The sequence below is a fragment of the Mustela nivalis genome (assembly GCF_964662115.1).
Source record: "Mustela nivalis genome assembly, chromosome: 2".
In the NCBI taxonomy this organism is placed as follows: domain Eukaryota; kingdom Metazoa; phylum Chordata; class Mammalia; order Carnivora; family Mustelidae; genus Mustela; species Mustela nivalis.
The window spans coordinates 179,760,021-179,831,796 of NC_139021.1; the positions used below are offsets into that span (position 1 = coordinate 179,760,021).

General features: G+C 50.0%; 2 long non-coding RNA genes across 5 annotated transcripts; one reads left to right on the top strand and one right to left on the bottom strand.

Moving 5' to 3' along the window:
- Positions 1-6,720: 6,720 nt before the first annotated feature.
- Positions 6,721-14,645, bottom strand: LOC309858695. Of its 4 annotated transcripts, none has more exons than XR_014308309.1 (3): positions 14,562-14,645; positions 10,876-11,228; positions 6,721-10,437 (listed from the first exon to the last, which is right to left on the bottom strand). It is a non-coding gene; the product is annotated as an uncharacterized lncRNA (long non-coding RNA). The 4 variants fall into 4 exon arrangements; XR_014308310.1 differs by lacking the exon at positions 14,562-14,645 and having other exon boundaries at positions 6,721-8,921; positions 9,610-10,437; positions 10,876-11,480; XR_014308311.1 differs by lacking the exon at positions 14,562-14,645 and having other exon boundaries at positions 6,721-8,714; positions 8,842-10,437; positions 10,876-11,480.
- Positions 14,646-33,564: 18,919 nt separating this feature from the next.
- On the top strand, positions 33,565-35,187 carry LOC309858257. The gene is made up of 2 exons (XR_014308118.1): positions 33,565-33,686; positions 34,036-35,187. It is a non-coding gene; the product is annotated as an uncharacterized lncRNA (long non-coding RNA).
- The last annotated feature ends 36,589 nt before the right edge of the window (positions 35,188-71,776 follow it).

Here is a 71,776-nt window from a genome sequence, read left to right on the forward strand (position 1 = left end):
ACAAAGATGTGAATGACCTCAAGAGCATGGGTAATTATAAAAACTGTAGTAAGATAATTAGGAAGCAATGAATTTCTAGTATTTATTTATTTTTGTCTTCTTGTTCTAGGTATATTTACTTGAAGAATAAATGGGAATTAGGAGACAAGACAATAGAAGAAACTCAACCAGGGCAAAGATTGTGGGATCCATTCCCCAAGTAAATCCATAGTCAGCAGAAGTTATGGGTGAAACTTCACTGTGCACTGTTTTAAGTCCAAGTCCACAAACAAGTCAGCATGGCCAGCTCGAGAGCCCCAGAAATCCAAACACAAAGGTCCCTTCATGCTTGTAAAATAAAACATGTGAGCCACAGCTCAGCTTACAGAGGCAAAAGACCATGGGATGGTGGGACCTCTGGCTCCTTCTGCAGCTTGGCTATTGGGCACCCTCTCCTGTGGGTCCTCCTCACCCAGTGACCTGCCAAGAACTGGGGTGCAGTACTGGCAGAAAGAGCTGTGGTGAAGAGACCACTGTTGGCCAGGCTCTGAGCTTCACTGTTTGGACCTGGTTTGTCCCCAAACTGAAACCTTGGCTGAGGGAACCACTTAAGGAGCTATCCTAAATGACCATGGCCATGACTCCAGCACCAGCCCCACAAGCTAAAATATAAACAAACAAACAAAAAAATTCTATAGGGACAAACGCTCCCTTCTGAAGTGGAAGATTATAGGTTACTATGACTGAATATGTCCCCCCAAACCCATAAGTTGAAGGTGGGGCCTGGGGGAGATAATTAGGGTTAGAGGAGGTCATGAGGGTTGGGATCCCATGATGGGACTACTGTTCTCATCAGAAGAGACACCAGAGCTCTCTCTCCTCCCTCTGAAGACAGAGCTAGAAGCCAGGAAGAGAACATTTGCCAGGGGGCAGCCATGCGGGCACTCTGAGTTTGGAAATTCAGCCTCCAGAACTGTGAGAAACAGGTATCTGTCGTTCAAGCCCCTGGCTATGGCCTTTTGTCATGGTGGACTGTAGAAAAACATTACTGGGGTACTTAATATTTTCCTTTTCAAAAAGCACTGCTGTCTGTGAGGTCACCTTATGATCAGGTGCAAAATCATCAGTGGGTGAACACCCTCCCACTCCTGAAAGAACTTTCCAGAACCTCCTTCTGTGTTGGGCAGGGGAGGAAGGCATCCTTCATTCATGTGTGAATGCTGGCAGGTATCTCTCTCACAAAACCAGTCTTGACAGGAGAATGTGAAGAGGAGGAGAACAGGAAGTTTAGAATAGGTGAATTAATAGAACATTCTATCCATGACATACCTAACTGACTTCTCAGCAAGATCCAGCCAGTTTTTAAGATTTTATCATCTCCGATGGGCTTCTCAGAACATAAGCTTGTGGAAGGACTGGGGGAATATTAATTCAGCTAGAGACTTTTCACCATTAACTTCCACTCCTAACTACCCAGGCCTACCCCCAGCACATACAGTAAGCCCCCCCTTGGGCCCAGTAATAGCTCTTCATGAGCCTCTGAAAGTCTTTATTGGTTTGCTCTGGTTATTAACTCCCCTGCAGCATTGGGGCCTCCCACTGTGTGACCCCAGAGCCCCTAGGTTCTAGTCTGGGTATAAGCCTGGGGTCCAATATTTAAAGGGCACCAAAAACTCTAATCAAGAAAGATAATATTGTAATGTATTGTTCTAAAAAATCCAAATGAATACAAAACAAACATGATAAGCAAAGGATCAAAATTTTAAATAAGAACAGGCTCCTCTAGGTACAACAAGATATACAGAAGGGGTCTATTCCCCACGCAAAGTGAGCAGGCCAGGGCCAGGCTCAGAGCAAGGCATAGGGCCTAACAAGCCAGGCCTGCAACATTTTGTCATGGCAATTATTCCCAGGGGGTAGAGGTGAGGGGTGGGGGCAAGGTCACTGCAGGCCAAGGTGCATCCTTTTCAAAGGGTCCTGGCCTCTTAGCAGGAGGGGAATTTCAGGAAGCACCTGGTCCCAGCACTTAAATCCTCTAAGATGATGAACTAGTGGGGGGGGGGCAGTGTTTGTCAATTTCCAATCCATCATGGATTGATACTTTTGTAAAATAAAAAAATAAATTTCTAGAAAAATGACATGGAAAAAAAGATACAAGATGCAAAACAACTTTCTTATTATCATATTTCATTATTATATTATATATTATATTAGTATATTTAACAGATCATTACTTGTTCAAATGGCTGTCATATGTCTAAATGCCTGCTCTAAATTTCTATACTTACTAGATCATTAACAACCCACACTCAGCAGGGTCCTCGGGCCACATACTGAGTAACATGAATGTGGCCCAGGCGCCCTTCCAGAGAGCAGGGAGTTGAAGCACTGGAAATGGCGGGGGGGACAGTCTGCCCCCACCCCCACCATCGCCACCCCATGGGCCCAAGCATGTTCCCATCTCTATTCACAATAAATCATTGGTTCTCAGTCTAAGTTTCCCCCCAGAGGCTGTCCTGGTGACAAAAGAGCATGACTGATTCCCTGGAACAATGAAAAACACAGAGGACTGCTGCATAATCCAAGATGGCGGAGGAAGAGACCTTAGTTTCAAATTTAGCTAGATAGCTATCGAATCATTCTGAATGCCTGTGAACTCAACCAGAGCTCTAAGAAAAGAATAGCTGCCACTCTACAAATAGAAAACTGACGACTTTCTACAAGGTAGGGGGTGCAGAGAAGTGAATCCAAGGTGATATATGGGAAGATAAACCATGGGGGTGGGGGTCTCCATAAGCCAGCACCAGAAAGTGTTATAACAGAGGAGCACAAAATCAGAACTTTTAGAAGTCTGCTCCAGTGAGGGATGACCCTGCCTGAACAGAGCTCAGGGGGTGAAACAGGGCAAAATCCTAAGTGAGACAGTGTGGTCTCAGGATCCTTGGGGTCACAGGGAGACCGGGGGTGCCTGAGTGCAGCAGAGCTCCTAGAATCAGAGCAGGGAAGACAGCTCAGGGTTGCCATATACAGTGAACTGAGGAGCGATCATGACTGCTCTCTAAGCAGGGGCCCACAGAGTGGCAGAACTGAGGCAAGACCCCCCCCCCCTTTCTCCCAGGAAGCAGCAGCACAGGTGTGCACCTCAGGAGTCTGCAGGATTTGAAACTGAGTCGTGTGCCTGAGAAAGAAATTCTCGGTCACAGGCTGGGTGAGCACAGAGTGCAAATGGAGACTTCATAGATATATTCAAAGCATTCCATCCTAAAACAACAGAATACACATTCTTCTTGAGTACACATAGAACATTCTCCAGAATAGATCACATACTAGGTCACAAATCATGTCTCAACCATACCAAAAGATTAGGATCATTCCCTGCATATTTTCAGACCAAAACACTTTGAAACTGGAACTCAATCACAAGAGGAAATTTGGAAAGAACTCAAATACATGGAGGCTAAAGAGCATCCTACTAAAGAATGAATGGGTCAACCAGGAAATTAAAGAAGAATCTTAAAAATTCATGGAAACAAATGAAAATGACAACACAACTGTTCAAATCCTTTGGAATGCAACAAAGCCTGTCCTAAGAGGGAAGTACCTAACAATACAAGACTTTCCCAAATACACAACCTAATCTTACACCTAAAGAAGTTTGAGAAAAACAGCAAATAAAACCTAAACACAGCAGGAGAAGAGAACTAATTAAGACTAGAGTTGAAATCAATAAAATAGAAACCAAAAAAAAAAAAAAAAACAGTAAAACAGATCAATAAAACTAGGAGCTGATCCTTTGGGTGTTTTTTGTTTTTTGTTTAAGATTTTATTTCTTGGGGCACCTGGGTGGCTCAGTGGGTTAAGCCGCTGCCTTCAGCTCGGGTCATAATCTCAGGATCTTGGGATCGAGTCCCACATCGGGCTCTCTGCTCAGCGGGGAGCCTGCTTCCCTCTCTCTCTCTGCCTGCCTCTCAGTCTACTTGTGATTTCTCTCTGTCAAATAAAGAAATAAAATCTTAAAAAAAAAGATTTTATTTCTTTATTTGACAGAGATCACAAGTAGGCAGAGAGGCAAGCAGAGAGAGAGGAAGGGAAGCAGGCTCCCTGCTGAGGGGAGAGTCTGATGCAGGGCTTGATCCCAGGACTCTGGGATCATGACCTGAGCTGAAGGCAGAGGCTTTAACCCATTGAGCCACCCAGGTCCCCCAAGGAGCTGATCCTTTGAAAGAAATAATAAGATTGGTAAATGCTTGGCCAGACTTATCAAAAAGGAAAGAGAAAAGATCTAAATAAATAAAATCATGAATGAAAGAGGAAAGATCACAAACAACATTGAAGAAATATAAACAATTATAAGAACGCATTATGAGCAACTATATGCCAACAAATTAGGCAATCAGAAATAAATGGATGCACTCCGAGAGATGTATAAACTACAAAAAAACTGAAACAGGAAGAAATAGAAAACCTGAACAGACCCATCACCAGCAAGGAAACTGAAACAGTAATCAAAAATCTCCCAACAAACAATAGTCCAGGGCTGGATGGCTTCCCAGGGGAATTCTACCAAACATTTAAAGAAGAATTAATACCTATTCTCCTGAAGCTGTTTCAAAACATAGAATTGGAAAGAAAACTTTCCAACTCATTCTATGAGACCAGTATTACCTTGATCCCAAAACCGAAGACCCAAAGGAGAATTACAGACCAACATTCCTGATGAACATGGATGCAAAAATTCTCACCAAGATATTAGCCAATAGGATCCAACAGTACATTAAAAGGATTATTCACTATGACCAAGTGGGATTTATTCTTGTGCTGCAAGCATGGTTCAACATTTGCAAATCAATCAATGTGATACACTACATTAATAAAAGAAAGGATAAGAGCCATATGATCCTCTTGGGCAAGACTCTCAGGTCTCCCTCCTTTCCTGGGAGCTTTGTACTCCAGGTATTCTTTGTACTGTCCATTTGCTATCACTCAATAAACCTTGCTTTGTTACCCACACAAAAAAATATATACAATTTGTGTGAACATGTGTCTATGACTACGTGAGTGCATGGATGTGTGTTCACGTGTGCCCGTGTGAGCTTGAGCATGGACAACATGTTCTCTATGTGAATGTGTTTGTGCATATGTGAATATGAGTTCATGGATATGTGCACATGTGCACATTTGTGTATGATTGTGTTCCATGTGTATACATGGGGGAGTGTGGATGTGTTCCTGTGGTTGAGTATGTGTGTGTATGTATGTGTCTAAGTGTGTTCATATGTGCATGCGTATGTGGATATGTTCCTGTGTGTATCTATATGTTTTGCGCATGTGTGCCCATGTATGTGGGTACGCACGTGTTTCTGTGTGTGAGATCATGTATGCACATGTATCTGTCTGTAGGGGGGAGCTGGGACTGTTTGCAGAAGGGAAAGGATGGCCCATCGTGGTGGGGCACAGAGAGCAAGACCTGCAGTAGGAGACAAGACTGAGCCTTGATGGCCAAGTTCACCATCACAGTCTCTGTACAAAGCCTAAGGTAGCTGCAGGTGATGTGTGACATGTGCCCATGAACATGAGTTCTCTGGCTGCTTCCAGGGGCACGGGCTATAAGAGGTGAAGTTAGATTCTTGGCAAAATCAATCTGGAGATTTGGTGCTCATCTGATGGGGCCTCCACTCCGTGGGCTCCACACAGAAGAAGCCCCATCTTCTATCTTGAAAGACTTCAAAAGTCTTTCTCGGAAGACTGGTGGTTTTAACCTGGGTTAAGCTTTCTCACTTCCTCAACTCCCTGTTTGCCCTAGGATTGTCCTTCCTAACTAGGTTCCGGCTACTGCAGATTGTTCACAGTGGCCAATCCTATAGCCTGCCCAGACTAGGGACTCTCACCTCCTAGATTCTAGATATCAGATTTCTGTTAATCCAGGACAGGCCTAGAAGACTGGAATCCCAGCTCCCCTCCTGCCGGCTGGCTCCTAAGGCAGTTTCCCCAGGAGAGGCAAGCTGAGATGATGGGAGGCACCCAGGGCTAGAGCTCAGGGAGTGCCCAGGAGAGAAGGCGGTGTGTGGGAAGGAGCTCCCAAGCACCCACAGAAGAAGGAACCGAATGTACATAAAACAGAATGTGGGAAGTTCAAGCCTGAGGGCACTCCTGAAAACAACAGCTCCTCTCAATTTAGAGCAACCAGCTAAACCAAAAGCTAGCTGGTTCTTTGAAATAATATGGATAACAGATAGAACCAGGGAAAGAGACAGCCAAGAACCATCCTCCTGGGCTCCAAACCATCCTCAAAGACTGCATGAACTTAATTGGATCAGACCAGGGAACAATTTTTATGCCAGGGCATTCTTGAAAACAATTGAGCAATCAGCCAGGGATTAGAGGAAAGGGGCTGGGTCTATTACCCAATGAGGTAGACAACCAGGAGACCGGAACAGATAAAGAGGACCCTGTGAGACCACTGCCATCCCAGGGTGGAGGGGCTCTGCCCAAGGCTGTACTCTCGGAGGATAAAGAAGGTTCCAAAATTGATTAGATGGTGGATGCCCAACTTGATGACTATACTAAAAACAACGGAGTTGTACACTTCAAATGAATGAACTATACGATAGGTGAATTACATCTCAACAAAATTATTAATTAAAAAAGATAGTACAATTATCGTGATGAGCACCGAGAAATGTATAGAATTACTGAATCAGTCTATTGCACACCTGAAACAAATGTAACACTGTATCTTAATTACACTTGAACTTTAGAATTTTTTAATAAAATAAATTTTTAAAAAGATACAGAAAATAAATGACCTACGGAGTCATTTCCATATTATTTCAAAGAACCCAGTCTTAAGAAAGAAACAATACCCAAAAAAATGAAACTAAATGACCTGGATAATAGAAAAGACCATGGGATTAACGAATACATTTATTTTTTGGACACCTAGCTACTCTTGTTTCTCTTTACAACAGTCTGGATTTCTGCAAAACGCTTCCAAGTGCTCCCTGGAAGACCCTCATTTCAGAAGACTTTCTTTTATTTGACTCTTTGGCCTTTGAATGAAAAGAGAATTTTCACACAACACTCCCCGGAGAGCCTGTTCCCTCGGGTCCCTGCTGTGGTTTCTTCCTCTGAGTAATTCCCTAGCAGGTACCCCAAGGGCGGGCTGCCCATCTTGGGGTCCACATTTCCTCCATCAATATGGCCCATACCTAGATGCATCGCACGTGCCGCCCCCCCAGACAGCCAAGGAGGAGGCAGTGCTCCACTCCAAAGGCTTCTACTCAGATCCTCAGCCCTGGGAAGGAACCTCATTTGCCCGGAGAGCATCTGGACTCGGCCACCACCACGCACTATGCGACCAGAGGGACGGGGAAGCTAGCCGCCTGAAGAAGACATCCTCCCATTCAGGAACTCTGGGCCTGGGAGGCTCTGCCACCTACTAGGCAGGTGACCAAGGTAGATCACTTGGTCTCTTGGAGCCAGGGTCCCCTCACCTGTGCAATGGGTGCGTGAGAAGTACATGAAATATTGGACGTGGGGTGCTTGGCACTTAGTTTCTGTCTCCGTCAGCCATCATGGGCCAAGAGCTCCTGCCGAGCTCCTGTGCTCCAAACAGCCTCACTGCCTCACTGCCACACGTGAAGGGTTGGGGCCGGTCTCAGAGGAGCTCCCGCAGCTCCAAGTAAAAGCTGCTTAATCTGACTTAAACTCCAATTGAATCAAAGGTGGGTCACCCCGAAATAACAGCCACATCCAATGAGATGAGTCAGGACCATTGGGCCCCCCCTGCCTTTTTGGTCTGCTGTCTGCAGAATGGAGCCTTCCCCTTCGCCATAGCTGGGCTGGTGAGAGGTGACAGAACTTGGGCACCAGATGGCCTCGACAAAACCTAATGTCCTCTGGGGTTTGCAGACACAGCATCTGGAAGTCTCTGAAAGCCCAAACACCCAGCCATGTCTCTTCCTTAGCATTCCACATACAAAATATTTGGAAATGAAATCATGACTCCTTCTCTCCACATTAGGGAGTAGGGCTGGCGGAAAACAACCCCATGTCCAGTCCCATCGTCACTCCCCACGTGACACTGGCTTGCTCAGCAAAACACCGGCATGCGACCGCTCTATCCAGACTGAGCAGGGGACCCCAGAGGCCTTCCCAGAGTCCACCCAGAGAAACTGCCAGCAACGTCCCCAGTGCCCGGAGACAACGTGAGTAAGGGGGAGGAAGCGGGGGTCAAGGTGGAGCAGGGGGCCACTCAAGAGGCCACATGTCCTTCTACCAGTGGCAGGTGGACACCGGGCTCTCAAACCAGGCCACTAGACAGTATCCAAGGCAGCTATTCTCCAGGGACATCTGGTTCCCATTCAAGGTGGATCAGTCCTACCATCAGCTGAATTTTCTCTCTATGCTCATATGAAAGGACAAGGTTTCAGGCCCACACCAGAGTCTGGCCCATCCACAACCAGAGATGGAGAAGGGGCCTTTGATACTGTGCCTCCAAACTGGGGCAAAAGACAGTCTTTCGGGATAACAACGTGCCAGAATGTTGTACGAGAAGCTCTCAGTAGGTTGCCAACTCTTTGGCCTTTTGACTCTTCTGATTTCTGCTCTGGGCCCGATCGCTGGAGGCTCTTCCCTCTTCGGACCCTTCGGATTGCAATGGGTCTTTGCGGCTGTAACAGGTGACATTAAGATGAAGAGTGGCGTAGGCCCATCATCCCATGTGACTGGGGTTCCTAGAAGAGGGTGGGACACAGACACACATAGGGAGGACACCATGTGACAATGAGGTAGAAACTCCAGCCGCAGGCCAGGGATGGAGGGCCATCACCAGGAACTAGGGAGAAGTGAGGAAGGTTCTACCTGGTGGGAGAGGGAGAGGCAGAGGCTGGAGGGAGCACGGCCCTGCAGGCAGCTTCATTTCTGACTCCTGGCCTCCAGGACTGTAAGAGAAAGGACTTCTGTTGTTTTAAACATCCACTTTGGGCAGCTTTGTCATGGCCAATGCAGGCCCCAAACTCTGAAGCATAGCCCCCCACCACCACCTCTCTCCACGTCCCATGGGTGCTGGCAGACTTGAGAATCCTGCTGGAGGAGGAGGCCACTTGGGGGGCGGAGGGGAGGCCCAAGGGTATGCTGGGCACATAGAGAAGGTGGGCACAAGGAGAAGGACAAGAAACGTGCTATCTCCTGACGGCGGCTCCCACCTTGGGAGGGACCCAAGGAGGGTGGAAGCCGGTGAGCATGGAAGGGCTAAGATCCTGTCCAGCCATGGTCTCTGAAATGGCTGGGCCTAGAATAGAATCAAGTCTCCTTTCTGCTTTTTTGAAAACCCTGGAGTTCCTGCCAACAGGAAAAAAAAAAAAGAAGAAGAAGAAGATGAGGAGGAGGAGGAGGAAAGCCCACAACACCTCTATTTCTCACCTCTGCATGTATTTGAGAACCCCGGGGTCCCACAGATGACTACCCCACCCTCCCAGCAGAGCTCACACAGGGCTCAGCAGGACCTTCTCATTACGCCAGAGCCATGAACCTCCCAGTCAAGAGATTTGCAGTTATTTCTACTTTCCAGCAGCAGGAAGGAAAAAAACAAGTTGGATCTGAAAAGCAGAGGGAGAATTAAGAATGTACCTCGGTCCCAGGCATCCTTTTTTTTTTTTTTTTTAACCACTAACTGGGCAATGAATAATTTATAGCCACGCATGTTTGTGGGGGTATAAAACTGTTGACAAGTCAAGAAAAGCCTCTTAGCAGCCTGATGGAGCAATCCATCTTCAAGAAGCAGGTTTCAAATGCATAGTTTGTGAAGATGCTGGTCGAGGTTGTTTCCCTTCTTTCTTGGGTTTTTTTCTTTTTTTATCTATATGGAAATTGGTGGGTGCTGAAATATGCTTCACTTCAGCACGAACTTGGGCTGAATGATATCCCAGGCAAGAATTAAATCATCGCTTCGTAGAGCAAGAAATAAACACCCAAGCAAGGCAGAGCCTCTCGGCGCGCAGAGGGGAGAGCGGGAGACTTCCAGAAAGTTGAGCGAGCTGCTGCTGTTCCGGGCAGGGTGCCGTGCAGAGCTCAGGCTCAGCCTCACCTGGCGAGGGGTGACCAGATCCAGGGAACGTTCCTTCAGGAAGCCCCCAGCAAAGCAGGGCTGACTGCACAAACCGAAGCTTCCCATCTCTGAAGAGCAGCATCCTCCCGAGGTCCTCCCAGATCCGGGCAGTGCCCTGAGGATGCCGCGACAACAGTGGCTGCCATGAAGCTAATGAGGCCAAGAACCCCGACAGCTGCAGGGTCAGGGTTGCACCAAGCACCCGCCATGTGCCAGTGCCCAAGAGCCTCTTCCTCAGTCTGCAGGTTGGCTCTCTGGCCGGTGCTGCCCGAGCAGTCTGGTCCCTCGGTGGCTCCCCTCCGTGCCAGGAGGGCTCCTTGGGAACCGGAGTCTGGGGGGTTCTTGTAGACCTGTTAAAGGTCACACAGGTACAAGGTGGCAGAGCCTGGCTTTGCCCCCCCGTCTCACCCACCTGCTTATTCACCTCCTTGCTCCTGCACAGACCGACTTGCTGTCCCCTTCCGTTCTCAGGCCCTCAACGGCCCCCCACCTTCTCTGACCAAAGTTAGGGCAGCAGGCTGAGACCCAAGGGTAGACCACAGCCACACGGCTCCCCTGGGGACAGAATAGGGGAAGTCGATGCCAGTCACCAGACTGTGTTAGTTACCCTCTGCTTCGTAACAAATGACTCCCAGACCCGGCAGCTCTGAAACAACAAACATCAACTACCTCACGGTTTCTGGACAAGGCTTCAGGGGCAGCTACCTGAGTCCCGGGGCTCGGGGTCTCTCACAAGTCTGGAACCAAGGCGTCTGCTGGGGCTGCTGTCATTTCAAGGTTCAACTCACCTGCATGGCTGCCGGCGAGATTCTGCCCCTCACAGGTTGCTGGACTCTTGGTCTTGGTTCCTCACGGGCTGTTGGCTGGGGACGTCTGTCTGGTCTTGGCTACATGGGCTTCTCCACAGGGCAGCTCACGACATGGCAGCTGGCTTTCCTCAGAGCCAGGGAGGGAACAAGAGAGGCGAGCATAATGGAAGCCGGAGTCTTCTGGAAACATGAGCTCAGAGTCACACCCCATCAGGTATGCCTTGTTCTTTTATCAGAAGCAAGTCACTGTGTCCAGTCCACACTCAAGGGGACGGCATCCCAGGAGGCATGAGTAACCTGGAGGCTAGGATCCTGGGCAGCCGTCTTGGAAGCTTAGGAGAAACGTCATCAACCGTAATTAGTAATCAGCCGTATTAGTTACTTACTGTTGTGTAACAAATTACCCTGAAGCTTAGCGGCGTAAAGCGGCAATAAGCACTTCCTATTTCTCACAGTTTCTGTGGTCGGGAATGCAGGAGCAGCGTGGCTGGGCACTTCTGCCTCGGGGTTTCTCAGGGGACTGCAGGTGGACGTCAGGGAGGGTCTGACAGGGGCTGGAGGATCCACTTCCACGTGGCCAACCCACGTGACTGGCAAATAAGTTGGTGCTGGTGGCTGGCGGGGTCATCAGTTCCTCCCCACGTGGGCCTTCACGGGGGCTGTCTGAGTGTCCCCGCAGTGTGGCGGCCAGCCTGCCCCGTGTACCATCCAGGAGACCACACAGAAGCTACAGAATGCTTTTCTAGCCCAGCCCCGGAAGCCACAGAATGCTGCTTCGGCCGTATTCCCCCGACCACGGGGTCAGCCCTGCTTGGTGGCGAAGGCAAGAATACTGGATGCAAGATTCTCTAGGCACCATCTTGGACCCACCACCACACCAACTAGGCAAGCCTGCCATAGGACGGCATTGCAGCACCGGAGCCGTGCTGAGGGGGCACTGAACCCACAGCCCAGACTCATCGCATGCCGTAGCATCCCTGAATGTGACTGGCCCTTTTGGGCTTATGCCTTTGGGAGCCTCCCTCTCCTTGTCATGTTCTTCTCCCACTGGGAGCTCCTATGCAACCTCCAAAGCCCAGTTCAGATGTTAGCTCCTCCATGAAGCCTTCTTTATGCCTCACGTGGTCCCCTCACCCACCACACCCACAACATGGCCGTCTCCTTCTGTGGGCCCCTACACAGCTTTTGACACCCTCTATTGTCCCCTGCCCCACAGTTAGCAGTGGGTCCCTTTTACACACATGCCCTGGGGTGAGCGCCTTCCCAGAGCCCCTCCCTCAGGCCCCGTCCTGTGGAGACACCTGGAAACATCCTTTGGCCCTTGCTGGAGACAGCCCTGGGCCGCCATCCCAGCTCCGGGACGTAGGCGGCTCCTCCCCGCTCTTCATCCCCAGATTCCACGCCTGTCGCCCGATGCCCACCGGCCTCTCTCCCCGCCGCTGGGTCCCTCGTAAACTTGGCCGCCAACGCTCCACCAAAACTCAGCACAGGCTCCGACCCAGGGCCAGGTCCTCACGCGGACAGGCAAGAGGTCCAAGGCAGGCCTGACTGCCTGACGGACAGGCGTGTTTCAAACCGGAGGCCTTCCTGCTGCCGGGTGGGAAGAGCTGCCTGTGGCCTCCTGGCGGCCGTGACCCACTGAAGGCACCGGTGCGCTCAGCATGCGCTGCCCCTGGGTGTGGGCCCCCACCTGAGCAGCTCCGCAACCGCGACGGGGCAGGAGGCTTGGTCCCCCGCCGCCCTCCCTTCCTCTCCTTCCCCTGACGGACAGGAGGCCGTCAGCCCAGTAACACGGCAGTTAAACGGGAGGGGCCCTTCCCCAAGGGCTTATGTGGAGGGTGTCCCCCCCAGCCCACGGAGAACAAATACATCCCAGGCTGGGATGCCGAGTAGCCCAAGGGGCAGGCGAGAAGGAGCCAGAACAGAGTAGGGAGAAGCTGGGGCGGAAAGGGAACGAGGGGCTGGGCCTGACCCAAGGGGCTTCCTTCGGAAGGCAGCCCTCTAGGGTCCGTCGGTTCCCCCATGAGACATTCTGGTGGCGCTTCTGATTTGAAGTCCTCAACTCCCAGAGACCTGAGATCTGGTCGATCTAGGGGGATGTCATTTTTGTGTTAAACCCTTGCCTTGGGGCGCCTAGGTGGCTCAGTCAATTGAGCATCTGCCTTTGGTTCAGGTCGTGATCTCAGGGTCCTGGGATCGAGCCCCGCATCGGGCTCCCAGATCAGCAGGGAGTCTGCATAAGGATTCACTCCCTCTCCCTCTGTCCCCCCAACTCATGCCCTCTATCAAATAGATAAATGTGGGGGGGGGGCCTTGCCAGTCATTTCGATGCAGATCAGTTTGGAAAGCCCTGACTCAGAAGGTGAAGTGACTGTCCACCCTGATCTTCTGATACAACCTCCATTCCCTAAACTGAGCAACAACGGCCACTTGTACTAAAACGGGCATCGTTCCGTGGTTCTCCTACTCAGTCCTTGATGTTAATTAATTCACATATTATGAATCTGTTGCCCAATCCCGTGATCCAGTTCCGGGTTCTTCCACATCTCAGCCTGCACCAAGGGTTTCTTGGTTGTTGAAAAGAAGATGGAGAAAGCCGGCTTCGAAAGGAGTTCCAAAGTGAACCATTAGCATGGCTTCTTCCAAAATGGATTTACATTGATTAGATGCATCGTTTCCTCTCATTTTTCTCATGTTTAATGGCTTCAGAGTCTAAGGAACAAGCCAGAGAATTTGGCCTGGACATCCGATCTCCTGTTAGATCCAGCAGCCTTATGCCCGGAGGCCTGGCTGTGTCTGGCGTCCTTGCTGGTCCCGGTCATATCTGAAGAGCTGGACCAGCATCTGCATGAGGGCGAGGGCCGAGTCTAGGTCTCCTTACCATTATGCTTCTCTGCTTGGCACCATGCCTGGCACACAGGAGGCCCTCAGGAGTAAGACCCCTGGTGAACTGTGTCCAGGGCCCCTGGACACTACTCCCCGCCCACTGAGATCAAAACCTGAACCGAAGGCAGATGCCAGGTCTCGGGTCTCTGGGATCTGAGGACCCCAAATCAGGAGCTCCAGCACACCTGCCAAGGCATGAAGTCAGCTGGGGGCCCATCCATTCTGCAGTGGGGTTCATCCTCATGGTCACAGCTTGGGGCAGCCCCTGAAAGGCCCAGAAAGGAAAAGGCAACCTTAGCCCAAAGGGAAAGTCAGGGCAGATCCTCGCTGAAAAGATGTTCTTTGGCCAAGCTCACGGCGCACTCCAAGAGAGACGGAGATCTCTCCCATGACCCTACGGACTGTGACCTCAAAGCGAGCCAGCCACATCCACCCATCCCTCCCAGGAAAGGCCCAGCCCACCTGTCTGCCCACATCTCTCTCCAGAACTCTCCAGGCCTGCCAGCTGGGCCCTTTGCTTCTTGCAATGCACATCCCGAGAGAAGCTCCTGCATTCCTGCAGAGCAAGCACCTCGGGGGGACGCCAGGCGCAAGAGGACGCCCGCCACAGCCGCGCTGACGGAGAGCGGCGGTCAACAACGGCCCCACAGCGGCCGCCCCGCTGAGCTTTGCCCTGCCCCCGCTGTCTCTCCTTGGAGCTCCTCCGATGAAAACCCCAGGTCCGGGGTGGAAAAGCCTCTTAGGAAGTTAATAGCAAGTGGCTAGAGCAGTAAACGTACCGATTTAATCCTCCGAGGGTGGCTAACAGGCTGCTGTTTACCAAAGTCTTCACAGATAATTACGAACGGATAATTACGAAAAGCTGCCGATCGCAGCTGCCCCAGAAACGAGCACAGCCCCCCCCCCCACCGTCTACTTCGCCAAGCTACGTAAATGGACTCATTCCGCGAGAAATTCCCCACAAGTCGCCTTCTTGGAAGGACGCCAGCAAGAATCCCACGGCGCCCTCTTGCTCCCTCCCTGGCCGCTGTCTGTCTCCACCTCCGTCCGGAAAGCTCCCCAGCTCTCCCCGGAGAAACACCGCGATGCCTTTAAGCCGGCTTCTCCCGTGGTCTCTCTCCCTTCTTTGTCTCCAGTTAGCGGGCAGGAGGCAGGGTGTCACCCGCTCTAGAGGCCCCGCTCTGGGACAAGCCTGGACGAAGGGGCTCAGACCCGAGCTGTCTGGGAAGCGCAGGACGGGCACGCTGAGGCTGTCAGCAAAGTGGCCCTAAGGGGACACTGCTCACTGGGCCAAGACGTATGAGAAGCTTGACCTCAAAAGCATTGCCAAGTCTTGCAGATTTCACTGAAATGTTCATGGAGACGACTCTGAACCTCTCGGGGGAGGACTTCCTCAAACTCCCACGTTAACACGTCTGTTTATTCCCCAAGTTTCATTCTTACTGCCCCTGCTGTGTCCCTGAGACACACCTGTCTCTCGTAGCCACCTCGCTGGCTCTGCTGGGCTCCCACAGAACACCCCCCACAGACGCCCCCAGCAGGAGAACGTCCAGCCCCCCAGCAAGTACAGGCATCCGACAGCATGGCGCCTAGCTGTGGTTTCTCAAGTTTGCACCTGGGATGAGCTCCTCCTCCTTGCCAAAGGTCCCTGGACCAGAGGCTTCACCTGTAGACCCACAGGTCCCAGAGCCCGTCAGAGTCTATAATACGCTCATGTTCACAGTCATGGCTTGGGCTGTCTCTGCCCTGGCCCTGGTATCGCCCTTCACATGAAGATGTCTTTTATGGTCCTAGTCACTGGTCATGGTCATCTTCAAGGTCATGGCTTAGGGCTACCCCTGCTCTGGGTGGGACTAGGTGCCATACCCCCGTGAAGATGTTTGTTATATGGGTGGTGGGTATGGCGGGAGGCTGTCCTCTCCCTGGGACTGGGTCCCCTACTGTGTGTCCTCGTGGGTATCCGGTGCAGGCCATCAACTCCATTTTTGCCTGTCCTGCGACACCCATCCTTCAGCTGCAGGAATAGGGAGCCTCGCGGCCCAAGCTCACCCAGGCTGTGGCAGGCAGCTCCGGGAGAAGTTTTCTGCTGTGGCAGAAGGGACACACATTTCCACTTGAGTTATTTTGACATCAAACACCATTGAGCAGGCAGCCCGGGCTCCTTCAGCCAGGAAGAAGCCCTGCGTGACAGGCTGAGAATTAGTGGCACTCTGACAGGAACCCCTCATCAGGGATGTGTGGCTGGCCTCGAGGATGCAGGGAATTTGCCGATTCTGAGAACACACTTTCTCTGCAACAGAGCGCCCCGAAGATGGGGAGCCTCCCGCAAGCTCGATCCAGACTCACCAAACAGGGAGAAAATCCTCCCACTAGCCTGGGTGGCCCCCAGATTTTAAGAGCCATCTCAGCAGCCTTGGCAGGGTCCATTTTGAGGTGCAGATTCCCATTTTCATGACCATGTTTTTAAAAATTGCATTACTAATTCAGTTTCTAGGGGGGGGCGAATCCAGCTTGAAACTAGGTAAGACTTCCTGAATCTGAAGGCAGTGAGCAAATCATTATTCCGGCCTTCCTTCGGAATGTTCTGGGTGTGTGGCAGGCCCCCTGCTCAGGAAGGGAGGTGGTAGGGATCTAGGCACCCCCTGACCACACTTTCCAAAAGTGGCCCCCTTCCAACTCTTTCTTCAGAGGGAGAACGCTACAAGGACCGTTGGTGGATGACAATGACCAGCCTGGGAGGAAGTCACATGGAGCAAGGCCAAGGGACAGGACGGTTGGGGGGGGTCACTCCGCTCTTGTCCCTCCCACCTGAGCCCACCTACACTTACCATACCCTGGAGACAGGCAGCGGGTGGCAGACACCCCAGCTGCCCCACCCCCAACGGCATCCCTGAACCCACCTCTGACTGCTGGGCCTTGGAGACAAGCGTCGGGTGACCTCACACTCACTTGGCCACTACAGCACCTGCTCTGTGCACGTCGACAAGCACATGAGGGCCTGCCCGGGCCAGCACACATAGCTGGGAGCACAGGGGTTAATCCCTAGGTCCAACCTTGGGCAGTGGGAGCTGAACCAGTGGGTGGACTGGGCCGGCCTCCGCCTTTCCTATGGACAGTCCTCATGGCTGAAGGCTCCAGCAGATGCCGGCATCATGGCCTAGACCGGCGTCCTCCAGGATCTTTCTTCCTGCTCTGTTGTCCCCTCCTGCCCCTCATCCCTGCTTCCTGGGGTCAGCTGCCCGGGAGCTGACCAGCAACCAGGCCCCCATCTCCGTGCTTGCACGCCGAGGACACAAGCTAAGGCTCCGTTCTCCCTCCGTTCTTCTGAATTAAGGAAGCACCTGTTTGTGCACGGGGACATGAAGGCCCCTGCGTAGGGGTCCCACGGTGAAACTACCATGTGAACTGGTAGCCATGGAAACTGGAGCCCGACACCTGGGCTCCTCCCTGCCTGTCCCAAGCTGCAGCTCAGCCGAGCACAGACGCCCTGGGCCCCTGGCAACCGCAGTGTCCACAGCACAGGCAGCCCTCCGTGGTCCCATCTGCAGAGCCCACAGGGAGGCTCAGAGAAGCAAAGCTAGCCCTGTCCTGGGGCCACAGAACTGCTGTTACCCCTGTCACCCCCAGACAGACACACTCCCGCGCCACACAGGTGTGAGAGCTATAATTGCTTTTCACCCAGAGGCCAACTCTGTGCTCAGACACGGCTCGCTCGCGCTCTCTCTCTCTCTCTCTCTGACTCCGGGGGAGGGAAGGGCATGTTCATACATGTCCACATGAGATGCCTGGACACCGAGGGGGCAAGCAACTCGCAAACACCCCCCAAACTCCTTCCAGAAGGCTCTATTGGAAAGAAACAGTAGGCCTCTGCGGGGACCGAGGAAACTGCAGCTCTTGTGTCCCTGGGCAGGAAGTAGGAAGCCCATGCAAAAGAAGGAATCCCGGCCAGGGGACCAGGGGGCCAGAGGCCAAAGTCCACTGCTGGCTGTGCCAAGCGATCCCCTTCTCTCTCAGGCTCCAGAGTGTCCAGTGAAAAGCTGAGGGGTTGGGGAGGGTGCCCAGAGGCAGCCCAGCTCTGTCCATAGTCTCCTCAACCACGACCCCATAGCAGCAGGTCTAGGAGACGGAGGTGGGTATCCCACGGAGATGTCCGCTGGTCCAGTACCCTTGGGAAGACTGGCACACAGGAGCCCCCTCCTGGGGACTGGCTTGGCACGTACTAAAGGCCCTGAGGAGTCCAGCAGGGCAGAGCCCTGCCCAGCATGTGGAGTTTCTCTGACTTATGTGGCCACAAGAAACTGCTGCCCGAGCGCATCTACTCGTTCTGAAACACATATTTTGAGCCAATGATGCCGGCGTTTGACTGGCTGTTATCAAGGTTCCTCTAAGGATTCTGCCTCCTTGGCACAGAATCAGACCAGAAGTTTCCATTCTGATAACAAAGCCCTGGCATGGAGAGACAGGTACCTCCAGCTGTTGCAACCAGAACAATATTCCAAAAAACAGAGAGAGGAAACACCTGACCCCTCAAAAGACTGTTTGTATTTGTTATTGATTTGTGATTGGTCTGAGGGTGGTCAGAGGTGGAGGGAATGGGCGCCTCCAGCTGGCTGGTGCTCACACGGCAAGTTCTTTCTCCCTCTTGGCCTCCCTTTGTCCAAGGATGAAATCTGGGGCCCGGAGAAAACCTCCAGAAGTCAGCCCAGCTCTGCGATTTATTTCCCAAGCTGTGAGCCCAAGAGGATAGAGGGATGAAGACAGACACCGAATCCAACATGTTCAGAATAAATCTTGTCTTTCCAGCCTCAAACCCACTCCTCCTCGGATATCCCCAGCTCCGGGAAAACCACCACCATCTGCACAGCGGCACAGACAGAAAACCAGACAGCATTCTTCCCCCCAACACACACCCCACCCTGCACATTACCACGCCCAGCCTGCAGGCCTGTTGTTTCTGCCTATCAAACAGCATGCGGACCCTCCCCGTCCCATCATCATTCCCCACGCAGCATTTCCTCTCTGAGGCCCCCGCCTGCAACCCACCACCTGCCTAAGAGGAGAAATTAAGACACAGAAGCTGTTCCCTGAAGGAAGGTGGAATGTGTGTGCCTTGAATGTGAGGCCGGTTCTCCCGAACCCTCTGCCCAAACACAGCTTCTCTGTCGAGATGCAAAGACACCAGGGCTGGGGTCTCCCCACAGAGGCCAAGAGTCCACCCCACGCACAGGGACGGGCTCCAGGATGGGCTATCACTAAGCAAAGCTCCAGTGCAGCTGCCCCCACAGCCCAGAGGGCCCAGGGCCATCCATCCATCACACAGCACCTGCTCCTGGGGCACTCTGCCAGCAGCCTCACCCAGGGGGACCTCTGCCGGGGAGGCTGCCCTACAGGAGACTGGGCACAGGCAAGACGGAGGCCTTTCCAAGGCTGCCTCAAAGTCGCCCCTGGAAGCGCAGAAGGGTCTATGGTTTTCAGGAAACGTGCAGACTTGTATTCCTGGCCCCCCTGTCTCAGACTGGCGACAGACCCAGCCTGCCCCGGTGCTCCAAGCAGGAACGCCAAAACCCTGCCTCCCCACCATCCTGCAGACCTCCTCCCTCTGACCCACTGTGCCCTATGTCTCCTCCTGGCCAAGGGGCTCATTTGTGGTCCAAATGATCCTTCTATTTGTTTCTAGAACCTCAGACTATGAGCATGGATGATGGTGAGCAAGTGCAATTCTCCGCCTTGTCCTTGAAAGACTGACTGGCTAAGCTGCCCCTGCCAGGTCAGTCCGGGGGACAGGGATCAAGTACGTCTACACGTTTCTCACTAGGGCCTGCCCAGGGTTCCCCAGAGGTTGTAAGAGCAGGTTGACACAGCAACCATGTTGCTCGGAGAACCCCCAGGAGCCTAGAAGGACACGTGGGCTTCATCTTGAGGAAGGCGACCATCCAGGGCTTGCTAGCTAAGACCCGCATTTACAAGGCCATCTGCCTGTTAGGAATAGACTAGCTGCAAGTAACAGAGTCGGATTAACAGCAGCTTGAAGACACAAGGATTTACTTTCTTGCGCTAACAAGAAATCTGAAGGGCGGTGGCCCCTGACACGGGTTTGGTGGCTTCAGTCATCGTAGTTCCTCAGCCTCATGCTCAGAGTTGCGAGATGCTTGCTGTCCCCCGGGAGAGCCACATCAGAACATGGGGGACCCTCTGCTCTCCTCACCGCGTGGACCAGTGGGGTCATCTACTGCCTGCCTGTTTCCCAAGGTTTGCAACACCCTCCCCTCCCCACTGCTTCCCAACCTCCCGTCCCTGACTATTCCCAGTCAAGAGCTTTCTCCAAACCCTGGAGGGATAATTGCTCAGAAGGAAGTAGAGACAGATCAGAGATGAGGCGGCAAATGAAATACACATATTTACTTGTTCTCACTCTTCAAAGGGAGAAGAGAAAACACTCACAAAATTTTAGAAGCCAGGAAGCAAATGGTTGAATAGTAAGTAACTTAGCAAATCCAAAGTTCTGAATCTTAAGCCCACAAGGGAAAAGGGAAGAAGAACCCATTTTACACCCCAGAATCCTCAAAAGGCTCCTAAACAAATGTTAACAACTGCCTTTGGAAGCAAAAGAGAAGGTGAGGCTTAAAACTAGATGTGACTTTCTTGGGGGTGCTAATACCCTCCAGGCCTCCCCCACTATCTGAAAGTGGGGCGTTCCTGTGACACCTTTCGTAAACTGAAGGCAAAGCCAAGAAGCAATTACCATGTCATGAAAAGGAAAGTCCCCTTCAGATTTCTTTTGGTTAACAAAACAGCTACTGATGCAGTCTTCCATAAACATAAAATGGCAGAATGCAAACTCTGTAACAGTATAATGGGGGAAACGTGTCCCCAGTTTCAAACACATGCTGTCCTTCATGAACAAGGAAGAATGACTCTGGAAACAGAGTTTGAAGACCAGAGTTTGGAATGTGAATCTTTGGGGGTCCAAGAGCAGATTGTGGATGGCAAAGTAATGCCCACCAAAGATGCCCATGTTCTAATCTCCAAAACCTGTGAATATCTTACCTTACCTGGTAAATGGGATTCTTCAACCATGATTTTGGTTAAGGGTGTTGTGATGGGAAGATATCCTGTATTATTGATAAGGGTCCAATGTAATCTGGAGATGTGAAGAGGGGAGCAGACAGGCCATGAGCCAAGGAATTGCATTGCCTCTACAAGACGGAAAGACAAGAGGGGCGCCTGGGTGGCTCAGTGGGTTAAAGCCTCTGCCTTCGGCTCAGGTCACGATTTCGGGGTCTTGGGATCAAGCCCCGCATCAAGCTCTCTGCTCGGCAGGGAACCTGCTTCCCCTCCTCTCTCTCCCTGCCTCTCTGCCTACTTGTGATCTCTGTCTGTCAAATAAATAAATAAAATCTTAAAAAAAAAAAAAAAAGATGGAAAGACAAGGAAATAGATTCATCTCTAGAGCCTCCAAAAAGAATGTAGCCCCACTGATACCGTGGTTTTAGCCCACTGAGACAAATTTCAAACTTCCAAGTTCTAGAACTGTAAGACAAGGAATCTGTCTTGTTTGTGCTAGAGCTAAACTAAGTTGGTTTGTGGTCATTTGTTACACCAGCAATAAGAAATGAATACAGCCCCTAAACGTTTCCTATGTTCATCGTATCGTAAATGGAAAAATTAAAGTTCAACTTCCATTTGATTATTTCTAGTACATACAAATGAAAGAATTATATGTATTGATCTTATATCCTGTAACCTTACTAAACACAACTGTCAGTTCCAGTAGCTTTTTTTGTACACTCCCTCAGACTTTCTTCAGACACAGGATGCTGTGTAAGAAAGACCACAGCTTCACTTCCTTCCCCATCGGGATGCCATCTATTCTTTTTCTTGCCTTATTGCACTGGCTAGAACTAACGACTTACTTGGTGGTTAGAGTGGACATCCTTGATTTGTTCTAGAAATTAGAAGGCAATATTTTCTCCTTCCCATTGAATTTGATGTCCACTATGGATTTACCATAGGTGGCTTTATTGGGTGAGGAAATTTCCTTCTTTTCCTAGATTTCTGAGAGTTACAATCAGGAATACAGGATCTTGGATTATGTTTTTTCTTAATCCATCGAGATGATCACGTTTTACTTAACCTATTAATAGAATGAATTGCAGGGGCACCTGGGGGGCTCAGTTGGTTGGGCATCCAGCTTGAGTTCAGCTCAGATTGTGATCTCAGGGTCATGAGATCGAGCTCCACATTGGGCTCCATGCTCAGTGGGGAGTCTGCTTGGGATTCTCTCTCACCCTTTCTCTCAGCCCCTCCACCCCCTTCTCTCTAAAAAATAAATGGACAGATCTTTAAAAAAAAAGAATGAATTATGATTATAGATTCTTAATTTTTAAAAACCCTGCATTTCTGGGATAAACCCCTTTAGGTCATGGTATATTATCTTTTTAATACATTGTTGGAATTAATTCAATAAAATGTTGTTAACAGATTTGCATGTATGAGGACCATTTATCTGTGGTTTTATTTTCTTGCAATATCTGTTTGGTTTGGTATGAGGGTAATACTGAAATCATAGAAAGAGTTGAAAATTATGGCTTCCTCTTTAATTTCCTGAAAAAGTTTGTGCAGAATTGGTATAAATTTTTCCTTAAATATTTGTTAGAATTTATTTGATGTAATTATTGGTTGAGGGTTACTCCATTTTGATCAGAAATGGAAGTTCCCAATGTATTCACTTTTATCCTTCACTCCTCTGGTAGATATTCACCTCCAGCTCCACAGCCTTCATTTTTCCTAAGTTCTGCCTTGAGGTTCCTAATGGTGATGTTAAGATGATGATGGGCAGGCTCCTAGGACATCACAGATTGAGATTTTATAAGAGCAAGTTCATAGCAGTCAGAGCAGGACTCTTCCTTCTGAAAAGCTTGAAACTGGAAGAATCATCACAGAACTTGTTCTCTTTTAATCTTTTGGTTCAAGTGGAGAAAGCAGTGACCTTTCTGCCAAGGCAGCATCAGGAAGCTATTCTAACATTCTTGTGGGCTGGTGGAATTTGGAGATATAGAAGTTAGATTGAAATAAGTATATATTGCTTCATAACAGAAGGAAGATACTTCAAATGCCCTGTGATGTCTCCACATCTCTTGGCCTCAGAGTAAACTCATGCCCCTGTTAATGGCTCCTCTCATGCTGCCAAGGCACAATGGTTTGAAAGGATAAAACTGTTCCCTAACATCTACCCCCATCCTTCACTCCCAGGCTTTACCTAGAGAGGAAGAGAAAACAAACATACAGTTATAGTTGCTGTATCCTCAAAAGATGTTTCTCACTTACTCTTGCTTTAGGACTGGCTCCAATCTTGGCAAAAGAAAATAAGCTCCCTGGCACATAGTAGGTGCTCAATAAAAATATATTAAATAAATTAGAGAATCAACAAATGAGTAAACAAATAAAAGGGTCACCTTAAAGATGTCCCATGGAGGCAGGGAACGGTCAACCCATGAACATCCTACAATACTCACCCTTTCCCCTCCCAGTAAAGAACAGTGGGCGAGTGGCGAGATGTGCAGATTTTTAATCCTCAGTGGGGTCCATGACCCAGAAAAGATTAAGAGCCATTTCCTTAAGGTCTTCAGACACGCTGATGGATAAGATGATAATACTAATTTGCTACCCATGGCCAAGTTTCTGGCTGATAAGGATGGGTCAGGCTCTCAGGACAGCCTTGATGTCTACACAAGAGATCTCCCGATTTCTGAGCCCCACAACACAGCTCCATTTATTGCATCTCTAAGTGCACAATTAGCTTCCACAGGCAGCAGACCCTAATGAAGCAAGCTGATTATGGATCCATTAGAGCCTGGCAGAGCTCGTTTATCCTCCCCACAGCCTGGCCAGTGAGAGGACACCGGGTTCCTCTGAGGAAGGGACTGAGCCTGGAGACAGCCATTTGTTCCCTCCAGAGCAGTCTGGCCCCAGTGGTCTCCCCTTCCCAGAGGCATGGGGTGGGAGCAAAGTGCTGTTTGTGTCCCCGTAGGATGTCACGACAGAGGAAGGGGAGTGAGGAAAGGAAGAGGGCACCTGGCTAGGGTTCGCATTGGTCCTACTCATCACCAAAGGGGACAATTTGTTTCAGGAAGGTCATGGAATTTCCTTGATGTCCATTAAATTTCAAAATCATTGAGCCAGTAAGAAATACAGTGAGGCTCTGAGAGGAATTTAAAATGGGGACCTATCCATTCAATCTGAAGAACAAAACTGTGTTCTCTTGCAATTAAAATAAAAGCTACAGACTATGAAGATGAAGAAATGGCTTGGTGGGATGTGCACAGATGCCCTGGAAGCCCATTAGGTCCATTGACCTCCTTACCTTCACCAAGCCTGCCAGAACCTCTGGTAAGGTGTCAGGACACACTCACTGACATAGCTCCCTGAGAGTAGGCTGGCCGTCAGGAGACCATCCACACTCTCTGAACTGGCTTCTCTAGAGACGGAGGCTACTCAGAACGGGTACCATCAATGGCCTTGGCCATCAGCAGTGTCCCCTGCTGAAAGCTAATCTGTTAGCACTCCTGTCTGCCAGGGTGGTGGGTGGGAATTGAAGTAAACATCCTGGAAGGCAGGATGGAACTAGATATCAAAAGGGAAGTGCATTGGCTTTGCATCAGTTATCTACTGCTTTGAAACAAATCATCCTGGCACTTAGCAGCCTCAGACAGCAAACATCATCTCACAGTCCTGTGGGTAGGATTCATTTCCTCATCAGAGATGGGGCCAAGGTCCCAGTTCCTCACGGGCTATTTGGCCTTCTGTTCCTTACTACATGGGCCTCCCCACAGGCTGGGGCCTCACAACAGGGCGGCCTACTTTGCTCAAAGCAAACAAACAAGGAGGACGGGCAAGACAGATCACAGTCTTTCTGTACATGAATCTTGAAGGCAATATCCTGTTACTTCCACTCTATTTTATTCATCAGAAGCTAGTCAGTAGTGTCAGTCCACACTCAAGGGACTCAAGGAGGTTATACAAGCATAGGAAGGTTGGGAGTGGGATTTGTTGAGGGCCAATTTACAGGTTGCCTACATACCTTTGAGCCCTATAACTCCATTTACTGGAAGTTATCCTTAAATAAATAATCAGACAAGTACAGACTTTCACAGCCAACACTGCTGTTTAAAATGGTGTACAGCTTGGGCGCCTGAGTGGCTCCGTTGGTTAAGCTGCTGCCTTGGGCTCAGGTCATGATCCCAGGGTCCCTGCTCAGTGCTTCTCCCTCTGCCCGCAGCTCCCCCTGCTTGTGCTTGCTTTCTCTCCCTGACAAATAAATAAAATCTTTTCTAAAAAAGAAATAAAATGATAAAATAAAGTGGTGTACAATTGACAGGAGCCTGAACGCTCAGTTGGTTAAGCATTCAGCTCTTGGTTTAGGCTCAGGTCATGATCTCAGGGTCGTGAGATCGAGCCCCATGTCGGCTAGGCTCCTTGCTCAGCACAGGGTCTGCTGGGGATGCTGTCTCTCCCTCTCCCTCTGCCCCTCCACCTTTCTCTAAATAAGTAAATAAATAAAATCTAAAAGAAAATAAAAGTGTACAATTGGAACCCATCTGATCCAGCTGATTTGATTTCAACAATGTTCGTATGACAGAAAACTATATAATCAATAAAACATGTCAGAGAAGAGGGCGCCTGGGTGGCTCAGTGGGTTAAAGCCTCTGCCTTCAGTTCGGGTCATGATCCCAGGATCCTGGAGTCAAGACCCACAGGCTCTCTGCTCGGCGGGGAGCCTGCTTCCTCCTCTCTCTCTGCCTGCTTGTAATCTCTGTCAAATAAATAAATAAAATCTTTTTTAAAAAATGACAGAGATGAATATTTATGTACATGAGAAAACATTTGTGATGAAATATTGACTTTAAAAAAGCAAAACACGGGGCCCCTGGGTGGCTCAGTGGGTTGAAGCCTTTGCTTTCGGCTCAGGTCATGATCCCGGGGTGCAGGGATCGAGCCCCGTGTCAGGCTCTCTGCTCCGCACGGAGCCTGCTTCCTCTTCTCTCTCTCTGCCTGCCTCTCTGCCTACTTGTGATCTCTGTCTGTCAAATAAATAAATAAAATCTTTAAAAAATTAAAATTAGGGCGCCTGGGTGGCTCAGTGGGTTAAGCCGCTGCCTTCAGCTCGGGTCATGATCTCAGGGTTCTGGGATCGAGTCCCACATCGGGCTCTCTGCTCAGCAGGGAGCCTGCTTCCCTATCTCTCTCTCTCTCTGGCTGCCTCTCCATCTACTTGTGATTTCTCTCTGTCAAATTAATAAATAAAATCTTTAAAAAAAAATTAAAATTAAATAAATAATTAATTAATTAAAAAAGTAAAACACGGACACCTGGGTGGCTCAGTCATTTAAGCGTCTGCTTTGGGCTCAAGTCGTAATCGCAGAACACCAAGCTGGAACTACACGTTAGGCTCCTTGCTCCGTGGGGAGTCTATTCCTCCTCCTCTGTCTGCTCCTCCCTGCTGCTTGTGAGCATGCTCTCTCTCTCTCTCTCTCAAATAAGTAAATAAAATTTTAAAAAAGCAGAGTACAAAACCATATGCAATATGATTCCAATAGTCAAATACATAGAGAAAAAAAATGAAAAGAAACCACTTTCTAATATTTTGGAGTATCTCTCAGTAAGGACAGGACTATGCAGGATTTTCACTTCTTTCTTTATACTTCCTTGTGTTTTCCTAATTTTCTATAATAAATATGTATTATAGTTGACACAACACAGGTTTCAGCTGTGTGGGTCCAATTATACATGGATTTTTTTCGATACAGAGCAGTACTATAAATGTTTTCCTTCTTATGATTTTTTCAGCAACATTTTCTTTTCTCTAGCTTACTTCATTATAAAAATACAGTATATAATACATATAACATACAAAAGACACGTCAACCATCAGTAAGTCTTCCACTCAACAGTGGGCTATTTGTAGTTAACTTTTGTGTGTGAATTTCCAATTAGGCAAGGGGCTCAGCATCCCAAACCCTGCTTTGTTCAAGGACCCTCTGCAACTCAGTCATCAGAGAAGAAAATGAGTTTGTAAGGTTTACATCCACTGCGTGGTGACGGTCACACATCCCACATTTGCTGTGCCCTGCAGAACTCCATGACAGAGGAAGAGATGACAGACAGAGCAGGACCCTGGGGCAGAGGAGGGTCAGGCCTCTGGCCACAGGTAACACGTCTGCCTCTGTGCTCGTGGGAAAAGCCCCCCTCTGGGAACCCTCCCACCCCATGCACGCACAGCTGGGTGAGCAAACATGCCTTGGGGTAATTTAGAAAAAGGTAACCCCCAGCTTCGAACAGACACAGCCCCAAAGCAAGATCCCCAGGGTGGCCGGGAGAGTGGGCTGGATATCAGCCCTTGTCCCTGCTCAGCCCAGACTCTTGGTCCTGTCCTGGGGGTCCTCACCTACCTCTGAGAGACCCCAAGCTAGAATGGCCTCCGACCCTGACTGTGAGATGCAGCTGAGCAAAACCCCCAAATCTGGCATCACAAGCACACACGGTGCCGTCTCCCGGCTCCCCTCGCCCTGCTCCTGCCCCGCAGACAGCTCTTAGCAGTGTCATCCCTTCACTGACAAGGGCACCGCAGTTAAGTGACGGCCCCTTCTGAGGCCAGGGAGCAAGGAAAGAGAGGAGTCAGCCCTGGAAGACTAGTACCTCACGTCCAGCTCGACTGTTCTCTCCACCCTGAACTGGACACGTTTTCCAGACCATTCTGATTTCCTCCTCCTGGTTCATGCGCCCACCTGGGGCCTCACGGGCACAGCTGCGTCCCCGTCGGCAGGGCGCCTGACTTCACCTCTGGCCCCCCTTCCTCTGCTACCTCCTACCTCCTCCCTCCAAGGAGTAGGACGGGCCTGCCCGTCTGTGTCTCCCTCCAAGGAGCAGGACGAGACACAGACGGGCAGGCCCGTCCACCGTTCGGAGAAGGGGCTCTCGTGGCCTGCGGATTTGCTCTGTGCCCAGGGACAGCGTGAGGTTTCCACCCTCCGTGGACTTCACTAGCCCTGACTCACCAATGAGACACCTGAGGCTCAGGAAAGTCCATGACTCTTCAGAGGTGACACAGCTGTCAAGGGAGGGGCAGGGCTGGGATCCAAACCTCATTCGTATTTGTCCACGATGCCTCTTCATGTGTGTTCCACAGGGAGGAGAAGGAACAGAAAAACACGGCTGTGTGTCAGAAACCCACAGAGTGGACTCGTTAAGGACACGTCATGGTTCAAAAGCAAGCCTGGGAGATGGAAAGTCCCCGTTGGCCGAGTTTCCAGGGCCTGGGAGAGTCCTGGGGACTAGCCTGACCAACAGGGCACAGAGGCCTGAGGCTGATCCTGCCGCAGCCGGGTGTGTGTGTGTGTGTGTGTGTGTGTGTGTGTGTCACACAGATCCCTCTGTGGGCTCCAAGCCGGCGGACTGGGTTCTTAGGGAAGGGAGACAGGAAAGGCCACCTCCATCGAGGGTGTGGCTCTGGGGACCCAGAGTAGCCCAGGTGTGACCGGCCACCCGCATGGCTACTCCTGCCTTGCCCTGGTCATGGGAGGAGCTTCCCAGCCCGCTGGGGCACTGGCCCAGGCAGCTGAGAGACAGCCTCAGCCCGTTCTCCCGGCAGCAGCTGCAGGCGGGCAGGCACGAGCAGGGGCTGTGGGCAGAAGGCAGGGGCCCTGTTTCATGGCGACAAACAACGCCGACGCTCCAGCAGGGAGAGAAGCAGGGCAGCCTCCACCCTGTACCAGCCTTAAAGACTGTCCCCCGAGGGGCACCATCTTGGCCGGCCAGCACGCTCGGGGGTCAGCAGAGGCCCCCCCGCACACGGCCGGGCTGTTCGTTTGGAGGAAGATAAAGAGGGTGGGTTGGAAGAAGGGAGGAGCAGATGTTTTAAGTCCACTCTGTTGGCGATGTGTGTGTTTACGTTATTCCATTTACCTTCCCATGGGCAAGCAGGAGTGAGGTTTCTTCCCAGGTTCTAGAACGGGAGACTGCAGCTTGCTGACAGGAAGCAGCTTGCTGGGGGTCACATGGCCAGTGAGAACCAGGCTTCCATACCGGTCTGGGAGGGACGTGCTCTGTTCCCTGTGAACTTGGCACCCCCAGCCCAATCCAAAGAGCTGTTTCCAAACTCCCTCAAGCAGGATCCTCAAAGAAGCTGAGCTGACCTCGCCCTTGAAATATGCAACCCCGCTCTCCCTACCTGTCGGAGCACCCCCAAGTCCCATTTCTCAGCTCTGGCTCCTATAGCTGACCCTGAAGAGACCCAGAGCGACAACCCCCCTAGGAACTCTGCTCACGGGGTGCCAGGCAAAGGGAAGGAAATCTCTCTGAGCCCATTTTACAGTCGAGGAAAGAAGACCAGAATCTGAGTTAGGCTGTGCTGCTCCCGGGGAAGGCCAGCCCTGGCAGCAGTCTGTGTCCTCAGCCAAACAGTGACCAGCACCTCTGCACAGACCCTGGATGGCCAATCCCGCCAACCCCGGCATGCTCTCACACCTTCAAGATTTTTTTTTCTCCTTCTCCTTCAAATTTTATTTAAATTCTAGTTGGTTAACATGTAGTGTAATATTGACTTCAAGTGTCAAGTTTAGGGATTCATCACTTACACACAACACCCAGTGCTCATCACAAGTGCCCTCCTTAATGCCCATCCCCCATGTGGCCCATCCCCCACACTCCTTCCCTCCAGCAACTCTCAGTTTGCTCTCTAACATCAAGAGACTCTTATGGTTTCCTTCCCTCTCTTTTTTCCTTTGCTTCCGCACGTATACAACCATCTTTTTCCTAAATTCCACATATGAGTGAGATTACATGGTACTTGTCTTTCTCTGACTTCACGTAGCATAATACTCTCGAGTTCTATCCATGTCCTTGTAAATGGCAAGATTCCGTTCTTTTTGATGGCTGAGTAGTATTCCATTGTGTATATATGCCACATCTTCTTTATCCATTCATCCATCCACGGACACGTGGGCTCTTTCCATCATTTGGGTACTGTCGATAACGCTCACACCATCAAGATTTTGAAAGGCAAGCTCAAGTCCCTTTTTAAGCAACTGTCAGCAGCCAGTTACGATGACTTTTTATCTCTGAGAACTTGGTAAGAGCAGTTAAAGAGACGAAAGCCTCATTTGATGAAATCCAACTCTCTAACAGAAGGCAAGAAAGTTCAACAAGATCCACATCTGTGTGGCGCCTCTCAGAGAGCCAGGAAGGTTGCTGTGGCGGCCCGCAGAGCTCCGTGATTTCTGCCCACAAGCCACGGTGAAGGCCAGGCCTCTGCTCCCCAAGAAAAGTAGTCGTTCCCTCAGGGGCGCTCGCCACAGGCCGGTGCTGGGCTGGTGAACAGCAGGGCAGACGTAAACCCTACAGCAAACCTCTAGGGCAGGTGAATTACGATTCCTGTTTCACAAATGAGGAAACTGAGACACAGGAGTGGAGTGACTTGGCCAGGGGAACTCAGTGGTCCGGGACTGGGCCCCCGGCAGTCAGAGGCTGTGGATTTAGGGCAGCGCTGGGGTCCCTCCTGCACCCTAGAAGCTTCAAAAGCCGCTGGCTTGCATGCCACTGGCAGGCATGAGAACCGGTACAGCCGCTGTGAGAGACAGGATGGAGTTTCTGCAAAAGACGTGAGGTGGAAGTCCTAGATGATATGGCCATCCCACTTCAGCAAAATATCCAGAAGACTTGAAAGCAAGTTCTCAGAGAGATATCTGTACAACTGTCTTCACGGCAGCATTACTCGCCACAACTAAAACTTGGAAGCCAACCAAGTGTCCGTCTACGGATGAGGTCCAACACAATGTGGCCTCTACCTGCAGGGAAATATTGTCCAGCCTCCAAAGGAAGGACATTCTGACACCTGTTACACCTGCTGCAACATGAACGGACCTCGAACCTGTTCCACTCAGCGGTGTAAGTCGGTTGCCAAGAGACCGACATCATACGACTCTGTTTGTATGAGGTCCCCAGAGTGGTCAGATTCGTAGGGACCCCCCGTGGAATAGTGGCAAGAACTGGAGGGCTGTTTAATGGATAGAACGATGAAACAGTTCTGGAGCTGGAGGGTGGTGAGGGCTGCACACCAGCCTGAGCGTACGGAATGTCACGCAACTGGAAACGTAGAAACGGTTAAGATGGTGATCTTTGTGTTATGCAGCTTTTGTCACAATTATTTAAAGGTTCTTAACACACACACGCCCACACACAGAAACAAGATGACCCATGAGGCAGATCTAGATGTGCCCGGAGGAGAGAAGTGACAGAAACCCAAGCAAACAAGCTTCAGCCAAAAAAAAAAAAAAAACATATATTGACTCATGAAATGGAAAAATCCAGGGTTGAGCTTCAGGCACAGCTGGCTCCAGATGTTCAAGAGAGGCGTGGACTCCACCTCTCTCCGCCTCTCACTCCGCTTTCCCCTAGGTAGGCTCTGTTCTCAAGGGAGTGGTCTCCAGCAGGTAGCAAAGGTGGTCCTAGAATTTTCGACTTAGACTCTACCAGTCTGGCAAACCCCACCAAGCAAGTGACTGTTTCCAGCAAAGCTTCCAAGATTGAGCCTCACTGGTCAGGCTTGGGCCACCTCCCCGTTCCTGAACCAAGCCCTGTGACTAGAGGGAGGCCTGGGATTGAGAGTTCGGGGGTCCCAAAGGAGAACTGAGGGGCTGCTTCTGAAGAACGGATAACAGCTACTGGCCAGGCAGAAACATCAGCGGTCCCCTCCAGTGTGGAAGTGCTTAGAATTCTGCCAGGCAGGGTCAGACAGAGAAATGGTCAGTGTAGCAGACCGCCATGTGCAATGCACCTGCCACATACCCAGGCTGAGAGATCCGGTTCCACAGAGGGGTGGGCAGGACATCCCTGTTCACTCCAACATCACAACATACTCTCGCTGGTCTCAAAAGGAGCCAGAAGGAAGCGTGGCTCAGGGGCCCTGGCTCTGGCACTCCTTGGCCATGTGACTTTGGGAATGTGATCTAACTATGCTTGGCCTTCGTTTCCTCATCTGGGAAGAAATGGGTACAATAAACCTGGCTTGTGCGGTTGCAGCAGGGACTGAAAGAGAAGAAGACCGGAATGCCTGGCACCAGCCTTGGCACGCGCCAGGGGCTCTATCAATAATTTTTAAGACAGCACCTGCCGGCTGGTGCCTGTGTTCCCAGAAAGCACCTCGGCATCTGAACTGTAGGTGAGTGGACTTTCAAGAAAGCAATTTCTCTTTGCTTTAGCTGTTGGCGGGCATTAACGAAAAGAAATTAAATAAAAACCAATGCTGGGGGCGCCTGGGTGGCTCAGGGGTTAAGCCGCTGCCTTCGGCTCAGGTCATGATCTCAGGGTCCTGGGATTGAGTCCCGCATCGGGCTCTCTGCTCAGCAGGGATCCTGCTTCCCTCTCTCTCTGCCTGCCTCTCTGCCTACTTGTGATCTCTCTCTGTCAAATAAATAAATAAAATCTTTAAAAAAAAAAAAACCAATGCTGGGACATTCTTAGATCCTTCCAAGCCACTTGAGTCAGCAACAGTGAAAATTCGGGGAGAGCTGGTCCCGCCAGGCCAGTTGAGATGAAAACGATTAGCTGGAGGGGTCTGGGGGCCGGAGTCTGGGCTGCACTCCTGCTCTGGGCTGCTGAGGCTGCTCTGAGATGTCAGGGCTCCAGTCAGAAGAACAGGACACCGAAAGCTCCTCACCCACTGCAAAACCAGCATGAGATTCTCCTCCAGCTCTGGACCAGGTGCTCAGCCGAGCTCAGCTGGGAGCTCCCAGGAACTCGGGGCCAACTGAGCAGCGACTGCCTTCTCACCAGAAAACGCCATGCCAGTAGTTTCCAAAGGGGGCACCACGGGACCCACAGCCCTTGGGCAGCTGGCAAGTGTGTGGTACTTTCCAGGTGACTTGAACTCTGGAGAAAATGCAGCAGCAAACTGTTAAGAAAGCCTCTTTTTGTGCAAAATTTAAAATAATGCAAATGTCCCCTTTCAAATATTCAAATGTGTCACGAATTGTCTAATTGCAAAGTTGAACGCATTGTAAACTGGGCTTCCTGTGCCCCCATAGCCAGCGAATAACCATACCCTGCCTTTTGTCCATGCTGCGGGAAATGGGTCTTGAATTATTCACGTCATGAGGACACAGAGCTTAAAGAATGGGTCCTATGTGTGAAACACAACCACCCTGACGTGAAAACAGGCGGCCGTGCTCAGACAGGCTCTCAGCACATCAGCGGCCCCCCATGAAACACTGGGGTGGGGGAGGGCGAAGGGAGATGCTGGTCTCAATCAGCGACCAGCTAATTATAGCCCACAGGCCAAATCCAGCCCCCTTCCCGCTGGTGAATAAAGCTCTATTGGAACATCAACTTGGGTATTGGCTGTGGCTGCTTGGACACGACCACAGACAGGGGCCTCGGGAATTGTGTGTCCTGTGTGTCCTGCAAAGCCTCCAATCTTCACTGTCTGGTCCTTTATAGAAAAATGTGCTGATCCCTGGTTTAAATCAAGTCAAACAAGTTTCTTTCCTGCAGGACTTCTTAGGAGCCTTTGGAGTATTATTTTTGGACGATGTGAATCTCCATACAAAGGATTTCATTAGAATGACAAAGCTCTCTTTCCTGGACGTCTCTCTTCCCTGGACGGAGCCGCACTGGCCACATGGGCCCTGCTATGGTCTGAGCAGGTCTTCCTGGGATGAGGGGAGGGCTTGGCCGATGAGTCACCCCAGTCTGGGTAATGAGGAAGAAGGTCCTGAGGTTCCCAACTGCGTATTCATTCATTCATCCTGCTGTCGCTAACCACGATCTCAAGGACACCTCCGTCTCTGTTCCCCCGGACTTCAGCCCCACTCTGGGAAGCCAGCAGGAAAATGCAGTCCAAGGCAAGAGAGGTAAGGCCGCCCATTTGGAAAATGACCACAAGCAGAGCCCAGTAGGATAAAGTTTAGAGCTCAGGGTCAGCCTTTCTGCCCAGGGCGGTGGGCAGAAACATTCTGAACGAAACATTCACCCAGAGCGTCCTGCACACAGGAGTCATTGCTCCTTTAAATCAACAAACAAGCAGCAGACTGAGATACCAGCTCTGTATCCCTGCACAGCTTGGCCCCCACCCTCAGCCCTCTGTCCTGCCTCTCCCGGCCCTGGGGCACCGAGCAGAAAAAGATGAGGCGAGTGGGAGCCGCTCCTCCTCCTTCAGATTCAGCCCACGGCATCGCCTCCCCTCGCGGCTACACCCCACAGGTGCCCGTGTCCCAGCTCCAGACAAGGACAGCATCGCGGGACCCCCACTGGTACCCACAACACCTTCACCAGGGTGTGTGACGGCTTGCCCTGCTCTCCTCAAGAAGCTGACGTTAAGCAACTGGCCCAGGGTCACCCGGCCAGGAAGTGGCAAGGGGAGGGGTTTCCATCCAGACTCTCGACCTCTCTTAACCTCTTCCTGGGGGGAGCAGATGATGCTCAGCATGTGGGTGGTGAGCGGTCCTCCAAGCCCGTTGCTGAATCATTTCCTCCAGCTGACCCCACTGGACCCAATGTTAGAGCCCCAGGAAGGGCCCTGCTGGCCCTGGCAAGTGTGGGCCTCCCAGGGATGCTCGTAGGTAGGGCTGAGGCCCTCCAGGGAGGCACTGATAACAGCCTGTCTCAGTCTCCGTGGCCTGGCACGGAGCCTGGCACATAGTAGGTGCTCAGCCAACAGCTGACGAATGAACATACAGTGTGTGGCTGTTTGTGAGTCAGTGAAATACTCCAGGGTAACCAGCTTTCCTCTCTAATCTGTGTTAAAAAACAAAATGAAGCTCTCCTCGTATTTGCAAGCTCATCTCGAAATAGAATTATGCTCCACCGTGTCTGGCTCCAAAGAACTTAGATGATTGCCGACTTCAGCTTCGAGATGGAACGTGTCAGATTCTGACAGCCAGAACCGGAGGAGCATCAAAGACGTTCAAAAATACGGCAGCCAACCAGACAGCTCCGCCAGCCCCCAAGGAAGACGCCGAGACAGGCCGCAGAGGCTCTCATCGTCCGGACCCGCGAAGCTTGAGCGGCTCACCTGCTGCTCGGCTTCCCAGGAGGGGCTCGTTCTTGCCGGGAGCCCCAGAAGTGATGCAATAAATCTCCTGATTATTGGTGGTTCTGCTACTCTGGGTGTGGGCTTCTGGGCCGCGGATTAAATGTCTCATTCAAGATGATCACAGGGCCCCTCGGTGGCTCAGTGGGTTAAAGCCTCTGCCTTCCGCTCAGGTCATGATCCCAGGGTCCTGAGATCGAGTTCCACACCGGGCTCTCTGTTCAGCAGGGAGCCTGCTTCCCCCTCCCTCTCTGCCTGTCTCTCTACCTACTTGTGATCTCTGTCTGTCAAATAAATTAAATCTTAAAAAAAAAAAAAAAAAAGATGATCACACTACCTTGGTCAGGAAATAGGAACAAAGAGAGAGGAATGAAGTTCAAGTGCTACCCAGAGGCACGGCGGCCCACCCTGGATGGGGCCGTTCTGGGAAGCTGCTGGGGCATGAGCAGGACAGGGAGGTGGTTGGGAAACAGGGGTGAGCAAGTCCGCGCTGGCTTTCAGGGCTAAGGAGAAGCTGGGAGAGGGCAGTGGACATTAGACCAGGGGCAGGCTGTAATGGGAGATGACCCCTTGCTAGTCTGGCTGGGGGCAGGGGCCTCTGTGACCTGCCTGCTACTCACCCCCTGGATGCCCATGGTGCCCACCACCCGCTGCTTATACCTGTCTCCCTCCTAGTGTACAGGCAGGAACTGAGTCTGAATTCGAATTCATCCCAGAACCTGGTCTGGAGTTGATGCTCAGAGAAGGCTTTGATTGGAATAATTATTGGTTTGGGATTGGAAGGCTCTGTCTTCAGGAGGCCCCTAGTGCAAAACCAGAAGGTTGATATATGTGGCTTACGGATTGGCTCTACCCTTAGAGCAAGAGGGCCTGGCTTTGAGTTCCATTTCCACCGCGTGCTGACTATGACCTTGAGGAAGTCACTTACGCTCCCTGACTTGTAAGTGGGAATAATAATAAAACCAACATGGGGCGCCCAGGTGGCTCGGTCGGTGAGGCCTCCGACTCTCGATTTTGGCTCGGGTCATGATCTCAGGGTCATGAGACTGAGCCCCACCTGGACTCAGAGGAGAGCCCGGCTACCAGCCCTACAGAGAGCCCTCCAAACCCAGAATTCTAGGAAGCAGGTAAACAGCTGGTATCACGGTTCTTTTAAAATACATATAATTAATGTCTCCGGAGCGAAGACAAGTATGTGTTCCCAGTAATCCTGCACCATCTGTCATCCCTCAACTTGCCCACCCCTCCCGAGCTGGCTGGGACTCTGGGTTCCATTCTCCGTGTTCCACTCCTCTCCCAGCTCTGCAGTCAGAGCATCCGGGCTGGTCCCATGGGGTTCGTGCTACCGAACCAGGTTTCCAGGCACCTGCCGATAGCGTTTCTAATACCGGCACGTCTGCTCTCCAGTGCAACCCTGGGAGAGCAGGTGCCGTGATCACCCTCTTCTTGCAGATGAAGAAACTAGGCATGGAGAAGTGAAGGGATGTGCCCAAGGCTAAGCCAGGCCTTACCTGACTTCTCTCCAAATGGCCAGGCTGCTGACCCGACGGCAAAGTGGGGGCCGGCCAAGCCGTGGCCACAAGAGCTGAATCCACATCTGTAGAGCCTCTCGGTGGCCCCTCAGCTTCCCCTCAGCGATCATGTCATCCTCCCTGAGAAGTGGGGGGTCCATGTCTCCCTAGAAAATGGGGCCGAGTGGCCAGGACAGAGGAAGGTTCCAGAGATTGGGAGGGAACAAGTAGCAAGAGGACATGCCCCACCCCCGACCTCAGGGTGCCAGAGTTAGCAAACACGAACCAACACAAGATGCCTGGTGAAATTTCCATTTTAGATAAACAACAAATAAATCTTTAAGTATGGTGCATGCTGTATTTCCCAGTCCATCTGAAATGCAGCTTTAAGCTGGTAACCCCTTTCTCTCGAGCAGCCCTACCCCTCATGCCCCAATACTCACAATAGCACTGGTGGGGAGAGTTCGGTGTGGGGTTTGGTGCCCAAACTCACACCCCACTCTTGATCCTGGCCACTGAATATAACCGTCTAGGACGATCTCCATGATCATGAGTGGTATCCTCTGATTAGAGAAGGTGTCTTGGATTTGGAGCAGGCTGTCCTGGGGGGATGGCAGCCCCCATTCTCGGCTGTGCAAACCAGCCGGGTCCCCCAATGTCCAAGCGCCCGCTTCCTTCTCTGCAGCTTGGGGCTGATGAACCTGCCCTTCCTGATCAGAACCACTGGGAGAATCGACCCGCACGCTACAACTAGAAGTGCTCCAGTAAGGTGAGGGGCTGTCGACTCCTACTGTGTTATGATATATTCATGCCATATTGATAGTAATAAATGAGCAGGTTGAATTCATTGCATGACTCAGAGTCCCATCTGGACCTAGCTTTCTCTACGAGCCTGGTTTTCTGCGTGAACCCAGAGTTAATGCAAACTTCGTGCTCTGGAGGTGGTTAAAAAAGAAGCCATAGCAAATTTGATGTCAGTGCCTAATTCCATTTGAAATGGCTTGGGCAATAAATAAACCGCTCTCTGTGATTCTTTTAAATCAGCATATTTCAGAAGCAAAGTGACATCTTGGAATCAACTGTCCTCTCCATCTCGCTCTGCTGACCCAGGTGTGTCCGCTGTGAAGGGACACCGAGGCCTGGCTCAGAGCCAGGCTGCAGGATTCTGCAACCACAAAGACTACCTGCTGCCCGCTGCCTAGGCCCTGAGAGTGGCGGGCCGTCAACCCTAGCACGAGGCCGGTGGAAGGCTTTGCTTTATTCAGCTCCTCAGCGGTCCCGGGGCACCCAAGGTGGCCCTCATGGTGCTGAGTTTATGAATTTGTCCAGACAGTCCCCTAGGGAGACGGGGAGGCTTCGGGCAGAGATGCCAGCTGAGGCAGGATTCCAGGATTGGAATGTGGATCAAAGGCCCAGCTCTTCGACCTGGAGTACTGTCCAAGGGTCCTTCCTGGGGAGCAGGCCACCGCTGGCTTCGTGATTCAGCCAGACTAAGCATCATGCTCTGGAGTCCAACAGCCTAGATCAGCCTCCCCGAGATCAGGAAAGGTTAAGGAGCTCCTGAGCTCTGCTGGACCCCTGCTGGCACACCCGGGCGGCGGGGATGACAGGGGTTTGCACACCGAAGCCATCATGAGAATGACACAGTACTCACCAACTATCACCATGCAAAGCACAGAGCACAGAACTCAGCTTAGCACGTCAGGACACCTGGGGGAGTTTGGAGAAGCTGCACACATGCACACACACGCACGTGTACACACTCTGACACCCGCAGCCACATATGCACACACGACACTTAGAATCGGACATGCATGCACACACGCGACCTACACCCATGCACAGACCCTGACCCACAGAATACACATAAACATATACACACACCGACACACATATATATGTAGACATACACACTCTCACGCACTCACACACACAACACACCCCTGAGAGGCAAAGCCGGGCTTGGATCCGCTGGTTGGATGTGGTCCATGAGCGGCTGCACCCAGCTCTCGGCCCCCAGTCCACGTGGACGCCAGCCCCCTCTCTGACCCCCCCACTCTATCCCCAAACACCACTCCAAGGTAAGCCGTAGGGTCAGGTGAGGATTTTACTTTGTATCTTTCTTGGTAATAAAAAGAAAGCTGAGTAATTTAAGGTCTTGCTTTTTAGGCCCCTTCAAAATGGCCTTGGGTCAAAAGGCTGGATGGAGAGGCTGAGCGGCTGGTCCTGGGTCTGGTCTCCTTCCCAGCACACAGCCCCGTCTGGCTCCTCCTTGCTCTGAGAAGAACCTACCTGGAAAGTTTCCCCAAAGCTCTCTGGCTGGCCCTTAGACACCACCAGCAACCAGAAGACCTTTCTACCCTGGGTCTGGTTGGGCTTCAGTCACAGGAACCACAGAGACCATGGGAACCATGGGGACCTCAGAGACCATGGGAACCGTGGCGCCACAGGAACCACAGGGACAATGGAAGCTATGGGAACCATGGAGACCAGAGGGGCCACAGAGACCATAAGACCACGGAGACTATGGGGACAACAGGGAGCACAGAGACCATGGGAACCATGGGGACTACAGAGGCCACAGGCACCAAAGGAACCACAAGGACCATGGGAACCAGCCACATAGGAGCTGCTGCCTCACTTGTCTGAATTTGGGCCACCCTTTGAGGAACCAGAATGCCATGGATGGGACAGTGCATTACTTCGGGAGCTAGGGCCTGGTGCTCTTAGGACACTCACCTCTGGAGCCCTGAGTATCCATTGAGAAAAATCTGACTCCCCTGCGGCTGCCATGCTGGAAAAGCCCAGGCCATGGAAGAGGCCACGTGTCCATGATGACATGTTGTGCTCCATCCAACGGAAGCAGTTGAGGTCCCGGATAACTTTAGCATCACTTGCCAGACATATAAGTGAAGATGCCTTCGGGATGATTCTACACTTCAGCCTTGAGTCTTCACAGCTGAGGCTCCAGATGCTGTGAAGCAGAGACAAGCTCTCCCGCCTGGACTCCTGGCCTGCAGAATCCAGTCCATAGAGGAAAGCAAATGACCATTGCTGTGGTCACTGGAAGAGATGGACCCTGAGCCTTGCAACCAGCCAGATACAAGGGTGAGGAAGAAGGGAGAGTGAGAGATACCCCCATGCCTCTAACTCACTTCGGACCTGTGGGATCATATGTGCCTGTGGGCCACTGGCTGGAGGTGCCCAAAGGGTATGGGAGCTCCATGGTGGCCCATGTCCCTCCCCAAATCATCAAGTTAGATGAGCACACCTCTGCCCCATCTTCAAAAAGTTCTGCACGCCCCCTTGACAGTTTGCAGCAGCTCCTCATTAAAATATTGTCCTCACACTTCAAGGGGGAGGGGAGATCAATGCCACCTCTCCCTGGGAAGAACATTCTAGAACTCGCAGACACATTTCAAACCCACCCAACCCCTCGGGAGTGTCTCCAGAAAGCCTGTTCTCCTTCATCCTCTGGCTACTACCTTGGCCTGGGGCCTCCCTAACTCTCATCGAGGCTTTTGAAACAAATTCCTTGTTGGTCTCTGTCTCCAGCCTTCCCTCCAAGGCTTCCATCACCAACAACGATGTTCACAACACAAACAGGTCCAATCACTTCCTACTTCCTACTTACCGGGACTCCTCAGGCAGCAGCTCACGAGTCTGGCTTGCAGGATGCTCTCTTCCCACCTGCTCAACCTCCCTGATGCCGCCCTAGTCCTACTGCATCTCAAGTCCTCCACTCTCCTTCCTGTTCTGCAGCCTTTGCACATGCTGGTTTCTCCACCTGCAAATGTCCCATCTTCTTCTAGACTATCCTAGCAAACTCCTGTTCCTCCTTCAAAACCCAGCTCCAATCTCCCAGACTCTGTGATACCATCCTCGGCCCATCTGTGAATGTAAAATAGGAGCAGACTGGGGCGCCCAGGTAGCTCAGGCGGTTGAGCAACCAACTTGTGGTTTCAGATCAGATCATCATCTTGCACTCAGGGGATCAAACCCCACATCAGGCTCTGTGCACAGCATAGTCTGTTTGAGTTTCTCTCCCCCTCTCCCTCTCACTCATGCTCCCTCTCATAAATAAATAAATAAATAAATTTTTTAAAAATAATAATAAAATTGGAGGAGACCAGTGGCTCTCAGTCTTGGCTGCACATTGGAACTTTCTGGGGAGTTTTAGCATACATCGGTGGCTGGGTGACACCCCCAGATGTTCTGATTCAGCAGACTGGTTGCAGCCAGGGCATGGGAACTTTTAAATCTTTCCAGGAGAGATTCTAATGTGCAGCAAAGTTTAGGAACTACTGGTAGCAACCAAGGGTTCCAAATATGGCTGCACAGGAAATTCACATGGGGAGTCTCACAAGACAGCTTTCTCCCAGACCCCCACCTCAACTCTGTCAAATCAGAAGCTATAGGTCTAAGGCCCAGACAGTGGCATGGACCCTTTTTAAACCTCCCCAACCCAGATGGTGTTAACTCACAGCCAGGGTGAGAAACACCAGGATACTACTCACTCTCACTCAAAAACATGACGTAGGAAGCATGCTCAAACCCGTAGTCTAACTTCTGATTTGTAGAAGATGATCTTTATTCTAGAAGTGAACAAGGTCACAAGCCTGTTGGGTTTTCATAGAACATATCACAAGGCACTTTACAATTCTAAAACCAATAAAGAAATGCAAAATATGAATAATTTAAGTATCAATTTCCTACACATAATAGATCCTCAATAAATATTCATTGAATGAGTTAATAAGTCAATCAATCAATACAAGTACAGTTTTAGAGCTGCCCAAAATACTTCTACATCTGCCTTGTAGAATATGAGATCCCTGAGGACAGGCCTGGGGAACCCCCAGCCCCCAAGCAAGGACATTTGATGAAGGAAGCAATGAATTGACTTGCAAAACAAAAGGGCTCTGAGAGCTTTTAGCTTTCTCGGTATTTCCTAGGTGTGTGATGAATTTCTAAGAGAACAGGGAAATGCTAATATGTCATTTTTGTTGAAAGGATGACAATGTAGCAATTTAATTATAGAAAAATCAGCTTGCCCAGGGTATTGAGCTTTTTTGGTGGCCTAGGGAGAAGCCCAGACATGGCTTTCCAACTCAACAGGAAGCCACAGACTCACAGCCAAGCCCCAGCCATGCATGCACAGGCGGATTGAGTACCTAGTACGGCCTCATGCACTGCCCACCACGAGGTGGTGGCTCAGCCTTTCCTAAGCAGTGAGGATGTGACCTCTAATCCAGGACCAGTGGAGGGTGGATGATGGAACCATGGCCTGGGCCTCACCCCGGTCTTGTGATCTTGGGTTTTGGCCCCTTGATTGCAAGAATATTCCTTCCCCAGGGCACCCCACCAGCCCAGCGATAAAGAGCAATGGCTCCGGGGTCAGACGGCCAGAGTTCTAGGGCCTGACCCACCACTAGCTGTGTAACTAAGGCAAACCACTGAACCTTTCTGAGCCCCAGTATCCCCACCTATAGGATGACATCACCACAGTACTCGCCTGGAAGGTCATTAAGAGATGAAAATGGAATGATTCCTGCAGAGCTTCATAGAAAAGGGCTTAGGGTTTGACACATGACAGTGAAGAGGCCGTGGTAAGCCTTGCTTTTTGCACCTGTAAAACGGGACTGATTACAATTCATCATAAAACCATTGCGAAGTGCCAATGCTGAGAAGGACCAGTCGTGGGAACTGGCTTACAATGAGCCCTCCCTATTAGCTGCCAGCATTAATTTTGCTTTTCTAAGATCATGGTTTTTAATAGCTGCCACTTATAAGGATAAGGAGCTGATGCTTCTCCCAACAAGGGTGTGGTCACAGCTCATGTGCTGACAACCCCCCAGAGGCTTGGGAAGTGCTCTCCTCCTACCACCACAGCCCCACCAGAAGTCTGCTGCAGCTGTGTTCTAGCGAGCAGAGAAGCATCTGCTGCAGCCGTGTTCTAGTGAGGAGAGAAGCATCTGCTGCAGCCGTGTTCTAGTGAGGAGAGAAGCATCTGCTGCAGCCGTGTTCTAGTGAGTAGAGAAGCATCTGCTGCAGCCGTGTTCTAGTGAGTAGAGAAGCATCTGCTGCAGCCGTGTTCTAGTGAGTAGAGAAGCATCTGCTGCAACTGTGTTCTAGTGAGGAGAGAAGCATCTGCTGCAGCCGTGTTCTAGTGAGTAGAGAAGCATCTGCTGCAGCCGTGTTCTAGTGAGTAGAGAAGCATCTGCTGCAGCCGTGTTCTAGTGAGTAGAGAAGCATCTGCTGCAGCCGTGTTCTAGTGAGTAGAGAAGCATCTGCTGCAACTGTGTTCTAGTGAGTAGAGAAGCATGCGGTCTAAGAGAGACAGGGCAGAGAGGGGAGCTGCCCATACAGGTCACCTCAACCCAAGGCTGGAGGAAAGAACAAATTCAGGTCCCCATGTGAATAATGCACTGATTTCCCCACATATAACCTGAGGCAACCAAACACCAACAAAAGCCTCCTTGCCCCGATCCCCAGAGGAAAAGTGAGACTCCATGGGTGACCTTCTTCTGGAACCATCCCAGCCACCGCCTTTTCCTCCATACCCCCGGAGCAATGTGTAGAGCAGGTGGGAACCTGGGACAGGGACAAGATGCTGTGTCGGAGGGACCGAGACTGGACCAGTTGCTCACAAGACTCCTTCCCAAATGCACATGTGAGTCCTGGTACAGATGAGAGAAAGGAAGTCAGGACATTCCTTTAGCAAAGAGAAACCCTGTGGCACCCGCCACCATCCCATTCGTACTCAGACGGCAATGTCCTTGAACAAAGGTCAGCAGACCACCTTCTCCCACTCTGCTATAGGGACAAAAATCAGGCTTCATCCCCAGCCAGGGATGCTGCTGTCCAGCAAATCACAACTTCCCTCAAGAAGTCTGCCAGGCAGCCACGTGGCCTCCCAGAGTATAGAACCAGAGAGGAGAAAGGTTGGTAGCATGTCAGAAGGCGTGGGTTTCATCTGAGCTAAGTGTGGCTCCCCATGACCCTGAGGGCTTACGCTCTCTTGCCTGTGGAATGTGGATAAAGGTCATTCATTCAAACTGCCTTTTCACCACCCTGGGTACATTGGATGCAGGGAGATCAAAACGTGCCCTCACTCTGCAAATTCTGGAGTTCTGGGCATGAGCTGGTGATCATCCCCCCGCCCCCCGGTGCTGGGGCACCCCAGGCAGAGGAGCGTAAACTTCATTCTGGGCTCCCGGGAGCAGTAACTCGGAGCAACTTTCTGCAAATGTGAAATTTCTGCGATAGCTCTTCTTTGATCTTCTGGGTTCCTGCTGACTTTATGTTTAATTCATCATATCTTAGTTTGTTTTAATAAAATGCTGTTTTAAACTAGTTACCATCTGCTAGATTGATGCATCCAGTAAATTGGTGCTCTAGAAAGTTGACTGGGAAGTCAGCCCCTCGGTGCTGCCAGCAAAGTCAGCTCCTGGCTGTGAGAGGTAGAACACTCACACGCCTCCCAGCAGGCAGGTACCAGGGCTCCTCCAAGCCCAGGTGGATCTGGGGTGCGTTTTGGTGAAACCCTCTGAATGGCTTCTCACCTGGATTAACACAGAAACCTGGCCGTTTGGCCTGGCCCGAGGGAAGCAGCTTTGTGAGACTCATCTGGACAGGGAGTGAAGGGACAATCAAGTCCAGCCGCCATTCTCCAAAAAAAGAAACTGAGGTCTGCCAGAACTATGCCATTTCTGCCTCCCCATGGTGATCCCATTAAGCATGAGTCACAGCCTTGCTGGGAGCCCAAGAGGGGCTGGTCTTGTATGAGGTGACAGGAAAGGGAGGCTGGCCTCAGATTGTGAGGAGGACTCCCCCATCCACGTGCCAGGTGGTGACAAAAGCCCCCTTCTGGGGAGAAGTCCCAGGGGCTCAGTTTCCCAGAATATCTGCCTGCGTACACCTGTCTCTTGCCCCTCAAGAGCTTAGATCCAGGAGCCAGATGAGCCTGGGTTCAGATGCCAGCATGTGGCCATTGGCTTGGCCAGGGGGTTCTCTGGGAGGAGCCCTGGGAAATGACCAGCTCCCTGAATCAGACCCTGTGGCACCACTAGGTAAGCACCTCAGAGACCCGCAGGCAGCCCACGTGTCACCAAAGGGGGGGGGGTCTTCTCTGCAACAAGAGGGAATCATAACTTCTAAGAAGCTGCTACCAGATCTCCTTCTTTGGAACCCCATCAAGACAGCCATGTGTAGCCTCATGAGCAGTGGGGCCAGCGCCCCTCCCACTAGGGCAGCGCCTTAGGCAGACAGCCACACATGGGGCCATGAGCAGGAGGCACCTTTGGCTTCCCAGGGCAAGAGTCGATCCCAGATAGGGCCTGCCAAGAAGCCAGGGTTGGCAGGGACCTCAGGATCATTCAGGTCAATATCACTATTACACTTGGACGTTAAGATGTCACATTTATTAATTTGTCCTAAACCAACACAAACCTGTCTTGGAACCCTCACTCAAAAGGAGGGGACGTGATCCAATGTGTTGGGTGGTCAAACAAGACCTCCAGGAAATTCACAGAGGGGGTCTTGGGTCTTCGGGCCACAGCAGCCCTTCTTGGGGCCTGTGGCCCACCCCTGTGGTTGTGTGAAGGTGGAGACATGCCATGGAGACACACCGTGCCTGAGCATGGGGTCCCTGGACATCCATGATGCAGCTCTGAGATCTTTCCCCTACCACGGCTTCCCCAGGAGATGTTTGAGAAGGGGAACAGGTTTCTGCTATTTATAAACCCTAACCCAGGTGGGTCCATGTCTACCTTCAGAACACCACCACTGTGGGACACCCAGTCCCGCCACTCCTGACTTCCTGGCTTTCAAAACACATACCCAGGTTCTGTTTCTCTGTGTCCAGCATCTTCTACTCCGGGCCCTGCAGCCCAGAAGCTGTTTACAAACCCCTTCTTGGCTGCCTTATAGATCTGGAGGCAGGAAAACCCAGGACTGAGGAGGAAGCGCCATCTCAATCATTAGCCTGACACATACATGCATGGAGAAAGTTCTAGAAGGATATATGCTGAACAGGGGTGGGGCCAGGGAGGGGCTACAGGGCATTCTCTATCAGTACCTTGAAAATACTTTTGTGTTCTTTAAATGGTTTATTAGTAGTCATCATGTATTACTCTCATAAAGTTTTCATAAAGAAAGAAAATGAATGGTGCTGTTTCTTACCAAAAGGAGCCTGAGGTCATCAGACAGAGGCCAAGGGATCAGGTGTGTTCTCCCCTGCAGGTGGGAGAACGGAGACGTGGTGACAATGGTCTGATGGTCCAGGGCTCCTGGCTGAGGCACTTGGCAGATAGAGATGCAGGCAGGCTGCAGCAGTTCTCAGAGCTTTGCTTTCTTCCTCTGCAGGGTAGATAGTAATTGTCTCTGCCTCCAGGTTGCCATGGAGATGAGTGGGCCCCTGCAAGTATCATGCTTGGTGCAACACGGTGGGCTTATCACCATCATCTTCATCATCATCGAGGTGGATCCTGCCCCAGATTCCTCAGAGACCACCGTCTGCTCCGGGGTTGCCCCCAAATAACTCCGAGATCTCGACAGGCTTCTCATCCTCTCTGTCTCATTCCCTACCCCCCACCAAGGGCTGTCTTTATGATTGCAAGGCCCCTTGTTCAACACGAAAATGTGGGATGTTTGTGCAAAAAAACAGGAGGAAAGTGCCATTAAAATTGCTAAAATACCAAACATGCTTCTTTCTTCCACGATACCCTCCATCTCCACTTGTCATGGTGTTTTTATTTGCTATTTAATGCCATTCTAACTACACCATTCAACACTGCATTGTGCAGTGGCAGTTTTAAATGCAAATATAAGACCATTTAACTCATATGTGGAATCATCAAAATCACACACTTCATTTTTTGCAGTTTGTACGCAAAAGTATTTTCGTCCTTTCCAGAGCAGTAGAAACACGGCACTAACTCGACATTTTTTACGTCGCTCCTTGACATTCCACCCACACGCTGTGCCTTTGCCCTCCTGCTGAGTGAGGAGGGACTGGAGGAAAGGGAACCCTGGGTGCCTGTGTGTCTACTCCCTTCTGTGCCCTCACTTTCCCAGTAAGCGACTGGCTGACACAGGGAAGTAACCTGAGTAAGAATAAGACAGTGTTTCTCGGTCATTCATGTTCCCTAGAACCTTACCCTTCTTTCTGCATTCTAAGCAAGTTCTGGTTCAAATGCAAAGTGTGGCCTTTTGGAGGCATCCATGCCCTTGCTCAGGTGTCCTTGAATGTAACACACACATATTGTACTCACTCTGAGTCTCGCAGTGCTGCTGCACCTCTGGGGACCCACTGGAGTTTTGTGCTCATGGAGCTTCGAGAACACTGTACGCAGGTAGGACAGCAAGGAAAAATTGACACATGAGTCAATGGACCTCTTCCACTCCTGCATGGGCTTCAAGATCCCATCAGAGTTCACTTGCAAAACACAAGTTCAAAGACAAGATTATTAAAATTTCAAGATGGCAGCAGAAGAGCGTTAAGTCAAGCTCGGGCCCTTCTGAGCCCACCTCTACTATAAAATGGACACAATATGCCCCTGGCTTGCCTACCTAGTGACTTGGCAGGGGGCGGTGGGGAGGGGGTACCATGTGCAAGCAAGATGCTGTAAATGCTGGTGAGCCATGACTCCCAGGAGAGAAGAGGCCTGCACCCTGAGTGCAGCAGGCACCAGACAGAACAGCCAGTGGGGCAGGGACAGCAGGGAGCTGACCTGATTCCAGATGAGCTGGAGTGACACAAAATCCATTTCTGTTCAGGGTCAGAACTACACTCAATAAGCCAGCAAGCTCCGGGTCACACATTTCTCTGCGTAGCCATGAGGCTCTAAAATGGACACGTGGGTCTGCCATCCAGCTCCGTAGGATGGGGTGGTCAAGGCCAGCTGGGCTGCTCAGAGCTTCTGCCCACAGAAGGTGGATTTTGCCAAGTGTGCTGGGACCACGGGCCGTCCCGTGTCTGCGGATCTTGGAACTGGCAGTCAACGATGGTTGTCTTGGGTGACGGCTTTTCTACTCTGCTGTTCTTTCCTTGGTCACCCATTTCCTGTGAATAAGCCCATCCCCACCCATCAGGGCTCAGCCAAGGCCACAGAGGAAAGCCTTTCCCCATGTCTGCTGAAGGTGCTGGCATTAGTCACGCTCCTGTCTCAGACGGTGATTTCACACTGTCCTCTTCTCACCAGGAAGCAGACAGGCCCTGTGGACACAGGAACAGGGACGGACTTGGGTCACACAGCACAGGGAGTCCAGGCTATTCTGTGGCTCTGTCCAGCTTACCTGTCAAGACAGAAAGAGAGCCAGACTGAGATCCAGGGGGTCCCAGTTTCTCCACCCATAGCCATGGGACCTGGGTCTGTCAGTGACACAGAGGGAAGCCACGTAACACTTGGTATATTTCCTCCACTGTAAGCTGGGCCACAGGGCACTGCACAAATCCTCACAGCTACCTGCGAGGTGGCGGCCCAATCCTACTTCATGTGGACACGCCTGAGGCTTAGAAAAATCATGTAACAAGAATGTTCCTGTCCCAGCTTTATACATGAGGAAACTGGCTTGAGGTCACTCAGCAGAACTGAGGTCATGCCCAAGTCTGGGCAGCGCCCAAGTCCACGCTCCAACTCAGACGTAAGTGCCAGGAACAAATGAGCTCACAGATGTGACAGGGCATCGTAACCTTTATTGCAGGACGAGGCGGGCGACTACTGTTCGTTTAAACACGGAGGGTGTCTCATGGGCCACTGTCATGAAGAAAGAGACAGTGCTGGGTGAGAGTCCAGCCTGTCCACCACCTCCAGTGCCCCTCAGAGCCCGGCCCACACTGAGACATGAGAGACATTCAGTCAGCATGATGAATGAATGAATGAATGAATGAATGAGCAAGCAGAGACCCAGACTCCATGCTCTCCTTCTTCCTTCCCAGCCCCCAAGGGGGCAGTGCTCGGACTGCACTCCTACCCCTCCCCTTATTTCTGGAGGTTGATTGGTCCCCGTATCCTCCCATGCCTCACTTCAGCCTCTCCATGTGCCGGAGACATCCCCCAATCCCAGCGCAGCTCTCTCTGAACCCAGCATGCATGTCTCCATTCCTGTGATGACCCTTCTGCCAACTTCATGCCTCCCTCTCCCTCCACCCCACGAGTCTTCTCCGTCCTCCCATCCCCACATTCTCAAGCATCCATGCTCTTGTCGCTCACAATGCCATACCTTTGACTTCACGAGCGTCTTAATTCCAGCGCAGGCATTATACCCCCAGCTCCTCATCTGATGATGTTGAACCCTCCCTATATCAGAGGAAGGTGGGGTGTGGATGAGTGCTGGGCCTGACCTGGCCTGACCACTCCTGGCCTATTTACACCAAAGTAAAAGCAAGTGGTCAAAGAGCTCCCAGGGCCACTCCCACTCTGAGGAGAAGATTCTGGGGGAAATGCTAGCATTGACTGGAAATTCTAGGTGGGGGGTGGTTATATATATATATATATATATATATATATATATATATGAAGAAAATATATAAATTATATGAATAATAGACTCACATTCCCAAGTTCTATAAGGAATATATACATATTCAGATATTCAGGTTGGTGGAACCAACTGTCCAAGCAGAAATCCCAGCAAAGTGAAGCTGCCTTCATGAATCTCACTAATTGCAAATGTGCATCACCTCATTCTCCTTCATAAATATGGACCACTGTGGCATCTGGGTGACTCAGTCAGTTGAGTGTCAGACTCGTAATTTCAGCTCAGGTCATGATCTCAGTGTTGTGAGATCAAGGCCTGCAGTGGGCTCCTGCTTCATGGGGAATCTGCTTCTCTCCCTCTTCTTTTGCCCCTCCCCCCTTCTCTCTCGCTCTCTCTCTCAAATAAATAAATATTAAATAAATAGGGACCACCAAACAAGGCACCAAAGGATACCAATAGCATAAAAGGTAAGAACCAAGATGAACAAAGCAACAAAATTCAAAGAACAGAAAGGAATTCTTAAAAAAGTAGTGTCCTTAGTGGAATTCAGGAAGGTATGTTTTCCTTAAAAGAGAACAGGCTATGCTTAAAATGGAGCAAACATGGAACAAGAATGAGTTCTTTTAAGTGTTAATGCTAAAATAAAAATTCCATAGGAAAAAAAGATAAAGCTCAAAGGATCTCTCAGAATATAATCAAGAAGACAGAAGAAAATATGAGGGAAAATACAAAACATACATGATTAGTCTAAAAAGACTTGTATCCCTTTGGATCACTACGTTAATGTTTATAGCAGCAATGTCCACAATAGCCAAACTATGGAAAGAACCTAGATGTCCATCAACAGATGAATGGATCAAGAAGATGTGGTATATATACACAATGGAATACTATGCAGCCATCAAAAGAAATGAAATCTTGCCATTTGCGACAACATGGATGGAACTAGAGCGTATCATGCTTAGCGAAATAAGTCAAGCAGAGAAAGACAACTATCATATGATCTCCCTGATATGAGGAAGTGGTGATGCAACATGGGGGCTTAAGTGGGTAGGAGAAGAATCAATGAAACAAGATGGGATTGGGAGGGAGACAAACCATAAGTGACTCTTAATCTCACAAAACAAACTGAGGGTTGCTGGGGGGAGGGGGTTTGGGAGAAGGGGGTGGGATTATGGACATTGGGGAGGGTATGTGCTTTGGTGAGTGCTGTGAAGTGTGTAAACCTGGTGATTCACAGACCTGTACCCCTGGGGATAAAAATATATGTTTATAAAAAATAAAAAATTAAAATAAATAAATAAATAAATAAAAATAAAAAGACTTGTATCCATTTACTAAGAATTCCAGACAAAAGTAAAATACAGTGAGTGAAAAAAGACCCACCCCCAGACACGTTCTCCTGAAAACTAGAATTCTAAGTGTAAGACAAAGGTTGTAAAAGCTTCTAGACAGAAAAACAAATTATCTGCAAAAGAATTGCAATCACATTGACATGTGACTTCTCACCAGCAACACTGAAAACTAGAAAATAGAGCAATGCTCTAAAGTTCTCATTAAAGACATAAAGTTCTAGAATTATAATTCTGTATTTTCTTTTGAAAAACTATTAAATTGATGTAAGGACAAAATAAGCAGTTTCAGTATAAAAATACTTAGAAAATTTACATCCTAAATATTTGTTTTAAAAAATATTGTCTCAGGATATTTTCTAGCAAAATGAAAAACAAATTCAAGCAAGAAAAAAGATGTGGTAACTCTAAAATAAGAGTAGGTATCCCAGGAGTTCAAGGAAAAAGTCCAAGGTCACAGTTAGGCAGTAAAACTAGAAATAATCTGTCCAAATTGTAACTGGAGATGAGAGAACTCTGAGAAGAAAAAAAAAAAAAAAAATCTTCAAGAAGAAAACATTTACTTTAATAAACTATCATTGAGTGACAGGTGACCTTAAAGATAATAGAGATATATAATTCTTTTCTTAAAAAGAAAAGAAAAGCAATTATAAACTCCAGGAAAGAAAAAAATAATAAGTCATGATCAATTATAAACTAAGATGTAGCAAAGTTTGAGCAATCATTAGAAAATAACAAAAGAAAATTCTTTTCACTCGGGCTCTTAAAATATTCTCCTCATAGTATTTATCCTTTTTCTTCTTTAGTAACTAATCCATAGATAAAGAACCACTTAATTATGTTTAAGAATGGAATGTACATGTCATAAGTATTAACAATGTGGATATTGTGATGTGGTTGACAGAAACCTGAAAAGTTGTAAAGAAACCAGAAGAACACTAATAATATCACTTATATGAGTGACAGTTAAAAATCTGTATAAAGGTGATAGAAAAAAAAAAACACCAGAAGTATATGGATAATGTTTAAAATTTTAAAAATAACCTAAAAAATAAAAATATTTTTTAAAAATGTTTTAAAGAATAAAAAGGTAACCAATAGTGGGACAGCTGGGTGGCTCAGTTGCTTAAGTGGCTGACTCTTGATTTCAGCTCAGGTCTTGCTCTCAGGGTCATGAGATCAAATGCCACATTGGGCTCTATGCTGAGAGTGGAGCCAGCTTAAGATTCTCTCTCTCTCTCTCTCTGCCCTTTCACCCCTACCCCCACTCTTGTGCTCTCTCTCTCTCACAAAAAATTAAGTAAATAAAAGGTAATCAATAGAACTGAAATATTAAGGTAATGAACAAAAATTTTGAACAGATAGAGATATAAGGAGGTGAAATAACATATTTTTGTTCTCTTGACCTCTCTCTTAAACAACTATAAAGTCTGAACAGTGTGCTAGGTGATGTGTAGATGCAAGAGAAACCAGACACTCACCATGGCCTCCAAGAGCCTACATTCTAATAAAAGAGATTAGCCAGATAAAGAAATGTCCAGAAGACAAAGTAGAATGATGTCAGTATCAGGAGGAAGATACAGATAAAGAAAGGTACAGAAAAAAATACACTGGAGTGCAGAGTATTATGTACTAAATTGAGTCCCCTAAAAATTCATATGTGGAAGTCCTAACCTCCAATATTTCAGAATATGGCTATATTTGAAGACAGAGACCTTGAAAGGAGTAATTAATTTAAAATGAGATCATTAGAGTGGGTCCTAATCCAATATAACTGGTCTTCTAATAAGAAGAAATTAAACACATAAGAGGGAAGGCCATGTGAAGACACAGGGAGAAGATGACCTACAAAGCTAAGGAGAGACTCCTCAGAAGAAACGAACCCAGTTAACATCTTGAACTTGAACCAGCCTCCAGAACTGTGAGAAAATAAATTTCTGTTGTTTAAGCCACCCAGCCTGTGGTACTTTGTCATTGCAGCCCTAGCATACAATTTAATATTGGGAATCAGAAAGTTTCTGGAAGTGCTTGGGTGGCTCAGTTGGTTAAGCATCTACCTTCAGCTCAGGTCATGTTCTCAGGGTCCTGGACCAAGCCCCATATCAGGCTCCCTGCCCAGCTGGAAGTCTGCTTCTCCTGCCCCTTCCCCTCCCCTGCTTGTGCTCATTCTCTCTCTCTCTCTCTCTCTCTCTCAAATAAATAGATAAAATCTTTAGAAGAAATAGAGAGGGAGAAAGGGAGGGAAAGAGGAAGGGAGGAAGGAAGAGTGAGTTTCTGGAAACCATAAGTCAAGGACAATCAAGAGGGTGACAACATCTTTCAGTCCCTAATGCCTCCATTTCAACAATAGGACCCTTGTTCATAAAACAAAGTCTACAGGAACATGAAAAGTTAGGAATAGCCTTCTAATCTCAGGTGGTAGAAGAAGCTTCTTAGTCTGCTGCTCTTTCAGGCCATTTAGTGTACCAGCCAGGTGTGCTGTGACCTGTGCCATAACCTGTGAGAGACACAAAGCTGCCAGGCAGGCCACCCAGTCAGTGGGGTCAGTAGGTTACATGAGAGATAATAAGTAAAATATATATGAGATATGTGCACCAAATAACATAGCTTTGCTTCTAAAACTCTGTTCTCTTTTGTTTTTTTCTTTTTATCCTCTGTGCTTCAGTTAGAATAATTCTACTGCCTGTCCTTGAGCACTCAATCCTTTATTCTGCTCTGTTTAGTCTATTAAGCCCAACGAATTAATTCATTTCACATTGGGGTTTTTTTTTTTTCAGTTTCAAAATCCCAATTTGATTTTACTTTAGAGTTTCCATTTCTCTACAAAAATTCTCCAACTGTTCAAATATAGTGCCTGGTTTTTTCCCCTAACTTTTAAAAACAAATTTATATTAGGTATTTTAAAGGTCTTGTCTGTTCATTTCAACATCTGGATCATTTGTGGGACTGCTTCTGTTTACTATTTTTCCTCTTGGTTATGAGGCTTATCTTCCTGCTTCTTTGTAGGTCCTATCTTTTTAAAAACTGAAGTCTGGACATCGTGTATTAAAGAGAAGTAGAAATGAGTTTGGGTAACTTATGTCCTTTCCTCTATAGAGCACCTAGGCTAACAAGTTGATCACTTTGACCCAGTTAGGAGTTGAGATTGGTTGGAGCCCAACTGCAAGTTGAATTCATTTCAGCTTACCTCTGGCTTCAGAATGTTTGTGGCTGAAATCAGGCCTCCCCTTCCAGCACAGCTTTGGGACCAGGCACCATGCTGCCATGAGTTCTCCCTGCTTTCTGGCCACACCCTCAGCCATAGCTTTCTCTGCTTATTAGCAGACAGAAATTAGTTTTGCATTTGGGATTCTTAAAAATTCCAACCCCTTATGCCAGCCTGTGCAGTAATTAAAAGTTTGGCTTGTTTTTTTCCAGCAAAATATCTTTATCTACAGCAAATTGCCTCCTCAGTCCACCCATATGCTATCTAGCTAACCTTTCCCAGGTAAAAAATCAGCCATCGGTCAGTGCTCTTCTAGAAAGGATCGATCTCTCTCCCTGGCATATAAACTTCTCTATACCCATAGCTCTTCAACAGCTTTTTTTAGATATATAATTTTTTATCCAGTGTTTTCTGTTTCCTCAAAAGAAGCAGTCTTTTGCCATTTTCTACATCCTGATTAAAAGTGAGATTCATTCATGTTCATGCACAAAAAGTGAAGTTATCACTGTTTATATGTTGGCTCCATCAGAAAAACCATACGAATAAGAATATGGTGCGGGTTTTATTTTGGTGTCATCAGATTCTTCTAATAGAGCTTCAATTAATTACAATAATGTTTCCATTTTTTTTCATCCAAGTCATAAACTCAGAATAAAGCTCTTGGACATTTTCCTCAATTGTGCATCATCTGAGACTATTAGGACACTATTGTGATGTTGACATTGAAGCTAAATAGTGCTTGTCTTTACAATAATAATCAAATATACTTTTGGTGGAGGGCAGTGTCATGGCAAAAACAGCATCCTTACTAAATTAAGAAACCTATGAAGCAGAGATTTACTTGGAATTGGTAATGATGCATATATAATTCATAATTGGATCCAAATAAAGTGTGATATTCTACCAATTTAAGTAGAAGTTGTAGCTGTCAACATTTTATGACAAGGCTGATAAAAATGAGAAACAAACAAAAAAAATATCTTTCAGCATGGCTTACTGTGTGCTGTCTGCCATCTATCAGATTTTAGAACACTTGGACCTTTTGAAGTCAACTAACTGCTCTACAATGATATTGATCTTTTCGCAAGTAAGTCTTCTTAATTTTGGATGCATGTTGTTCAAAAATTGGAGCACCTTGATCAAATTATTCAACACATAAACTTTCAGTTGTGGAGGCTTTGAAAGAATTACATTAATTGAAAGCAAAGTTTGCAAGCGAAAACACATTGGAATTTATCCCTAAAAATTAAGAGAGAAGTGGAACACATTAATTAATGAGAGCTCAATACTGAGATTCTGTAAGAGGACTTCAGAATATCTTGACTTGTAAAAAGACTCTTTTGAAGGAGTCCCTATTTTTAATTACAAAAAATTACATTGTGTCCCAGAAGAGCAGGAAACTGGAAAGGCCTATAATTTTGCAACAACTAAGTTTAGTGAAGCATTCAAAAGAATCATAAACACAATTTTTTGATGAGTTTAGTTTTAAGAAAATGTTTGTTGGAAAAAAGTTACCCTGAAAAGAAGCAAAAATAAAGTCCCTGGTAAAATTTGGGGGCTGAAAGATTTTCACTTTTTAATGCCAAAAAATCACCATTGAGAGTGTCCTTCATTTGTCCTCAGCTGACTAGGTGTCTCAACAACTGTAGACAGGATATTTTCCCAATTAAAAATATTATAGCTTACAATGAAGAGTAGATTGAAGGTGCCAATAATTTCAAATTAACTAACCACAAAATGTTACTTTGAAGATTACAGGAAATTTTGTGAAAAAATCATATGATATGATACCATATTAAGGGGGGGAAATCCCATTGACATATTAAAGATGGACATGTTTTACAATAGCCAAATTATGGAAGCAGACCAAATGTCCATCAACTGATGAATGGATAAAGAAGTGGTGTGATGGATATATATATATATATAATATATAATATTCCATTAGGTATATATAATGGAATATTACTCAGACACAAAAAAGAATGATATCTTGCCATTTGCAAAGACATGGATGGACCTAGAGAGTGTCATGCTAAGTGAAAAAAGTCCATCACAGAAAGACAAATACCATATGATTTCACTCATATGTGGAATTTAAGAAACAAACAAATAAACAAGGGGCGGGGGAGAAAGAAGCCAAGAAAGAGACTCTTAACTATAGAGAACAAAAGGATGATTGCCAGAGGGGAGGTTGGTGGGGGAACGGATGGGATGGGTGAGGAGGATCAAGGGTACATTTATGAAGAACACTGAGTATTGCATAGGGTTGTTGATTCACTGTATTGTACACCTGAAACTCATGTAACATTGTATGTTAACTATACTAGAATTAAAATTAAAAAGTCAATTAAAAAAAGAGACATGGCTTAAGATACTGATTCAAGTACATGATTCTGTGTTTGTTATTTTTTATATTCAGGTAATCAATATAAACAGTGTTTTTAAATTTTACTTTATTGTACATGAATATATGTTAATTTTTTGTTTTAGAAAGAATATTATTGAAAATTGTTTCTAACAGAACTGTTCACAGCACCAGTATAATAAAACCAATCCGTCAGTCAAGAAATAAACACTTTCAAAATACACAAAACTGTAATTGTTTCTGAATCTTCTTTCACTCTCAAGGTGACTTGGTGTCGTCAACAAAATCTATGGTCCCTCTAGGGGTGCCAGGCTGGCTCAGTCAGTGGAACATCTGACTTTTGATCTCGGGGCTGTGAGTTGGAGCCCCATCTTGGGTATAAAGATTGCTTAAAAATAAAATCTTTTAAAAAAGAAAAAGAAAAAAGAAATATCTGGTCACGGGGCACCTGGGTGGCTCAGTGGGTTAAAGCCTCTTCCTTCAGCTCAGGTCATGATCCCAGGGTCCTGGGATTGAGCCCCGCATCGGGCTCTCTGCTCAGCGGGGAACCTGCTTCCTCCTCTCTCTCTCTGCCAGCTTCTCTGCCTACTTGTGATCTCTGTCTGTCAAATAAATAAATAAAATCTTTAAAAAAAAAAAAAATATCTGGTCACTGTAGCAGGAAGGATGGGGAGGCATGTTAGTCTCTGTTGCTGTATAATAAATTATCCCCAAACTGAACAGCTTCAAACAACCAACAGTTATTATTGTCCAATGTGGATGAGATACCATGTAGCTCAAGAATCCAGATGTGGTTTAGCCTCTGGATTGGGGTCTCCCATGAGGCAGCAGTAAAGGGCTACAGTTTAATCTAAGTCCCCACAGGGGCTGAGAAATCCACTTCTAAACCCAGTCCCATGGCTGTCAGCAAGCTTCAGGAATTGTGCCTCCAGGCTCCCTGACAGGGTCATAGGCCTGTATTAGTCAGCTCGGGCTGCCGTAACAAGTAGCACAGGGTGAGGACTTTAACAACAGACATTTATTTCCTTACAGTTCTGGAGACTGGAAGTCTGAGATCAAGATGTCAGTGGGATTTTTCTCCTCAAGCTTTCCACTTGACTTGTAAACGGCTGCTTTGCCCCATGGCCTCACACGGTCATCCCTTTGTGTATGTCTGTGTCAGATTCTCTTCTTCTTACAAGGACATCAGTCATATTGGCTTGGGGCCCACTCTAATGGCCTTGTGTTAATTTAATTACCCCTTTAAAAAACTCCATCTCCAAATATAGTGACATTCTGAGGTCCTGGGGACTAGAACTTCGACATACAAGTTTAGGGAAGATGCTCTTCAGCCTGCAACGAGGTATCTCCTTCTGCGTGTCCTTACAACATCGAAGGCTGTGATTCAAAATTAGGGGGAGAGAGAGGGAAAAGAGATCCCAAACACCAAGGCAGAAGCTACTGTCCTTTATAATTTAATCCCAGCTGTCACAGCTCATCTTTCCTGCTGGAAGAGAATCAAAAAGTCCAGCAAAGGAGGGGACTACACGAAGCACGGATACCAGAAGGCCGCCATCTTGGAGGCCACCCCCAAAACCGATTTGCTCTAAAACAGGAGGGAGAGACCTAGACTGAGAGTGGAGATACCTGGCTTCGGAAAGGCAGTTTTTCCTTCTGAGACAACCAGAGAACACACTAGACTGTATGTCAGACTGCCAGGATGACCAAAAGATCAAGGCCCCCACAAGCAGCAGGCTTGTCCACACAGCTCGCTGGGTTCCTCAGAAGAGGATCAGCCAGCCGGGTGTCTCCTCACCAAATTCCAAGACAGAAGTTGTCCAGCGGGCTGATTCATCTCAAGGTGGCAAACTCAAGGCTTTCTCCCCTCTGCGGCATGAAGCCATGACCAGGAGTCGAACCAAGGTCGCCCGCTGAACACACTGCTCCCCGGGTGGGGGGGCCCACTTCATAGCGGTGTGTCCCCACTTAGCTTCCACATTCTGACCCCGACTCAGCAGATGGTTTTCATCTGTTCCCCAGATGCCTTTTTCCTCCACCACCTGATGTACCTGGGGTTTATACTTGCCAGTTGTAGAAAGCGTACCTCACTGTCGTCTCAGACACCGGCATATGACACGCTTGCCCTTCCTTGTGTCCACACGACACCCCACACTCACAGCAACTCGGCTGCCTACCACGGTGCTCCTTTCAAAGCCGCTGCCAAGTGACAGGAGGTAGAAAGCACGGAGCCTGCGCCAGCTTCGGGCCTGTTGCTCTCACCCACCGCCTGACAGGCAGGCCTGCGACTGCGGGAGGAGCGTGTTCTGGACGGATGGACGGATGGACGGAGGGCCGCAGAGCCAAACACTGCGGGTGGGAGCGGGAGCCGGCCAGGAAGCCCAGCAGTGCAGGGCGGCAGGAGCCAAAGGCAGCAGAGGAGGAGGGGGGAAGAGAGAGGAGAGAGGGGGAGGAGGGGGGGAAGGGGAGGGAGGGGAGGGGCAGGAGGGGAGGGGTAGGGTAAGGGGGGTTGGACAGCAGAGAGAGAGGATGCTGCGTGCAGGTCTGCTGTTCCCTCCCTGACAAGGCCACCAGCGGGGGGGCAGGACACAGCATCCCAGTCACCCTGCATGTCCTCCTCTCCTGCCACATGCACACATGCACACACGTGCACACACACACAAATACACGCCACACACGCACACACCACACACACACATAGACACACACCACACACACTTATACCACATATGCACACACAGAGACACACGCAAGCATATATGTGCATGCACACACAAATACATGTCACCCATATGTAGACACACACAAGACACGCATACAACACACATCACACCATACACACACACCACACATACAACATAGACACATACAACACATAGACAACACAACACACATAGACACATACAACACACATACACACACATCACACCATACACACACACACATAGACACACACACCACATATATCCACCACACACACATACACACACACGACCGAGTGGTCACATCAACACAACGCATACACGTACTCATATTCAGTCACAATCTCAGGCAATGCACACGACCAAATGGTCACATCAACACAACGCACACATGTACTCATATACAGTCACAATCTCAGGCAATGCACACGTGTTCGCACACATGTATTCACACACACACACAATACACAAGTCGTACACACTTGCCCTCAGGGTCCTACACACACATCGACAGCACACACACAAACATCACCACACACACACACACACACACACATACACACACACACACACATACACACACGATCCCCACCAGCATCCTCCCAAGGGCCTGGCATGCGGCTGGTGCTCTGTCAGGGTTGACAGCATCGATGAGACATAAATCAGAGGAAACTGCATTTGGGGATCCCTTTTTCCAATTAATCTTTCCAACGGTTCAACATCAGCTCCTGAGCACTTGCTGTGTGCATGCAGAGGCCTAAACTCATGCTGCTTGGAGTTAAAGAAAGATCATTTCCCTTTCCCACAATTGCATCTGAACTCACCACGCTTTAGGGAATTTTTCCTGAAATATGACTTTGTAAGTCAGGCCATTTCTAAGTCTTATACTTTACTCAAGCACTTATGTAAGGGAGGTAGCATAAAAGAGTCTCTCCCAGCAAACCACTTCCCCCACATTTTGGGGGCTCCTTTTTAAGGAAAAGGGAAACTTCCAGAAAAATTGCCCAGCAGGCTAGAGGCTGCAGCTTCCAAAGCCCCCCAGACAGAGACCCAGGAATGGAACCCTCCAGGAGTAAAAACATGACAGAATTTATTGAACTGTGTTTTCTAAGGAATATCTCAAATAAACGTGCATTATTTTGTAATAAGTCAAAAGTTATTCTTTAGAAGTAAAAAGAAACAATCCTGCTCACTCACTGAGTATAAAGAATTCAGCACAACACCTGGCAAAAAGGGCTCAGAAATGTCACTTTTTGGTTGTTTGGTTGTAAAGAAATCGGCATCCTTGGGGCGCCTGGGTGGCTCAGTGGGTTAAGCTTCTGCCTTCGGCTCAGGTCATGATCTCAGGGTCCTGGGATCGAGTCCCGCATCGGGCTCTCTGCTCAGCAGGGAGCCTGCTTCCCCCTCTCTCTCCGCCTGCCTCTCTGCCTATTTGTGAGCTCTCTCTTTCTGTGTCAAGTAAGTAAACAAAATATTAAAAAAAAAAAAAAAAAGAAAGAAATCGGCATCCTTGACCGTTTGATGCCCCTTTCTGGAGGCCCTCAGAATCCTGCTCCTAAGCCCACTGTGTGGGCAGAAGCCTCCAGTCTCGAGATTAATCCATGATCCCCACCAAAGAAGGGGGCTTTCCACATAAGCCATTCTTAAGCCACTGACTCAGGGCAGGAGAAATCCCAATGAAAATACAGCAACATCGGGAACACCGTGCGGCGCTGACCTCAATATCCATCCCCCAACAATTCCCTGGTGTGTTCCCATTTATGACAGGGCCCTGCTGAGCCTGCTGTTTCTTATTAGAGTGTTATTCTTTATTTGATTTCAAAATTATTCTTCATGTGTCACCTTTTCCCTTGGGCCATTTTCTCCCTCCAGTATAATCTTGGCACCCACAACAGCTCTCAGAACTAAATTAATTATAAAAGCATATTAATGTCATCTGTATGGTGATGAAATTAATTTATTCAATACATTCAAGAGGAAGTCATCAATTATGACCAGTGACTATAGCATTTTGTGTTACAGCATTTACTATTCGTACAAATTTTAATATTTCTTCCAGAAAGAGTTGCCATAAATATCTGCTATGCAGCCTTGATTTATGAGTTAAGTGTACCTTTTAGATGCCACTAGTGTTCAAACACTACGCATTCCATTCTTATCAAGCATGTGTTCTGGAGGGGAGTTCCTCCCTCTCTGAAAAATAAGGATCTCCATTCTCTTAGGGATGACTCTCCCCTCAGGGTATGGAAAGAGGCACCTGAGTTTTTGTTGGGACATATATGAATTTCTTAGAAGTGCTTCTAAAGTTCCTAGTTAAATTTCCCAAGACACACTATAAACTCAATACAATGGAAATCTATATGTGCCCTCATGTCAAGATCTGAATATTACTCAGGGCCCCAAGTGGCCCAGTCTCAGAGTGAGTGAGGCATTCAAAGAAACACAGTCTGGTCTTCAATGGTGCCTTCCCAAGACCACTGGAGAAGAACCACAATCCATGGCAAGACTCATTAAACCCCTCTTCCCACTCCATTCTTCCAAGTTAACCACACAACCCACGGTTAGCCAGAAATCCTCTCTCAGCTGTTCCCCAAAACTCCCTAGGAGAGGAGTTCTTATTGCACTTACAGAGCAATAAGAAAAAGCCAGACATCCCAGTAGAACAGGGCAACATGCTAGAACAGGGAATTCACTAAGGAGGAGGTCCGAATGGGCACTGGGCGTGTGAGAAGGTGACCCGCTCATGATCCTCAGGGATATGCAAACGAAAACCATGGTGAAATTAGAACAGAACACACCCACTAGATCAACTGCAAAGAAATAGCAGAAAATGCCAAGTATTGGTGAGGACACAGAGCAATGGGAACTTTCACACACTGCTGGTTAGAGTGTAAAATGGTACCATTTGGAACAGCTTTTGGCGGGATATACTAAACTGAACATATGCATTCCTTATGACCCAGAAATTCCACTTCTAGGTAAATGCCTAAAGGCAATGAGTCCATATGTTCACCAAAAGACACATATTAGAATATTCACAGCAGCTTTGTTCACAAGAGCCCCAAACAGAAAATGACAAAATGTCCATGAACAGAAGACTGGAATAGGGTTGCCAGATAAAATACAGGACAACCAGTTCAACTTGAATTTCAGATAAACAACAGATAATTTTTCAGGACAAGCATGTCTCACACAGTAATTATTATCCAAAATGAACTACTGCCATACGTAACATGATGGCTCGCTCAGACGCGCTGATGCACGAAAGAAGACAGACCCAAGAGAATACAAACCGAGTGGTTCCATTTATACTCAAAACCAGCCCAAACTCAGCGATGCTGTTCACAGAGCTCAGGATCTAGGATAGTTGAGGCGGGGTGGGTTGTTCCTGGATGGGAACACTAGAGACATTTTGGGAGCCTGGAATGTTCTGTTTCCTGATCTGGGTACTGGTTGCACAGACACGTTCCTGTGTGAAAATCCATCAAACCGTACACTTAAAATAGGTGCCCTTTTATAAGTGTGAGACGTGCTTATAGAGACCGAGCTTGTTGCTTTGCAGGGGTTCAAATTTAGTAGAAAACCCTGTATCTTACCTAACAACCCTATTCTATTCTTCTGTTAATGGACATTTTGTCCATCAACGTGTGTCATAAATGTATTTTATACATCAATAAATGTAAAAAAAAAAAAAAAAAACCTCATAGGACACTGCTATTCATAGGGGTCCTCCCAGATTCCCTAAGAAGGGAGGGAATGTCAGTGGGACAAGCTGGGGTTTTACCTGGGCTGGGAGGAGGGTCCAGGTAGGAAATAGGACTGCAAATACTCCTCCGTTGTCATTTTTGTTACACAAAAAGTCAATCTTCTGAAGTCCAGAGACATAACCCTTATTTCCATCCTCCTAGGATTTAAATTCAAATTACTTCCTAGGGACCTTCAAACTGTTACCTGTTTTGCAGAAGGAGGGACTGGTGGTAATCAGTCAACGGTATGCGGGTACGCACGTTGGGGTCCCTCTCTTGCTTCCTGCACGACCACACCCCTGGTCTCTGGGCAGAGGATTGGGAACCAGCAGGGAATCCCAACACGGTGGAAAGAGATACCAGGAGAGCGGCTGCTTATCAGCAGGTGTCCCACTAAGGTGGAGACAAAATATGGAGGGAAAAGAGGCCCTGAAACACCAGATCCAAGGGGCCAACAGGCAGCCCAGGAAGTGTGAAGGCATAGGTTAGACTTGGCTCCAGCCCTCCCTGGAGGTGTGCCCTGAGCACCCTACTCACCGTCTGAACCTCCACTTCTCATCTGAAAAGTGGAGAGAACAGTGGTGCCAATCTCACCGAGCTATTACAAGAATTGGGTGAGAAAACGGGTGGCAGACTGTATTTTTCACAAGTGACCACAATGCATTTCCCACCCCAAATGCCCATCAGAACCTTGCCGCTCCCCCACCAGGGTGGAGCCTAACTCCAGAACGATGGCTGGCCTGTGTCCAGCAGAAGGCAGCAGAAGTGATGCCGTGTGACTTTCAAGACAAGGTCATAAATGGCAGTGAGCCTCGGGCCACATGGAGAAACCGCATGAAGCTGCTCCCACAGACAGCTCCGACGGAGATCTACCCGAAGTGAGCCAAGACACCGCCAACCGTCAGTACCCCAGGTCATCAACCCTTGAGTCGTCCCAGTTGGGGCTCCAGACAGCACAGAGCCAAGAGACGTCATTCTCACCATGCCCTCTTCGAATCTCTGACTCATATCCACGAGCATGATAAAATGGTTGTTTTGGGACACGTGGGTGGCTCTATCAGTTAAGCATCTGCGTTCAGCTCAGGTCATGATCCCAGGGTCCAGGGATCAAGTTCCGAGTCGGGCTTCCTGTTCAGTGGGGAGACTGCTTCTCCCTCTGCCTTCCCCTTGCTATCGATCTCTCTCTCTCTCTCTCAAATAAATATCTTTTTAAAAAGTTATTGTTTTAACAATTAAGCAGGGGTTTAAGTTAAGTTTGTTATGCAGCAATATTAGCCAAAAAAATAATGTGCTATATCAGTTAGCTTTTGCTGCCTAACAAATCACCCTAAAACTTAGTGGTTAACACAGCACATATTTATCTGGTGCATGATTCTGTGGGTCGGCTGAGCCATTCCCATGTTTGAGCTGACTCTGCTGATCTCACCTGGGCCCTCTTCTGTGTCTGTGGTTGGCCGGTGGACCAGCTGTGGCTGCACGAACTAGGATGTTCCACTCACGTGTCTGGCCGTCGGCAGGCTGTCAACAGAGCAACGATGTACCTGGGCGATGGGTCTCCCTTCACCCGGAAGGCTGGCCCATGCTTCTTCACAGTGGAGCCGAGTTCCAAGAGCAGGAAAAAAGGCTCTGTCCCACTGTCCCACTGTCCCACTGTCCAAGTGTCTCAAACCTCCACCGAAGACACATTCGTTAAAACTTTGCAGCCAGAGCAAGTCCTAAGGCCGCGCCTGGAGGAGTGAGAGAGCTTTCAAAGCAACAGGACAAGAAGGTGCGAGTGGGAGAGGGAAGACTCCACGGCCTTTTCTGTAGTCTGCCCCGTTCTGGCACAGAGTTAGCCTCGAGCACATGTTGGCTTCCCACGTGACACAAGGGCCTTGGAGAGTAGCAGCTGGGCATGAGGAGAGACAGGCATCTGTGTCTGGCTCCCCAGGGACAGGAAGTATAGCAGAAGGGGACAAAGTTTGAGAGTCAGATGTCCCAGTTTAGTCCCCCCCATAAGCCCCTATGAGGCCCTTTGCTCATCCTCATGTCCCGATCTTTCCTGGGGTGGGAGCATCCGCATCTCTGAGCTGCGGTGAGGACAGAGGAGGCAGGGACCAGGCACGGAGCAGCCCAGCCAGGAGAGCAGCAAGGAGGCCGGCTGAGGTCTTCTCTGTGCCCGCGGAGTGACAGGGGCCAGCGAAGACAGAGCCCCGGCCACAGCCTTCACTGACACCTCGTCCCTGAAGTCCCAGTCACCCTGCAGCAGGCTGGCCCAGTGCTTACCAAGAGATGACTGGCGCCGTGCTGGTCCGAGGGTCAGCCTGTGCAAACTGCCATCATGCGGGTTCTGCACCTGGGTAGCCCGGCTGGTCCACGCTTCTGCGCTTATGAATGCATTTCTCAAAGGCTCATGCTGGGCAGCGCTGGCTGGTATGACAAGGTGTCCTGCCACGGGGCAGAGCCAGGGCTGGGGCCCAGCTGGCAGTGTTAGACCTGGGGCACGTGCCAAGGGCTGCCAACTGCAGTCGGCTGCCATCACAAAGGCACGTGTGTCCCACATACACACCCACCAGTCCCCTTACCGCGTGGCACACCATGCATGTCCCTCACCTGCAAACACACTGTCTCCTTTAGGACCACAAGCCCCACTGTCCCAAGGTTTGTTGATGGGAGACAGGTGAGGGCACTCCAAGGAGAAAGAGCCCCCCGTGAAAATACATGGAGTTGCACGTGGGCCTGGGGGGACCACAAAGGTGCAAAGTTTTGCGTATCGGGTGGGAACAGGAGGACCCAGGCTCCCTGCCCCCAAAGGTCAGTTCGTGGACATTAAGAGTCAGTGAGACGGCCAGGCCTGCAGAGGGTCTCAGGACCATCCCTCGGGGACAGCGTGGAGGAGGCAGAGACTGACAGTGCTGACCAGTTCAGTGACGTCCGTGGCCCAGCGGGGAGATGCTCGGGGGAGGGCGGAGGGAACGCAGGACCTTTCCAGGCTGGCATCAGCCTCCTCATGGGATATGGACGTGGGGAACATCAGGTTCCAGGAGGCACAGTGGGGTGGGGTGGGTGCTGTTAACCCCGGTCAGAGGGCACAGGGGAAGGACCAGGTCTGGGGAAGAAGCCAGGCTCCATCTGAGACTGTTCAAGTGGCCTGAGTGTCTTGCTCAGCATCCGGGGACTCAGCATCTTTCCTGCCTGCATTGCTGCCACTCGAGGCCCTTCCACTCCCTGCGAGGGACAGACAGACTCCACTTCCTACCTCTATAGCCAAGGCCATGGGAATGAGAAAAGAAATCCAGAAGGTCCAGGTGAGAGGCTCAGGGGACCGTGTCGGAACCCCAGCAGGGGGCGTGTCTGCCTCTGAGGGCTCGCTCTGCCCGGGGGAGTCCTGAGGTTCTCCTGGAATCCCGGGCGCACTTGCTGTCTCCTCCGTCGGCTGAAGGTGGCTGTCTTCCCTGGCACGTGTCCCTCCCACTCGATGCCCCGGGTACAATGGGCTGGAACGCGCCATCTCTCCCAGCTGACCAGGAGCCCCTCCAAGTGGTGCCTCCTCCCTCCCACCGTGTCCTAAGCTGGTCCCAGCTCGGACCCATAGGCCATGTACGCACATACCCGCACCCGGCCCCACAGATGGTGAGCACAGTGCAGAACTGTGAGAGAGGTTATTTTTGAAACTTATTTGCAAGGTAGATTTCTTATAAATGCAGAAAAGCAAAGCCAATTCTGTGGATGTTTTAAAGGGAACACACACAGCGTGGATGTTCTCTGCGGGCACGTTTGCAGCATCATTTCCTTTACCTCGTGGCAGAGTTCAGGACTCTGCAGTCGCTCCCGCCCCAACCATCAGCAGCTCGAGGAAGCTTCCATGGGGCAGCTGTGGGGCAGGAGGCGGGGCAGGGTGGGGCTGCCACAAGGAGGCATGGGCGGCTCTAGCACCCAGCGTGCTGGCAGGGATAGCCTCGGGGCCCGGCAGAGTCCGATTCTCCGGACTGGGCATCCCATCACGGGAAGGGGTGTTCATCTACCTCGGGCCCAACAAACGCTGGCACTGTGTCCTCCAACATCCATTGCCCCTCCCCTGGGCTCCCCATCTTCATGAGAAGGGCCACCCCCGCTTCCAGCACACAGCCTGGAAGAGGGGAGAGATGCCGTCCACACTGCTCCCCTCCCCCCACTGCCCCTCTTCTGTCTCCTGGTCCCAGGATTCCACCCTCTTGGGCTTCTCCCTTCTATCCCCGACTACCCGTCCAGTCTCCCACATCTAACCTCTCCTGCCCCAGACGGTCTGTACATGTCAACTGGAAAGGCTTGCCTGAAGCACAGTGTCTCTGGCATGCTCTCCCTCACGAACCTTCCATGGCTCCCATTGCCTACAAAATCAAGCTCCCACTCTTAGGGGTCCTGTCGGATCCGACTCCACTGCTCCTCCAGGGCCTCAGACACTTTGCCTGGCCTTCAGTTCTCATGCTTTTTTAGTGGGGCTCCCTCCCCAAGAGGCCCCCCTTCTCCCTTAGCAACTCTGAAATGTCCTCTTCCTGGCTATATCCTCCATGAATCTCTCCCTGGTCCCGATGAGACCGTCTCTGGCTCCCCCACATCTTTCCCAGGGCCCTGAAGGTACTCATCCACTTTGGGTCACAGTCTCTAATGTTTGCTGTCCCCTCTGACCCTTGTGAACCCCAAAAGAAGGGGGGCCTTTGGTCTTCATCTCTGAAGCCCCCCTTGATCTATTGAGGTGATGCTAGCTACCATCACAGATGAAGCAGGAACTTCACTGGGCTGACACAGTGACCCCTGAGGCCTCACGTCACTCATGTCACATCCGAGGTCGATGTTCCTGGGTGGGCAGCCTCCTACAGGCTCACTCAAGGCCCTGGGCTCCCTCCGGCCTATGCCCCCCCTCCTCCCCGCAGTCCTTGGTGCCCTCTCTACGGAGGTGGCACGTCCGGTTTTCAGGGTTTGTTTTTATTATGGTAAAAAAAAAAATACACAACATAAAATTTACCATGGTAACCACATTTAAGTGTACAGAACAGCAGAATTAATTACATGCACATTGTTGTGTAATGAATCTTGAGAACTTTCTCATCTTGCACAACTGACCTTCGTCCACGGAACAACTCCCTCTTCCCCCTCCTTGCACACCCATTTTCGACCACAGCAGCTAGGACGGGTGTCACTTCCCCTCACGTTCTATTACCAAGAACTCACCACATGGCCACACCCTGGGGGGCAGAAGCCTGCAGAGGGGGAATGACAAGGCCTCAGCAAAGGCAAGAGCACTAGGCGGGAAAGGAAAGACAGGCTCTGGGGAAGGAAGGAGGAAAGGCTCACGCCAGTGTTTCCCAAGCACCCATTGTGCATGAAGCACTGAGCTGGGCACAGCCACAGCCCAGTGCTGAGCTGTCCCATGGGAACGGCCCCAACGTGAAGCCAGGCAGACCTGGTCCAGTCCTGGTTTCTAGACCCAGAAAGTTCTGGAAAGTTCATGAACTTTCCCGGACTCACAAGACCCCCTCCATGAACTGAGAGGGAGCCCACCTCTAGGATGGGGCGATCCTGTGAGATGAGGTGAGCAGAGGGCCTGGCACACAGCAGGTGCTCAAGGGCGGGCCTCACTGTCACGGTTCACCTTCCACAATCCTACAACAGGAAAACCCAGTCTCCAGCCTCCTGGGCTGCTGACGCTGCTTATACGTGACAGGACCCGATTTGCACGCCACCGTGACGGCAGCCACCCCCATCCCACCCCACCCCCGCCGGGGCATCCCTGGGACATCTTCTGACCTCCTGGCCCAGGCCTGAAGCAGATCGGGGAGCCGGGGGCCCCTTTCAGACCCCATAACCTCCCTCCACTGAACTCTTGCCCAGAAAGCCCTATGGTATCTGCCAGATGCCGCCCACTCAGTCCACACCGTTTACAAAGATCTTCCCCTGACAATCCCCAACAAAAATACTACAGAGCCCAAGCCACGGACTGCTGATGTCTCTGCCTGGGAGGAAGTCCCTGCTTTCTGCTGTGGATCCTGTCCGGGATGGATCGGTCCTGGGCCCCCTCCGGGTGTGCTCACTGCCTCCCAGGGCACCCCCCCCCCCGCAGGTGCAGCCCTCCCCGCTCTCCTCTTCAACACCTCGTCTGCAGGCAGCTGCAGCCCACAAGCCCACCAACGGGTGCTCAGAAGCACCACGCCAGAAGAAAGCAAATCCGAGCTTGTGTCCCTGAAGGCCAGCCACACGCCTGGGGGCAGATTCCCCAGGAAGCAGCACGGGCCTCGCGGGGCTGACAGGGAGCAGGGCGGGCAGAGTTGAGCCAACGTCAGACCCCACGGGACAGGGGACAGGCTCGGAGGTGTCCTCCAGCTCCCGCGGTCCCTGCTGGCCGCGCCCTAAACTGTGATGCTCCAGGAGACATTCACGCCTCCTCCCCTCTACTGAGCACAGTCCTTCAGCTTCCGAGAAATGCGGAGGTGGACGAAATGTAAAAACCACCCCTTCCTGCTTGGAGAAAGGCCTGGGTGCCTTGGAATGTTCTTACCTCACTAGCATGAGGCAGCTTATCGCGGAGAAATATTGATCTGTGGTGAGTTTCTGACACTCCGGAGCTTGCTTTCATGGGTGGGGGCCGGGGACATGGAGAAGGCCCCTGCCCACAGCTCTGCCGGCCGAGCCGCGTCTGTGTCGTTTGGTCCTCGGCCAGCGAGGCTGCGAGGCCGCAGGAACCGTGGGCAGGAGGCCAGGCCGCCCGGGTGCCCCAGGCCCGCACACCAGCTTCCGAGCCGCGGCTTGTGATGTCTGACGTACGGCCGTCCTTCCCTCTGCCGAGGTGCTCAGCAGAGTGGAGGCGAGTTCAGTCGCCCAGGGTCAGGAAGCAAAGCAACCTCATTGTTCTTCGTCTGCACCCGGGGCCCCCAGCAGGAGGGCCCCCCCAGCCACCCCTCTAACCCCCGTGCGTGGCCTCTCCCTCACCCCCCACACCATCCTGGAAAGAGGCAGGACGCTTGTCATCCTTGGGTTCTCAAATGTAAACAAACCCCAGCAAACCCTGATTCCGCTGCCTTCCTTCTTCTAGACATGCCGTGTGTTTTCCAGGGCCGGGCCCTGTCCGGGGGCGGCAGGTGCTCTGGCCTCAGTGGCCTCCTGGACACACTCGGGGCTCAGTCTCAGAGTCATCGTCCCCTCGGTTCCCTGGCCCTGGTGGCCCAGGCACCACAGCAAAACTACCCCTTTCCCCCGACAGCGGCAGGCTCACCTCCAGGCCCAAGGCCATCAGCACCAGGAGAGGGATCAGCAGCCATGACCATGCAGAGGGGAAGGCTCCAAATTCCATCACCTGGGATGGGGAGGAGGTACAAGACCTCAGAGCAGAGCGCGATGTGCTGGGCTCCTCAGTGTTCCCAGAGATCCTTGCCTCCAGGGCTAGCCTTTGCTGTTCCCTCTACCTCGACACCCTTCCCCACCCAATTCACACCATTCATTCCCTTTGCTCTTTCAGGTCTCAGTCTGCTTCCTCCAGGCAGCCCTCTATGACCACACTAGACTCACACAGATGTCCCTCCTCCCGCTCCCTCAGCTCCCAGCGCTCCCCACCCCCATGCTGCCCCTACCACTCCGGGAGGGAAGATCCCATTGTTGGTCTGGCTGTCTCCTTCTGCAGGCTGTGAGCTCCTTAGAGCCCTGTGTCAGCTTTTCAGGATCCCTGACACAGCAGCTCATGAACATCTGCTGCCTGAAGGAAAAGGCAAAAATAATTGAGTGAATAAATGAATGAATAAATGAATGAATGTTGGACTTGACGGTTCTTCCCAGGGACCTATGCTGACCCAAACCAGAAGTGGGCAACCCATGTGGCCTGGACAAGCTCTCTCCTGCCCCTATGTGCCCTGACTGTGGGGGCCCACGTCAGCCTCACTCCCGAGCTTCTGGACCTGGGGGCCAATACCCATCAGCCTTCTTGGAACTCAAGCCCTCCACAACCAGCTGGCCCTACCCATGGCTGGCCCTTGTTTGGGCCAGGCCCTCCTACCACAGGAGTTGATGGAGTACCTGTCCTGCTGCTCCCCATGGTGGAGGGGATGGCTGACCACCTTCACACTCACTGGGCTGCCCGCAGCTGGCTTCCCACCACTGGATTCCCAGTGGCAGATACTGTAGGGCTTTCTGGGCAAGAGGATCCACAAGCCCCATCTGAGACCCTGGCTCCAACAATAGAATGAATGCTGATAGACCCTGGGGCCCCATGCCCTACCCCCTAGCTGTACCTCCAGCCTGGGTTCCAAGAATCAGTTTGCTCAAACCTAGGCGCTCCAAGGTCCCATCCTCAGGGCACTGTGCTTCTCGCTGCACTCACTCTTCTCAGTTTCCCCTTCCCATCTGTCCCCTTTGGGTGTAAAGACTTCCATACTCACCCCATCTAGTATGAAGACCTCCATGTTCTCCCCATCTGGTGTGGAGACTTCCAGGCTCTCCCCATCTGGTGTGAAGACTTCCAAGCTCTCCCTTTCCAGAGTGCATTCTCAAAACTCCACCTTGTTCAAAGTCTTTTACCACCTCTTTGACTGTCAAATGTCTACAGATCCTTCAAGAACATTCTCCAAACTTCTCCCTTATTGAATCATTCCTGATCACTCTTATCAGAATGAGCTTCTCCCTGGTCTGGACTCCATCTACTCATTCAAGCACTTCCTATAGGGGTATCATCTCTTTCTTCCTTGTCTTCTACAGAAGGAGGTAAAATCTTTCTTCCTATAGGGGTATCATCTCTTTCTTCCTTGTCTTCTACAGAAGGAGGTAAAATCTTCTCTATCAGCATCCCCTCACCCTCACCTGGCCAGGAGCATCACATGACTTGGGGCTTCTCTCAGCTGATCTTCCCACTGAGCTGGACATTTCTACCCAGGTCATTTCCTACTCTTGGCACCAGGTTTTCCTTTACTCAGCTCAAGAGACCAGGGACAGCCCACTGGGCTGCCATCTTCTTTTTTGGATTTTGGTTTGGCTCCATTTTAACCACATCCCCGTTCTATACTCTGCAGATTCCCCACCTGGCCTACCGTTTGTCTTCAGACTTCCTGTCCTGTCCAGGGCCCTACATTTCTGCCCATCAGAGGGAGAACGAGCCTTCCAGATGGGACAGATGCCCACTGTTTCCTGGAAAATGCTCTTTGCTCACACTTCCTTCCCCACCCCTTACCATGGGATCCCTGTGGATAAAGATATTGTGCTCCTCTTTGTTGCCAAATCATATCCCGTTGTATGAACAGACCACTTGGTATTTACTCATCATCAGCCGAGCAGTGTGGGGTTGTTCCTACATTCAGCTCTTGGGACTAACGCTGCTGTGAACGTCTGGTGGCAAGTCTTCATGTGGACACGTGCTCTCGGTTCTCTTAGATCCACACGTGGCTGCGGAATGGTGGGTCCTCACCCTCTGTGCTCAGTTGTTTGAGGAACTGCCACACTGAGGCCTTCTCTCCCCTCTGCTGTACTTGAACCTGGGTGGATACACACTGCTGGCGGCCACCTTTTCTCAAGGGAGAGCGTGGGGAGGAAATGGCGAGAGGGAAAAATCA